The 61177-nt window shown below is 40.5% G+C and overlaps 1 protein-coding gene across 3 annotated transcripts; it reads left to right on the plus strand.

The window, feature by feature from the left end:
- LRRC3B (leucine rich repeat containing 3B) lies at positions 17015 to 60581 on the plus strand. Of its 3 annotated transcripts, XM_021389148.1 has the most exons (3): positions 17015 to 17165; positions 17475 to 17678; positions 59330 to 60581. In XM_021389148.1, exon 3 carries the CDS (start codon positions 59493 to 59495, stop codon positions 60270 to 60272), a length of 780 nt encoding a protein of 259 aa, XP_021244823.1. In that variant the 5' UTR covers positions 17015 to 17165; positions 17475 to 17678; positions 59330 to 59492; the 3' UTR covers positions 60273 to 60581. The 3 variants fall into 3 exon arrangements, with proteins under 3 accessions (XP_021244823.1, XP_021244822.1, XP_021244821.1); XM_021389147.1 differs by lacking the exon at positions 17475 to 17678 and having other exon boundaries at positions 17017 to 17165; XM_021389146.1 differs by lacking the exon at positions 17015 to 17165 and having other exon boundaries at positions 17258 to 17678.

Below are 61177 nucleotides of genomic sequence, written 5' to 3' on the forward strand. Positions count from 1 at the left end.
GTTGCTCTGGGCCTTCACGGAACAAAATAGCAGAAGACGCACTTCATGAAGCAAAAGCATGAGTGATGGATGAGACATTTGAAAGTACAGGATCTAATTTAGCTTCCACTGACTTTAGGCAGATGGACTAAACGCAAGAATGTGAAGTACTGCATGTATTTTAAAACGTTAATTGATTTACTTGAAGTTGTCTGCTGTGGCTGGGTGCAATAGAGATCAGTGGTGTTTTGGACACCAGTTGATGGGAGACTCCTAAGTATGGCAGTGGATCAAGACTCACTGCAGTGCTGTTACTGTGTAAAAACCACTTGAACTTTTTCAAAGTTAACAGAAAATTCTTGTTCCAACAAAGATAGCTACATAATCCCTATGGAGGCCAGGATCTGAGAGTAGGCGTAAACCCACTGAGCCCTGTTAGCCCCTCTCTTCCCTTCCTTGCTGCTGGCTGTAGTTCAGCCTTGGCTTGGAGCAGCTGTGCTCTGCTTCAGGGCTGAACTCGGACTATTTGCTGGCAGACTGCACTGCAGCATGTTCTTGCCAGCTTAGGCCAGCATTGGCCAGGCAGTATGACACACAGAGGCTCTTCTCTGGAGTGCTGGGGGCGGGGCTGAGCTATCTCAGAAGGAATTTATGCCATGGATGCTGCACAAGGACAGCCTTCAGCTTAGACACAGACAGCTGTGGACCAGAGCCAGGCTTTGGAGACCATGACAGACAACTACTGAACTGTAGGAAAAACAAAGTCCTGAGATAAAACATAGCTCAGATAAGCTGTCCTCCAAAAGCAGTAATGACTCAAGAGCTCAGTCCCATGCCATGGCATTTCATAGCAGTATTTACATTGCTGGACAAGCAAGAGATCAAATAGACATTTAGGCAGAAGCCACTAAGGAGGGATGTGACTATGGATGAACTGTGGATGGAGAGGTATTGGTTACAGAGCTTTAGGAAAATATTTCCAAATTTGATCTCACAAAATTTGGCTCTAAAATTTGCACATAGCAAAAATAGCCTTCTGAAAAGAATCATCCCTTAATGTAGATCAAGTCAGCTGAAGCTGACATTTGTTTAATTTGCATTAATTTCTATTCCTTCTCTCTCTCAACCTCCTCCTATTTTTTAATTTATTTTTTTTTAAATAACCAAAACACTTTGAAAGCAACAGAGATGAAAACAGTACTTCAGTGAAACTCAGATAGATAGAAGCTACCCACTAAAACTCATTTAATAGAGATCCCAAAGGCTTTTCTAAATGAAACCAATTACGAGCTCTTCCTGAGATAAGGTGATGGACCCCTGAGATGCTTATGTATAAAACATTTTCCATTAATAAGAAACCATTCCTCCTGAAGATGCTGTTTTTTAGCGTGCTGACAATTGCATCATCATCTTTATTAATGTCATTGGTGAAACACCTTGAAAATAATTCAAGAATGTAGAATATATTTGGATAGGATGCTGAACTAAAAATGGAGTGATCCTGTTTTATGCAATCTCACTGCTCCTTTGCAAAGCAATTAGATTTCCAATTGTGACAGTCTTAATGGTAAGATTCTGTCAGTTTTCAAGTTCAGGTTGTTTCCTGCTCTCCTCTGATAAGAAAATCAGAATGGAAAGTGCTTGCTTTATACAAAATATTATCTGTATTTGCCAAAAAAAACCCCTTACAGATGCTCTCATTCCTTTGAAATTTCTTTCCGAGGCCTGGCACCTCTCATGAATAGGGAAGGCAATTTTAACATACATCTCCACCTTTAATTCCTCAGTGCATCAGTTTTAGTGACAATCATTACAATCGAGTTGACAAGCCTACAAACCTGAGAGGCATTGTCAGAAACTGAAGTGAGCACCCAGCCTGAAATCAGAGCATTTGTTCCTTGACAGTTCCGGCATGGTGGCAGCCAGATAGGGCTGAAAAAAGAGAGAAGGCACTGTAGTTCCTCCTCGCTGATCTGAAGCCTGCAAACAGAGATCGTTTCAGACATAAATACTTGAAGCAGCCTGGTTTCCTGGGAGGCTGCTGTAAGAGTGAAGCACACCGATCCCTTCTCCGAAGGTTTGTGTTTCATGACCCCATTTTGATGACTGATTGTTTCTAACATTCATTCTCTGCAAAGATTCTCTCCTAGAGAACTCATTTATATTACAAATGAGAGGTTTTTGAGGGGGGTTCAGACTGTATTTTATCTCCTTATTCTTTCAGCTGACAAAAAAAAGGTTTAATGCTTGATCTGCTACTGAATTTTTACATTTTACATATATTATGTTATATACAAGCCATTTGATATACTCAACTTTTCAGGTTATTAACATATTTTACTTCATCCCTGTGGGTTTTTTTTTACAACGTCTGAAAATATGTTCAATGTTTTACAAAATGAGTACAGGCTTAGCATTAGCTCATAAAATCTGACAGTCCTGAAAGGGTCAGTGTTAGGGGCTTTTACTCATCAGTCATTATTTCTGTAATAGCTGTGTGGAAAAATAAAACACATGACAATCCTGAAAAAAACAAATCCTCACAAGTCAGTCATACACTGTTAAGATAGAATGTTTAATTTTAATTATGAGGTTTGAGTATATATTATAAAATATATCGCTCAAATAATTAATTGCCCTCAACCTGCATCTTTCAAAATGAAATGTTTCATGCAATAAGTTACTGAACATACAGAAATGAGCCGTTAGCCACCCGTGTTAGGAATGAATATACCTCCCTCTGTACAACCTGGCCTAGAATACTACCAAGCATCTCCAATGTTTACTTCACAATAATTTCACCACTGGAAAATGCTGATCTTGAAAGCTCAATACTGGAAGCTCTGCATTTCCCCCCACTATTTTGGTTGTTGTTTGAAATGCAAACTTGGTGATTTATTTTTTTTAATATGCAAGCTGTAGTGCAGGTATGTTTTTGTCTGGCACCAAATAGAAGTCAAAGCACCAATACCAACATTATTAAAAAAATAAAATCACAGGGCAAGTATAGAAGCTGCCCATCCATTCTCATTCTACAGGTCCTCCAACTGCCATGCTGAAAGTGAATGTCTCAGACAGTAACAAATCTGGTCTCATGGCTGAGAGTAAGACCTACTGCAGAGGATTTCAGCCAGCACCTCTCTTTACAGTGAAGATACTACAGCACTGACACTCTGCTGGTCTCCACAGGGGCACTGAGACATGGAGGTGAGGGGCATTTCTAAGATCCCAAACCATTTAGGGAATACTAGGTTAGAGCTGACTTGCAGAGTTGGCATAATGCATTTCCAATTGCTGTTCCATGTGCAAAAGGGGATAAGCATTCCTCCAACTGCACTGGCATCCACTAGCCCTGACAGTGATGGATGGCACTAATGATTAATAATAAATGGCTATTCTAATTGCAAGAAGATTAAAAAAAAGAATCTTTTTGAACAACATTTCTATACCCCAGTCCACTTCTCTTATGATTGGAAGATGATTATCTAGTATTCCCAGGCATTATATTTGAAGTTCATTTACTCCCAGACTGGTAACATAATCATAATAAAACCAGATTTATTGGTTTGTTTCTCCTTCTAGCCCAATTAGGTAAAGCACAGAATTTTATAGGATATTGAGGACACTGAAGCAGATGCTGAATAATAATGGCTAATCTCTGTTCATTGTGATATATCCCAGAACAGCTGCAAATGATGGCTGAGCTCAGTTATTATCCTGGATAGCATGAAAATTAAGGATCTCTTCCAAGTACTTCCTCTGCATTATAGACTTACTTTCAGCTTCTAGCTAGTTCTTTTCCCTCATGTGATTGAAACTCCATGAATCTCCACAGGTAAGGACACCTCTTCCCCATTCTATACTTGCTTACAGGGGATGACTCTATCTGGACTATCCCAACAAACATTCTAATAGGTCCAAAAAAGACAGAGGCTTCAACAGGTAACTACAAGTGATGATTCACTTGTGTTGATCATACTGAAATGTAGGTTTTGAAAATATGATATATACAAAAAAAAAAAAATAATGATGAGACTACAGGCACTTTTCGGGGTATCTGTGAAACCATGTTTTTAATCAACAAAATGTTTACAGATAGCATAACACATTATGTGTTAAACATGGGGAGTCTCAATCCTTTTAGGAGAAACAGTCAAAATGCAATAGTCCTTGTTAAATTACAGCACAGAACCACATGCCTTCAGCAGCCCCTTTGTGCTTCATGTTGTATGAGGCATTACAGCACAACATATTGCTTCCCAGGTCATACAATTGTCCCAGGTAAGAGCATCATGGAGCCACTGTTTCTGAAATATTTCATCTTCTATTCAACCATGTTTTTCTTGTTCCATTGCCTCCTGGTTTTGCATTCCAAAAAAACAGAAATGAATATAGTTTGAGGGACTAAACATCACTAGAATTGGTGCCTAGGAAAATATCTCACGAATGCCATCATTCATCTTACAAGCAGTAAAGCAGTAAGATATGGCAATTTTAGTGTTGTATTTTAAAGAGAGTTACGTATGTTAGGCCTGTGGGCTTTTTTGTGCATTAGACAACTCCAAAAATAGGTATGAGTGTAATTGCCTAGCATTGCCTAGTAAAGGAGCCTGTATACTAATACCAAAGAGATATGAAGCTCAACATTTTGAGAAAGTTGAGCTGGAGCAATTTCTTTTCCTTCATCCCATATGTAGTCTAGGGGGATGTGAGGGCAGAGCATTTGTCCACACATGCTGCAATACAGCCGTGCCAGCAATCTGCAGCAAAGATGACTGTAGGCTACACAGTCAACAAAAATGGTGCTGTTTAATGAAATGTTTGTAGCCTTTTTCAATACAGAATGTTCCTCTAAAACACAAATGTGGTGTCTGTATGCATGTGTTTCAATGATTATGAAAGTACTGTCTTCAGTATTGGGCCCCTCACTACAAGAAAGACTCTGAGGACCTGGAGCGTGTCTGGAGAAGGACAACAAAACTGTGAGGGGTCTGGAGAACAAGTCTTATGAGAAATGACTGAGGAAACAGGGATTATTTAGTCTGGAGAAGAGGAGGTTCAGGGGACACATTATAGCTCTCTACAACTACCTGAAATGAGGTTTTGCTGAGGTGGGGATGAGCCTCTTCTCCCATTCATCTAGAAATAGGACTAGAGGGAATGGCCTCAAGTTGCTCCAGGGGAGATTCAGGTTGGATATTAGGAAAAATTTATTCTCTGAAAGAGTGGTCAGGCACTAAAATGGGTGGCCTAGGGAGGTGGTGGAGTCACCGACCATGGAGCTGTTCAAGAAATGTGTAGATGTGCTACAAAGGGGCATGGTTAGTGCAGAAGTATTGGTGGTAGGTGGTCAGTTGGACTACATGATCTTAGAGGTCTTTTCCAACCTTGGTGATTGTATGATTTTTTGATTCTAAAGCTACCAGTTGCAGATACTGGCATAGACTCTCAGAGCTTCCCTGAAAGCAGTGGAACTGAGACAGCTTTTACCCTCTAAAGATTAAGTTCATTCTTTATTCCAAAGAAGAGGAAAAAAATCGCAAAGATGTGCCACCTTCTTTTGTACCAACACAGTCCTGTTCTAGACAACTCAATACCACATTCCAGCAAGAGCGAATACTTCCTCTGTCTTTGTGCCTTCTGTCCAACAGCCCTAACCTGTGCCTGCTCATTTGCAATGTGGAAGGGAGGCCACATAACCCAGAACACTTGTTCCTTAGGGCTGCTCATCAGCCCTCTGCAGGAGTTGGGTGATCACCCACACTTCAAACTGACCCTTAACAAGTGGCCCTGTCAAGGACTGTATAGTCTAGACCAGTTTCCTGAGTCATCCAATCATCTGAATCAAAGGCTCTAAATTAAAATTGTCACTTGAAGGCTTTTAACACTATGACTTCCACTATGCTTCATTCTCAGTTTTGAAAATGTGAAAATGTAGGGAATGACTGGCATAGGAAAGAAAGAAAGTTAAATATATTTCTAATAAAATGTATGCTACATATGATGTTTCTTGCATATCTATTGCAACAGCTTTCAAACTCCTCTTTTGAAATGATTTTAGCTTTAGTAAGCACTTCAGAAGACGAGTTCTTTGTTGATCCATAATGACAAAAGAATACTTAGTTTGTTACTGAACTACATCTTTCTCAATCAATGACAATTACACTAACGCTTGGGTGTGAAGTGCTCTTTCTTCGACACACCTTGAAACTTTACAAAGGACCAAAGCATGCAGTTTATCATCACACCTCACCATGTCAGATGATTCACATTGTGGTAATTCAATCAGCACTAGATATTTAAAGACAAATTCCATGGAATTTCTATTAGTTACTGAGCTATCTTTGAACATTATTTTTACCCATTAGGATGCCAGCCAATATTTTAGCAGAGTTTTTGCTTAATTTGACAAGGCAATTACCTCCAATTAAGGAACTCTCATCTTTTTTTTTTTTTCTTTCAAAGGCAAAGCTGTCTTGTGCAATTTGAATACAGTTTGCAAAATCTGAAATCATCCACATGCATTTTTGCTTGTCTTTGAGCCTGGCAACTGTTGAGATATTGAATTTTACTAAATCGTCCAAACAAACCATTACTCTTGTAGTGGTGGTGGTGCGAGCCAAATAGTAGCCTGAAGCAGAGCTGCTTGTCTCTGTTAAAGCCCTGAACTAATAGGTTCATAATGAAAGCAACAATTCAAACTAAACTAAGAAACATGGAAGTGCCTGTGTAGCTCTCACAGAAGTGAATATGTTGTTTCATTACAGTTCCATGGTAAGAGGCCACATCTTTACTCACCTTTGAAATCATGAACAAGATTTGCATGCACAGACCCTCTACGAGGAGAATTCCCAGCACATTTAGGAAGTGCAGCTCAAACCCTTCTTACTTGTGAATATCAAGGACCAGGAAAAAAGGAATAGGATGAAAATCACTCCTTGACATTAGGGTGAAGAAGACATCAAGACTTCTGTTCTGTCTTGAAGACTTAAATGAAAGACAATTGCACAGGTCTGCACCAGTCTTCTGTATTAGAGTGGATGCTATTCCAGAATGCAGTGCACTTTTGCATGCCCAAGGGGAATGGTAGTACGCTGCTTCAAAAATCTGCTTCACAGTAGATCAGATTTAGATATACGTCTTGCCTCAGTGATGACTAACAAGAGCTTAAAATTCAGTTCTTCCTTCAGTACAAAGTTCCAGATTAATTACAATATTTCTTTCTGCTGTTTTTTACTGAATCATATTATTCCTAAGACAGTGATCTGCTCAACACATGTACACCATGATCTTACCATTCTGATAACCGGATTTCAATCACTCAGCTCCCTCAAATTCATTTTTACGATTAATTTCATAATGTCTCTATGTGATCTAGAGAATGGTAGTATTTTTCCTAAGGTGGAAGTTTGAACTACAGCTGACTCTCCAAGCTCCCTTGCCTCCTCTCCTTGACTGCTGAAACTGATCTGTCCTCTGTTTTAGACAAATAATGCTATTTCAGAAATGTCTCATTAATATAAACAATAACGTCGATGATGTTTTTTTCTCCTGACGCTGTAGCAGACATACATAAGATCAGTTGTTACTGTGCTCATGCTGAGTTACTGTAAGCACAAAGAATGCATCATCACTGGGCAATAATTTTGCCAGACCAAGGCTGCGAGTTTGCCCTCTGAGGGCTGTCTGTAAGCAGATAATACTGTTGAACTAGACAGAAGGATTTACAATGAACCTCTTTTTAATTATCATGCGTAACTCTAGGGAGCTTTTCAACAAAATTCTCTTTGAGTAATTTTAATATGTTTCTAAAAGATTTAAAGTGATATAGGTCCAGAAGCAGAATAATATGTGTTGCTATTTTTAAATGCTGGTGTAAAACCCCAGCTGTACAGCTTTGTCTGTATTCGTATTTTATTAATCAGTCCATTTTAATGTCCTCACTTTTCTCTCTCTCTCTCTCTCATTCTCTTCCTCTAAGTCCCTGTTCAGCTGCTTCCCAGAGACCATTTTAAAATTAATTCAGATGACTCTAGGCATTTCTGATATGACTATCATTACAAGACTATCCTCTTGGTGAACCAGTACTTGAAGCAGTATTATTTGAGGACCTTGTCTCGTTGCTTCCTCCAAGATAACAATAGGCCAAATCCTGTTTACTTATTTATAATTTAAATGAATTTAAATGAATATATCACAGGATAATTGATTTTCGTAGTATATATTAAAATAGAGAAATTGTAAGCTCCAGCTGTTTTTCAGAGGGGGAGATGACACCGATCATTGGTACCTCTAGTAACAAACTCTTCAGTCAGGAAAATCATGCATCCGTGATGTATTTCCTTTGGCCTATTGGGCATCTGAGACAATTACTCTTCTGTGATCAGAGGCCAGTTCTAACTAACAGCTTTGGATACTCCACTGAGCCTGAAAGAGTTCTTGGCAGACCACCGATTTTAAGTGGGTCTAATGTTGGTTCAGGTTAAACACTCTTTGGATGGCAGCCATTAGTGCCATCCAGCACAACAGTTAATGGGACATCTAGCCATAATTTGTGCACTCAACCAGTTAAACAAGAGCAAAAAGTCTGATTTTGTTGACAGAAAAAAAGAGTCAATTACATTTCAAATGTTTTTGCTTACTTGATCCTCTTTCTTCTTTTGTTTTCTTTTAAAGTTGTCTTGTGGATCACTGTATATATTGAGAGCCAATAACATCAGCATTGGCAATTAGCCTGAGATCAGTGCCTGAGCTTCCTTAGGGCTAAAGTCATGCTTGTCTCCCTTCCTAAAGGCATGGTGACAGTGTTCATGCTTCTCATTTTCTCAGAACCTCTGGTGTGTTCATGGTGCTTCTCCATCCAGGTTGCACTGGCAAAGCTTAATTCAACTGAAAGTTCCCATTAGACTTTCTTAAGTGGAATTCTCCTAAATTGGAGGATGCTGAACAATATTTATGAGGATTCCAGACTATGTTAAATCTCTGACAGCTTTTCCATCTTTTCCAGCTTTTAGTTTACAAGTGGAGAAAAATGCATGTCTTCTTAGTGTTTCAGTCATCTTTCCTGATATCCAGCGCTGAAGAACAGTAGTACCAAGGAATAGCTGATAGCTGATAGCTGATATCTGACATCCATGAAGAGAAGGAAATCTTCATTTGTAGGATATATACATGGTACTACCAGGTAATCTCCTCTGTCATACCTGTTATTGCACCATAACGTATACCCCCATTCTCTTATTACTTAATTTTGAATAAATGTAAAATAATTTCATGGAAGATAAAAACGCATTTTTAACAAACTGGTTGGGAAAAGAAAAAAGTGATCTTTACTAATAGCAACTTTGCTATAGCAATTTTCATCTTGTGAGCAAGAATTACTTTGAAATTGCATATACCTTCCCATTTTATCTAGGTGATGGAGTGATTAAGCTTGAGGGATTGTTTAACTTACGTATTTTGTTCTACCAGTGTGTCCATTTATGTTGTTAAAAGTGTCAGTCAACGAAAGACACTGTTAACTTCAAGTCCTTTAAAAAGCTTACTTGAAGTCAATGGCATTACTCTTAGTGCATAATATAGAATAGATATGGAAATATCTGCAAGATCAGGATCTTATGTTGGCAATATCTCTGGGGCTCAGCATATTTCTCATTTTAGTAATGTAAAATATCTTATAAATGTCAGACAAAATATGCATGTTCTGTAAATACATACAATATCTCAATGAGTTTAGCTAACAGTTTTCTACATAAAAATAATAAACATAATTAAAAATAATAAACATAATTTAAAAAATCAACCTAAAACATCAAGTTGATTATTTTAAAAGACTCAGGATAACATATCCTGGGTACCATCACTGTTCTTCCAGAGCAATGATGTTTTTCTAAGTCCTCATGTTGTTGTACATAAAATAAGAAATATCTTCACTGTCCTCTGAACAGTGTCTCAGATGTGTAAGCTGAGAATGAAAACCTTACACGCAACTGTTAGTTATTTCTGGGTTCCTTTTTCTTTACATCTCTTTTTCTTCTGTTTCAGGAACATAATAAATCCACCAAAGTTTCCCATTTGCTGCCCAGATGTCCTCCAAATAGATTCTTGGATACTGCTGGTTGCTCCTTATATGTCCCATCATAACCAATGATTCTTAATGCTAATTTTTTTTTTCCATCTAGCTATTAAAAATGACAGGCAGAATTATGCAGCAGAGGATTTGTTTGGGAAACCTCATTTACAGTCTGTACATACACTCAAGGAGACAAGCCCATTTCTTAAATACATCTGTAGTTTAGGAGGAACCTGTGATAAATCTAAACCAAGAAGAATATTTTGATGAGCAGAGGCTAATAATGCATCCTTGCCTCTCACACTCTAGCAGAAAAAGGTATTCACAATCTTGTGACAATGAGCACTACATGAAGCTATACTTACTGTGCTGCTGCAGGTTGCCAGGTGTTAACATTTTGGAACCTTACAAACTGTCACTTATTCATTTTGTTTATGGATAATTTTGCAGTGACACACTATTAATTACACTTATTAGTGATTAATACAACGTTCTCACTTTATAAATATGCAATTCAGAGGCAGTAATTTGTGGAGACGTTTTTCTACTGGCATGATAAATGTTTATGTGCTTTCTGTCCCGTTTCACCAATATGAGCTGGGTTTCTTTCAGTCCCTTCTGTGACTATCTGGGTTAAGAGGTTGAAAACAAGTTACCACCAGCTATGTTAGTCTAACATGCAGGAACAGCTGCTTTATCTGTATTCAGTTTTCCATATGGAGCTACAGTAGAACACCACAGTGCTACAAAAATGAACCGCTTCCCAGCTTAGGGCTGGAAATCTTTAAAAAAACTGCTTTGAACAGGCCTTCTTCATGACCACGTTGTCTAGCTGTCCTGTCGGCGTAGGCAGGGAGGTACTACAGATAGTGGAAGTTGTAGGCCATCTCTCTGCTACTAAAGGCAGACGCATCTGAAGCATTCTTCCCAAGCTTGCCAAGGCAAAGACCTTCAAGCAAAAGGCCATATTTTATCTTTCTTTTTTTTTTCCCCCTTAAATTTAAATTTTGGCAGGTGTTACTTTGTTTTTGAATTCTCTGTGGGTCTGTTTGTCCCTGACCAGTGGTTCTGGAGACTGCTTGGCATTTGTGACTCATGGCATGAACACCTGCTTCCTGGCATTCCCAGGGGCATTGGGAAAATTGGAGCTGTTATGTACAAGCTCTATATTTCCCCACAATTTAAGGCCAAGAGAGATTATCATATGATATGATTATCATATCATGTCTAGTCTGATGTCTTGTGTGCCAGTGACTACTAGATGTTGTGTATATGTACCTCAAGGTTGAGACAATTACTTTCATTAGTCCATGGTGCTTTATTCCTTGAGAAGCCAAACTGCTGTGTGTCTGAAGCAGTATCTGAGACTCCTGCAGCTCCTGAGAACAGATTAGTCCTTATATGCCCAGATAATCACAGAGACAATCTCTGCAAAAATTCACCATCCTTGCCAATTTGAGCCAGAAAATTCTCTACTCCTCTTGGACTTGACTAAATTCAGATGTCTAAGATCATTTTCTGCATTGGTTTACTCTCTTCTTGGCTAGAGCAAAATGAATAATCCATGCTTCAAGGGAACGGAAAAACTTCTACTGCAGAATATATCAGGCCAAATATCCTCTGGGAGGAAGGGGAAGGGATTCTTCCTCACCTCTGTAGGCAGCCAACTGGAGCCCTTGAGTACAGAATTTGATTATACTCATTACCTTAATGCCAACCTGCAGATGTCTGAGTGAGCAGGGTGTAATTCAAGCCATCTTGTGTCAACCATAATGGAAGAAGTTACACAGATAGGACATTCTAATGGATGTAGGGCTCAAGGGATCACCAGGGAATCTTGCCTGATGTGACTCTCCTTTCTCCCTTGTTTGAGGCTCCTTTGTCCATTAGAAGGTCTCCCAGAAGCTGAAGTAAAGCCAATATTTAAGAAAGAAAGACAGTTTTTCGGACAGTATCAAGCAATGGTGAATGCACCACCTCCCTTTGTAAGCTCTTACAGATTTTAATTACCTTTACTGCTAGGAAATTGCATCTGATTTCAAGGTTGATTACATCTAACCTTAAACTTCCAGTCACTGGATTTAGTTCTGCTTTTGTCAGCAAGAGTGAAAAAGCTCACCGCTGTCTGTTGTCTTTTCCATGTATCCTCTCAACCTTTTCTTGGTTAAGTGGAATATGCCCAGCTCTTTAAGCCTCCCATCACAAGACATGTGCTTGACTTGCAAACTATTTGGATTTTCTCCAATATTTTCTCATCTTCTTTAAAGTGCAAGCACCAGAACTGTACTTGTTATTTTAGGATTGTGCTGGGTCCTTGCCATAGCTTTGCACTGAGATCTTGTGTTAGGAGCGATTATCCAGGATAATCACTTTTTTGTCATTCCCCAAGTCTCTGCTTTTTGAGACAGTACCCATTCCTACAAGGTTTTGGTCCCCGGAGGTATTAATTTGCATTTGAATGCATTAAAATGAATTTAGTGTGCAGCTTGCTGGACAGTGATCATTTAGCCAAATCAAATCACTGCAGAAGTAATATATCTTCTTTATTTACTGTGCTAAAATACACTGTGTCATATACAAGCCTTAAAAGCACAGATTTTATCTCAGCTTCTACTGCTGAAAACAATATAAAATTGTATTAGATAAAAACTGTTTCTGGCTCTGCTGGGAAAGCTCCCCACATTGAATGAAACCTCCCCATTAAAAGACTACATCTTTAAAATTTGTCAGTGAGACACTTCTTAATCCCCATAATGTGTGAGTTGTTAATTCCGTGTAATGTAAGACTGGAAATCAAAATGTCATGTGGTATTAAGCCAACTGCCTTGCAGAAATCCAAGTCTGTCCTATCCATACAGCAACTTTTCTTTTATATAAATTTTCTAAATAACCAAAAACTCCACTAGAATGTCTGACGAGATCTAACCCCTACTAACCCAATTTAATTAGCATGAAATACATTTATTTTCCGGTTCTAATATATAAGCATCCTAGAAGTGCATACTGTTTTGTGAGCAGCCCAAACACCAATTTCAGGCAGTGGATGGTGTATAGCAGAATACTGTTCTTCACCACTTATATTTTTCTCTAAATCAGAGCTAGGTGGAGTATGAGCTGTACGAGTTGAGCTTATTTACAGCTGCTGTTTCTCTTTCAGAGCTAATGAATTATTGACAATCTAAGGATTTTCTGTTATATAAACCAGAAACTCTGTTCTTTAATACAGAGCAGCTCCTCACTATGTAGAAAGGGGAGTATATGCAAAGCTGGCAAGATCATTCAATATGACAGAATTTGTCAAATACAGGAAACCAGGAACTACTGGTACATCTTGAAGACATTGTTTCAGGTCCAATCCTCCAATCCCTGTAAGTGCGGCATCAGGAAGCAAGATGGACTCCAGAACAATGCTACCAGAGGTACTAATGGAAATTACAAGATGAAAAGGATTTGTGGTGGCCCTCTGCAAAGATCACTTCTCTCCATTATTCTTCTTGGGGCAAAACCTCAGCATCTATAAATGCAGTGGTGGTGCCCATGGGCTGAGAGGAGCACAAAGTTTGTTGACATCACTGATCTACAGAGACAGCAGATGCAGATACCCAATTTAGGAACATGACTATAGTGTGAACACTGGAGTTTGTGTTGCTTTTAGAATTCCCATGATGCATCATTTCACGCTTTTTGCTGCTGTTATGGCTCAGTGCAGATTATTGCTCTGGGCCCTGTCTGTGTCTTCCTATTGAGCATAGAGTCATGTCAAGGAGAACGTGCCACTGACATGTCTTTGCACTGTCCTCTACAAAAATGTACAATGGCTCATGAACAGAAAAAATACTCCCTCTAAACTCTTACATACATACTGCTTAAGATAAGGCAATTACATGATTTAGTTCTTGGATGTATCTACTTTTACCATATGGATTTCATTTGCTGTTGGCTATGAAAAGAACGAACCCTCTAGTTAAAGGAATATTAGTTAATGGATAAGAAGAAGGTCACTCAACTTATTCCAGCACTAGAAGAAGAGTTGGTTTTGCACAAGGTTGTGAATATCGGGCAAGCTTTAAGGACTGGTAATACCAGATTGTCCTTTAATTTAGCCATTGAAATGTTTTGTTCATGTTCATAAATTTGTAAGGATCCAACCCTGTGAAGTCATATTTGCATGAATAAGCCTTATTCACAAACAGTCTCAGTGAATTACGTTGGTTCATCTGCATCAGAAAAGAATAATAAGGATGGTAGTACTGGGTCCTCATATATTTTTATGATCAAAATTATTTTATGAGGTAAACTTAAGAACCATCTGGCATCACCTATCATTTCATGCTGCTTAATTTCAATAGCTATGTGTAGAAGTCAGCAAGTATTAGCAATTTCTTTCTTATCTGAAGGCAGCCAAATGACCTTCTCCATTAGACTTATATTCCTTCCTAACAGAGGATTACGCCTTTGACTTCTATTTATCATATAAAACAGATGAGTGAGACAATATGCCTATGAGAAATCCTCTACGGGGTCTGTTCATGGAGCATGTTCTTGAGAGTGAAGTTTCTTCCACCGAGAATAATAGCACGTTCTTCCTACTGCACACATAGCCAACTGAGGGGGAGCGTGACATCAGCTGTATTTCAGTTCTTACAAATCTCTGACACTTTTAACAGGGAGTAGCTGTGCATCACTTTACAGTAATCTTCCCCAGAAAAATTACCATCTTTTCCTTTACAAAGATATACTAAACACCCATTAATTCCAACTGAAGTTACAGATGCTTAGCTGCTCTCAGGAGTGAGTCTTTGAATACAAACCTGCAAACCAGCTACTCTCATGCAGCTCGTCAGAAAACTTGTTTTATGAACTGCAGAACTGCGATTTCATCAACAAAAATAAATACTTCTGTTCTTTGTGATGTTCTTTGTTCTTAGTACAAGGAATCACGCACAAGTCAACAGGATGAATAACACCATGGGTAATGTGGCAAGTAAAGTCATGCAAGCTGGGATCCGTCTTCCCTTACACTGTTACAATAATTATATAAATGATTCAGTCCACAAAATGCTTCTAGAGATTCAATTTTAAAGGGAATTTACCACAACGAAGAGTGGGCATTTTTATCTAATCAAAGAATTACTTTTTGCTGTTTACCCAAATGAAAAGATTAGCCAATCTTTTTCATTAAAAAAAAATACTTTAGCAGCAAGTCACTCCAAGGAGATTTTCAGTGCTTCTGATATGAATGCTGCACTGTGGGTATGGAAAACCAAGTGCATCCGCCCTGGGTCCCATACTCTGTTGTCAGATGCCTATATTCTGAGCAGTAATAATATAAACACAAGTTGAATTTGAAAAAAATGGCTCCTGTACTAGAGATTTGGGGTTCTCAGCAATGATCAAAATGAATGTCTTAAAATGAAGTTAAGTCAGCTTCAGTCAAAGGAATAAAACTCTCAGAGCCTGAGAATCCCATTACGTGTCCCTTTGTAAACAATACAGGGCTGGCGGTCTGGTCATGGCTCCTCCTGGTGCTGGCTTTGGGGCACCACCCAACCCACTGTCAGCAGGAATGTGGGCTCATGTACTGAGTTTTTGGTTTTTGTGTGATTATGTCCTCAAAGCTGGGTTGAGTCAGTCAGTGAATGAGAGGAACACATAGGAAACTGACAAAAGTGATTTCTATCAACTTCTGTCATATTTGCTATTTTCTCTTACACCAGTAAGAATGTAAAATGATGGGCATATATAAAAATGTTTATGAGCCAATTTTCAAATATTCCTAAGAGCAAAGAAGGCAGAGTTTGGTACAACACAAAGGTCTGGTCCTACATTATCTTGTATATGATACAATATGATTCAGACAAATTATTCAGGGGGGTATTTACTTGGTTAGAGATTCTTAGGATTGAGTCTTAATGACGGGGAGTGGCATTTAGCAGCTTATTTGTAGTGTTTTTCCTTCTCACCCCTGAAACAGACCATCTAGCCAAGGCCATAACGATTGTCCTGACCCAGCAGTTTCTCTTTAAAATGGCCTATATGAAGATAGCACAGGTTTGTATAGTTAGAGGCAAAAAACGCTACTGAGGAAATTCAAGCCAATTCCTTTTCTGCTCTGTATAGCATTTAAGAAGACTTTCACCTTACGGCAAATAAACCAGACACAAAATGAAGATGAATCTTTCCCAAATCCTCTTTATGCGGGCACCGTCAGTGGGAGACAGACATCAGGAACTCTTCATGCACAAGGTAAATAGGAAGTTCACTTTGCACAGCCCGCAGAGTGCAAAACGAAGTGTGTTTCAGTGAGAGGAAACCACTGGCAACGTTCCTTCAAGCCTAGTCTGAAGGTCCATTTCACAGAAGAACCTCTCTGGGTTAGAGGAGAAGCTCACCCTGGTAAAATCAAAGAGGGGATTCCACATGGGACCACGGCAAAGGGTTGGTTGGGTTGGGTGCAGAGCAGGCTCTCCTACTGCAGCCAAAACGGTGCTGCAGCAAGTTGGCCAAATCGAGTATTATCAGCTGGCAGTAAGAGTTTAATTTTTTATTTTTTCATTCACATTGGCTATGCAACAAGCCTTATTCAGGATCTTATTGCAACCTCCTTATTCAGGAGGAGCCGAGACGGCACCGGGGCGAGCAGCGGGGGTATCCCCGGGAACCCCCCGCACACCTGCCCCGGAACCTGCGAGGAGAGCCCAGAGTATCCCGGCCTGGAGGGGAGCGGCATCCCGCCGGCATCGCCGCTCCGGGGGAGCATCACCCGCCGTGCCTGCGGGAGCGCGAGGGGAGTCTCCTCCTTCCCTCCCTGCCTCCCCCTCTGCTCTCTCCTCCCTCCCGCTGCCTGCAGCCGCAGCGCAGGGCAGGAGGGAGCGGCGGCGGCAGGCAGAGCCGCCCGGCCCGGCGGAGGCAGGAGGGCGGGCGGGCGGTGGCTGCTCCACGGCCCCGCCGCCCCGGCCCCGGCCCGGCCGCGCCGCCGGCAGGCTCCGCCCGGCTCTCCCATGGCGCGGCGGCCCCGCGCCAGGTGAGGCTGCGCTGCCTGTTGCGCCGAGCCGAGCCGAGCCGAGCTGAGCCGCGCCGCGAAGTTTTGCGGGAGGCGCCGCCGCTCTGCGATGTGAGTTGCGGGGTCCTGCGGGCACGGTTTGGGGGAGGCAGCACCACGAGAAAAGTCGACGGGGAGGGAGGGAGGGAGGCGAGCGGCGCTGCTGCCGCTGCCCAGGGGCTGCCGTACTGTGCCGTGGCTGGGGCTCTGCCGAGGCAGCGGGAGAAGGGGGAATTAAGGGGCGGAGGCTGCGGGGAGGGGGCCGCCACCCGCTTCCTGGGGGAGACGAGGAGGGGAGGCTCCCATCCCCGAGCCCGAAAAGCAAAGGAAAAAGCGCCCGCCGCCGTGCCCGGGTTTCCAAGGCGCTCGCTCGGTGCCGAGGTCGCGCCGATCCGCATGCGGGCGGCGGCCGGGGCGCGGAGCCGGGGGAAGACGCCGTTGGTGTCGCCGTGGGATTTTTCCACTTTGAGACCTACCCGGACCAGTTGCTACGGAGCAGGCGGCGGCGATGGGGAGGAGAGCGGCTCCCTCCGAACGCGAGCAACAAATGGCAGCGGGGGCGGCGGCGGAGCTGGCCGCGGCCAGGTGAGCTGCACCGCCCGCAGCCCCGTAGGGCACTGGCGCGGGGGGCGCTGCGGTCCCCGGGCGCAGCCGCAGCCCCCCGGGTGCTCCGGGTGCGCGGCGTGGGGCTGCGGGCGGTGGGGAACCCCCGGCGGGGCACGGCCGCGACCTTAGAGCAGCACGGAAATGCCAGGCGGCCGGCAGCGCGCCGGTGCTGGGTGCTGTGCGGGTAGCAGCAGGCTGTGCCCTCGCCTTTCTGGGAATCTTTGCGTCCAGAATTTCCCCTCCCCTAAAATTTAGGACATGTCTGGGATGTGCCAGCGGGAATTTTTCTTTTCTTCTTGGCTTTATCCCTTAGAAATTAGAAGATTTTAGAGAATTGGTCAGAGAATCGCAAAGCCCTTCAGGCTGCTGATTATCAGCCGGTCTTGCTGAGTGTCCCTAGAGATCAGAAATGGTGTGATTACAGAATGAGAACAGGCAGATAACTTGAGAAGCACGGAGAAGCCAACTCCTCACGGAGTCGGAATGAAAACCGACCAACCGATGTGTAGTGTTAGTCTCAAAGAAATGAGCCCAGAGGTATTAACATACATATGGAAATGACAAAATAAGTGACTGCTCTTGAGAGGATTGTAATTATTTAAAAATAATAACCATGATGAAATGTTACAAATTTGGCAAGGAAAGGAAAATGAGTGTTTTTAGAGCCCCGAACTCTTCCTAGGACGGCCTCTCTGAGTGCTGAATGGGAGCAGAGAATAATTTCTTCTCATGGTAATCCATCTAACAGCTTGTGCATTTAAATTGCAAGGTGTGTGTCACACAAAGCATTCAATGGAAGGCTTTGATATAGGAAACTACTGCGTTCAGTTGGCTTACGTGTTGGTATTTTTCTTAGTAATTTAATTAAAAAGGACAGACACACAATGGGCTTCTGGTTTGATTTAGAGGGAAAGAAGAAAGTGATTAAGCTGTAGAACAAACTAATTTGCAAAACCTTTGCTGTGTTCAGAGTCTAGTTCTCTAGTTGAGTTTCTGTATCTTGCTTGGAATTAAGGATAGTGGTGTGATTGCTGAGCTGTTTCTGCAGCCCTCGCTTGTGTGAGTTGCTATGGGTTTCTATGGGATCACTCCTACAGGTAGTACTCAGATGACTCAAGGCAGCAGAACTGGGCCCATTGTCAGTCCCGCACGCAGTGTGCTGTGGGGATGTGCTTGTTGCCACTGATGGGAGGTCCGTGGCTGAGGTAGGGGAACAGCTTGGGTTTGAGCCTAAACCGCTTGCACTTATTCAGCTGTTGCTGCTGGGGTTACCACCCTGAGGCCTGCTGTAAAGAAGCACTGCCTTTGGTATGAGCAGGGTGAGCTCCCGTGGCTCATTGTGGCTTTCTGTTGGCATGTGGCGAGCTGAAGCTGCTCAGCATCTCAGAGAACAGGGCCAGAGTGATCGAGGAGGAGGATCAGATCTGCAACTGTCAAGAATCAGCGTGTTTTGGCTCAAATTAATCAAATAAATTAGTCAAAAAAAGAAATATCTTTTTCATAGTTATGCACTCTGGATCCATTCCTGTGCTGGTAAAGTCCGTGGGAGCTTTGCTACAGCATGAAAAGAATAGCAAGGTGTTGTGGTTTGTCTCTACCATGTGCTTCACAGGGTTTTATTTAAAGTCTTTTGTAAGCAAGGGATCTTTTCCTGCTCATTCTGAAGCTACGTTAGAACCTGACTACCTTCAGAACAACCGCATCATAGGGCAGCTCAGGAAATCGTCTCCCAGCAGTAGAACTGGAGTTTATGAAACTGGCCTTCCTTAAAGTGCAGACTTGGGTGTCTAACCCCAGAGAAAATGCGTTGCTCTATTACAAACTCACCTTTAGATGTTCACTTTCAATAATAAGACACTTCTAAATCTCGCTTTCAAGGGATTTCGTGTTATGTCATTACGAATATTTATATACCTCACACGAGGGATTATCTCTGTCAGGAAGGATTCAAAACTTTTAATGAAATGAATAATTTAAGAAGCAGGAAAATGCGTAGGAATATTTGTCATCACCATTTCAGTTGATGAGGTGGACGGAGGAAGGAGCTTTTCATGGTGTAGAATATTGTATTTTTGGTCGCAGGATTTACATGTAGCTGCCGTCCTTGTTGTTATTTGCATGCAAGTTCTTTGCATCAGTCCTGACTTGAGAATGCAAATTAAATCAGTGTTCTGTGCCCAGCAAAATTATCTTTGTGGTTTTGCTTTATCCAGTGAATTTTTTTAGTAGATATGAGGAAAACTCTTACAAAGCTCTGAAATCCAGAAACCTATAATGCAAAGAGAACCTTATTAAAAAAAAAAAAAAAGATATTTGAGCCAAGAATAAATTATTGGAGTTCATGGATTGTATAGCATTTACTTTGGCCTGTTTGACCAACTCTTTTTAAATATTAGCTTATTTACTAAAAGTCATCTCCTGAAAGTGCAGACTGGGTTGGATACTTGAGTGCTGGTACGAATCAAAAGTTGATACATCTACAGGAACTCCAAGCAATAGGGATATGTGAATTTCTCAGTATGCTCAATTATTTTTAGATGGATTACTGTCCGTAAGAGCATGCATGAGCAGGGATGCCTTGCTCTGCTCTTAAATGCAGTGTGCTGTAGGTGAGGTAGCATCACATTCAGTGGTCTTCTCTCCTAGCAAATTTAAATCTCTGCTTCTAGTTTTTAATCCAGTGCCTTTCTTTAAAGAGGTTTCTGTGCTTCCTCTGTTCTGGTGCAGTGTGTTGGTCTGGGTGCACACTGGATGTCTGTGTGCATTTGAAGGAAAGCAGTGCAGTGTGGGATCGGTTCTAGTCTCTGCTTTGGCTGGGTTCATGCTCTGGATAAGCAGTTGCCAAACCAACTGTGGAGGAGGTTCTTATTATTTCACAAAGATTAAAGATGCATCCTCCTTATGAAGGTTTCTGTGGTAGTTTGTGACCATGTGTCCATACTTGCAGTTGATGGTTGGCATAGTTTATCCCTGTCAGTGAGGCTGCATTTGTAGCCTGTGCTGCCATGTATTACATAGGGGCCTGGGCTGAACTTGGATCAACACAATGCTCACTGCTAACGAACAAGAAATAGCTTGTATTTCTCTCCCCTAGATATTTAAATGCTCTGTCAAATGAGCTGTTTTTAAGTTAGTTTCTTTCTGTGCTGACTTCAGCACTGGACATGGGGAAAGCCTTTTGTCGTATGGATTGCCACAGCCCCCAAGTCTTCCTTCTTATCAGCAAGGAAATAAAAATGTAGCTGAATTAACATGTTTGTGGATGTTTGTTTGTTTGTTTGTTTTGTCTCTGGTGAACTTTTGAAGGATGAAAAAGAAAGAGAGAAATGAGAACAGACAAAGTAGGCCAGTTGCCTTAGAAATAGGGGAAAAGCAAAAGACAGTAAGGAAAAAAGCTGCGGGTGAATGGTTGAATTGAGCCTTTCTGAAGGATGAAGCAGTCAGTGTGGTTGTAGCATTGCCCTTTGGTTCAGCTCGCTTCTGTGCCGGGGCTTGCCCAGGGGCATTGGGAAAGACGCTGTGTTTGGGCAGATTTACCCGGTTTCACTGAGCAGGAACCTTGCTGAGGGAATGGAACGGGCGTTCTGTGTCTCAGCTCCACAGACTGAGAGGAGATAAAAGTGCCTCTTGAGTAAACGGTGCTGGAAAAGGGCCTTTTCAGAGAGATGTTCAACAGAGTAATTGGAATTTTTACTTAAACGGAGATGAAAATTAGCACTACAGATCTTGATGCGCTTGACCATGGTTTACCTTTGCTTTTCAGGATCACTTCAACTACTTTGTGTGTGTTTAAAATACGTTTTGTCCCATGTTAATAACAATTTTGTAAAGCTGCTAAATTGTCTTTTGAAAAGCAGCAGAAAGTTGAACTCTGCCTGCTGAATAGTGCTGTAAAGGTGCAGTAACGAGAGAGGTAAGAGAAGTGAGTGGTAGCCCAGAGATGGATTGCTGCTCTAGCTTGGAAGTAGGAAAGCAAATGGAGACTATTTAATTATTTAAAGAACAATAAACAAAAAGTCTGGTTATACAGTAAAAGGACAGACAAACAATAAACAGAAATTTGAGAGAGAAAATAAGGCGTAGGGAAAGTAGAAGGTGGATGGGCAGGGATCAAGGGGGCAGGGGGTGGGCTTTCATTTGGAACATTTAATCTGTATAAATCGGTGTAATGCAGGACTTCCATAGCAGCCTGACTTCTCCTCAAGTGGTGGGAGTCTGATGCAGCATGTTCTCTTGGGGGTCACTTCATGTTCCTGCTTCTTCCTTTGGATGCTCAACTGCAGCTAATAGGGCATGTGTTTTAAAGTGCACATCTTGGTGACAGACTATCCTAAGAGGTATACTATGTAGATGCTCTTTTAATGGTGTTATCATTTTCTCTGCTGTCAAAGTCGCAGTTGAAGTTACCTCTCCCTCCTTTCTCCAGCAAATAGCAGCATTGATTTTAAAGACAGGTTTTTGTTTGTTTCTCTCTTTCTTTTGCAGCTTACCAAAATTAGGTTGCATACTTTTGCAACTGTACTTGCTAAAGTTGTTTTGTATGTAAATATTGGGGCTATTCACTGTTTCATTAGTTTACTTGAAGGACTACTTCATGGGGTTGTACAGGGAGTTAATATGACACAGGGAGTTAATATGAAGCATGCATTTCTTTTTTTCTTTCATCTAGATTACAAATGTGTATTGCTTGGGTAGGATTTGCTTCCGTATATGTTTTGTGAGAAGTATTTTTCTAATAGTTAAAAAGTATATTATGTGCGTGTGAAAAATAGGCAGCAAAAGGGTGAGACCTTTGGACATTCAGATGAATTGATGCTGTTTACTATTGCAGAAGACATCGTAATTAAAAATAAACAAAAGCACCGGGTGTGCAGCATTTGGTTCCTACCGGTGCTCTTCCTCCCTAAAAGAACAGAATTTGTAACAGTATTGAGATAAAGAACTGCAACAAAATCTTCCATGAAGGTGCTCACTACATTGCATGTGGTTTAGTGAGCAGCGGTGGTTGTATACCTGGTTGATGAAACTCCAGCTTATAAATGTTAAAAAGAACACACAAAAGTTTAAGGTGCAAATGTTCAAGTTATTGAACTTATTGCCCATTTGTAGTTCATGTTGGATAATGAAAATGGATTAATTTAGACTTCTGTTTGTGTTATTTTTTAAAATTCTTCTTGTAGCAGTATTGAAGTATTGTTTATAATGCAGTGTTAACTTTACAAAACCCCAAACTTTTAATCTGCTGCTGAAAATGGATTTGGAAGTCCATTTTTTTTTAATCTGAAGTTTTTTATTTTGAAGTACATCCTATTGCCTTCTCTCCAGGCAAAAATGGTATTTGCCAAGAAGAAAAAACTTGAATCAATATGTGCAAATTTAGGAGGTCCAGAAGAGAGAAAATACTCACAGGCTGAAGGCTACCCAGAGGGCCAGGGATCAGTAAATCCAGGGCTCTGTCTTATCAACAAGAGTGGCCAGGGTTTGCTGCTGTTGTTTTTTTTTCTAGAGGTGCTGCAAATGGTCTTTAAAATTCATCGTGATTATTAGACATAATTTATCCTTATTACTGTCAGAAGAGAGAGTGACCCGTAGTTCCTTTTTCCTGTAGTGAACAGAGTGCACTTGCCTCTGCAGCCTTCACATAGTCTGACGGAGTTTCTAACCATCCGTTTTGCCCTTGTTTCCAGTGTTGTTGACACTGAGTCCTTGTGATGAAAATTGGTTGCTTTAAAACAATCTTTTTTTTAACTAAGTTGATAATAGAATATTACTGTTCTTGAATATATGTCATTGCCAAGCTGCAGAAGCACTAAAAGGGAAGGCGTGTGTCAGAAGATATCTGCTTTCAAGTACTCATTTTCGGATTTTGCTGTTCCCTGGGTATGTCTGGTGCTGTTCTGAAGATAATAGTATATAGATCTCCAGTCTGTTCTGCAAGAATATCTCCCCCTTGTTAAAGACGAGAAATTCCAATCTGTTTCAAAGAAAATGATCTACGTGACTTTATAAAGAGGGATATGAATGGAAGATTGTTCTTTTCTAGAATCTTCAAATTAAGAAAGAAACAACTCCCAAAACAGCAGATCACGGCGTACCTTAGAACTTCACTTGTCACCTCTCAAGCACTGCAGATGACTAAAGCACACCAGTTCAAACCGAGTAAGAACATCTCACCTTTGATTTAAAAGGAGTGCATGGATGAAAGCTTACACTCAACTCAGTGGGCGATCTTTCCCCTGTGGGTGCGAATTGAGGCGGCTCAGCTGAGATGCCGTGTCCGTGCAGACCAGATTCCTTATCCCATTCTTGTTTTAAGCGTTGTCGTCGAAGAGTTAATGATTTCTGTTAAGAAATTGTATCGGTCACTCACTGTTTCCAGAATCTTTCACGGTTTTTGCCCTTTGACAGACGGCAGTGTATATGTATTATGCTCACCATTTTCATCAATTACATGGTATGTTTATTGGCAGCTCTCGTGCATAAATACTTATTTTGCTAGAGTAGGAGACGACAGGATTTAAGCATGTAAGAAACCTCAGTCTTTGGCTCAGGAAAAAATTCATGATGGATACAAATGGTATTTCAATAACTTTCGATCCAAAAACTTTTCTTGCAAAGCGACATGGCTGTTCTTCTTGCCAGTCACGGCAGGTGCTCCATCTGTACAAATACTGCCTAATTTGAACCAGTCAAGCTTAACGTTTTTTTTTTTCCCACTATCTGCCACATTCTCAACAAATTTTCTCAGTTCTTTAAACAAGTGTGAGGCAGCAGTGTGGAACAAAATGGACAGAGGCCAAGCAATTCCCTTAATTATAGCAGTTGTATGGTTTTGTTTTTTTTTTTAACACGTTGAACAACAACTGTCAACTGTGCAGTGTCAGTATCATTACAGCTTCCCTTGGTGGTGAGCAAAAAAAAAATCACTTACATGAATCTGTTAAAGATTGAATCCATGCTGTTGCATCATTTACTATCATCTCAGCCCTTCTCATTGTCATGCCGCATGAAGAGCTGTGGATGTATCAGCTGCGCACTGCTCTTTTGATCTAGTTTGCGCAACAATAACTGATACCCTCCTCTGCCTTCTGCCTGTGCTGCCTGAGAATGGTTCTTTCTCATAAGTAAGTAATAGGGATATTGGCTGTTACACCTTTGCCGCTGACTTCAGTTCACAGATGTGTATTTATTTTTTTACAGAGAAAAAGCTGCTGTGCTTGGTGCCTTTCTTGTTACAGAATCAGACTGCAGATTGGATACAATCAAATATATATATATATATTTTGCATAAATTTCAGTGTGAGTTTGTGTAAAAAGACCATTCACATTTCGAATTTTTGTATAGCTGTGTCACAGCACACCAACAAATTTCTACAGACTCTGTACCTTCTCCAGAGAATATAGAGAAATTCTCTCCATGCAGTGTCATCTCCATGCATTTTCTTCTCCATATTTTCACTGTGACATGCATGACTTGCCAAGCAGTGCTTTGGTGATAAGTAAATTGCTTTGAAAAGTTTATGGCTGTTTGAGTTAGCTTGGGAAATCATTAGTAAACCATGGGGTGAATGAGGAGGCTGCAGGTTGCTCAGCTCCTTTATTTTCCTCCTGCCGTAGAGATGCTGAGCAGGTAGGCAGTGGTTTCTTTAGGTTCCCAAAAACAGTCTTGCTGACTGCAATTATTGTGTCCTGGACATTTGATGTTTTAATAGAGCAGTTTTAATCATGTTTACTAAAGTTAGTAGTTTTTAATTCTGCTTCTAAAAGCTGTGCATTGCAGCTTTGAATCCTGTGTAATCACTTGGGCTCGTGTAAACGGACACAGAAATACTCTCAGGCTTGTAGAATAGTGCTTTCCACTTGCTGCATGCAGCATCAGTCACCACTTCAGTAGTAGCAAGGTGGGAACGGGAGGATGATTCTGTGACCATTTGCCCTTCCACTCACTTGGCTACTGTACCAAGGCCCTCTCAATTTCCTGCGTATCTGGTGTTTCCTCACTTATATATATATATTAGTAGTGCCTTTCTTCTAAAAATGTTTGAAATATGTGATTAAAAATGCTGATAATTAAATAATACCCATTTTGTATCCAAAATTTGTAAATTCAGATGTGATGTGTATGCAGGAGCTAATGGAGCTCTCCAAGCATGGAGTCTGAGCACATTTGATTCTGTTGTTTCTTCATTTTGGAGCACTCAGTTAAAGGACACTGACAGCATAACTTCTCAGTGACTTAAATAACACAACTGACAGAGATTTAATTGGTAAGGATCAGCTATTAGGGAGGTGCAATTCAATATTCCTGCCTAGGAAAAAAAAAAAAGCATGTTTGTTTTTAATTGCAGATAATGAGCATGGTGTGGTTAGTTGGTATGAGTCAATGTAGACCGACTGCTGAGGTGAAGGGGGCACTTCTTGCTACCAGCGGTCATCTGCACTGTTGTCACCCACACCCCTTCCTGTTCGTGGAGTTCCTTCCGGGCACTTTTGGATAGAAGGCTTTCTCCTGGAAACAGTTCTGTTTCATTCTGAGAAATAGGCTCTAAACTTTATCCCTTCTCCAATATAACTTAGGCTAGACGCTTTTATTTGACAACTTAATAATTGTACCTAAGCTGCCTTTGAAAATATTTTTTGCTTGGATTTTATTAGACTTGAATGTATTACTTTCTCAAAGGATTTTTATAGTTCTTAGTAAATAAAGAATGAATCTGCAAAAAAAAAAAAAGGAAATTAAATGGGAAAATGTGCTAATTATATTATCTTTTAATCATCTTCACACCAGAATGGGAAGAAAAGAAAAAGCCCCTACGTGTACACCTTTTGAAATTTGTTTCCTGTGCCATAGCCTTTGCTTTTTCAGATTAGAGAGGAACGCTGTATTCCTCAGATGCGATCAGGAGAAAATTACTATTCAACAACTATGATAACCAGTGAAACATGGGACTGAAAGTCAAGTAACCTGATGCTCTGCGGCAGGAGTGATTCTGAAGCCTTGCTTTCAGTGTTGCAAAGGGAAATGAGCCCCATCGTCACAAGGGTGATGCGCCTATGAGTATGCCAGAGCACTGCTTTGAGGCACACCTCTTTGCTTCAGAGGCTCTTCTTGATGTCAGAAAGCTCACCTTGGGTCGTTAGGCTGTGCTGTGGTTCCTCTTGCTGGTGAAAGCTTTTGCTTTTAATTCAGTGTTTGACCTCTAAGGAAATATGCATTCAATTGAATAGGGAACTTGATTTCTTTGCCTGTCCAGAAGAAAAACCACAACACAATCACCAACAAACCTCCAGCCAACCAAACATAAAAGCCAGCCTCTGACAACTACAATTGACCAGATGTGAAGGGGTTGTCCTTCAGTTTGGGCTTGCATTTTTCAGGCTTGGCATGACATGAGAGGACAGTGCTGTCTATGAGGAGCTGAGAGGGATGTACCAGGTCAAATATCTGTCTAAGAAGACCTAGCTGAAGAAAAGGAGGCCAGAAATATCAAGTTATGCTCAAGCATTTTCTGTTAAGTTTGTAATTCTCTGGCAAGAAGTAAAAGATAAAACATCATGCTAATGCATTTCCTCGCAAAGGTTACAGATATGTTCTTGGTGGGCTTGTTGGAGGTGTATTCCTTGCCCAGGGAAAACTGGCATTTTGGGTGTGCATGGGATGTGAGGATTTGACAGGGCTGAGACATGGACACTGCTACAAGGAGCAGCTTGTGGAGCCCATAATCCCAGGAAAGCTTCTCGGTTGGGAGCTCTGTCTCTGCACAAAGGGCTCAGAGCCATGAACAACACTGGCCTTCCCTGAGAAGCTGGCATCTTCAAAGCCTATTCAAGTTACAGCCTGGACTTTTCTATAAACAAGGAGTTTCTTTATGGGACGTGTTGCTGGTCCTGGGAGTAAAAGGAACCATGACCAGTTTTGAGTACCTGCTGGTGCCAAGCTTAGCTATGCTTACTGCACTCTAACATACCTGCATTTGAGTTATTAACAAAAATCAGCAGTGTGAGTCAAAGGTGTTTTCAATTCTGTGGTTTACACAAGGCCTTCAAGGTTCTGATTCAGTGCTCTTCCAAAACCTCACTGAGAAGAAGTGCTCAATTCTTTTCCCTTAGTAACGTGGCTTTGTGAGGGTGGGTGGGTGAGCTTTCACAGTTTCTGGGAGCGGAGGAGTCCCATGTGACTATTGTGCAATGTGGGTCCGAAATCTCTTAACTTTCCTTTTTTTTTAGTTCTCCCCCTCCCTTCCCCACACCCCCCAACTTGTAAATCTTTGCTCTAATTTGTCTCTGTACCTAAGTCATGTTTAAAGAACAAAGTCCATTAGAGATATTGACACAACCAAGAAAAATAGTTCTAGAAGATGCAAGTCACCTTAGGAGGTCTGAGATATATGTCTTCCGTTTCTCAAGGGAAAATGGTCATTCTGAACAAGAAAGTAGGGCATTCTCAAGTGATAGTTTAGAATAGTCTTCAGAAGGCTTAAACAAGTGCAGCACCTCTGCATTTCCCAGTCAAAGCTGAATAAATGTTCTCTTATAGTGTATCAATGTACTTGGTTAATCAAAAGTAAACTTTGTGTAATTTTCCTGGCAAATATTTGGATACTAATGAGAATGTTTACAGTCCATAACCTTTTTACTATTTTCTTTCTGTCTTACTCTCTCTTTTTCCTTTTTATTGCTGCTGCTTTTTGAAAGCTATATTTTCCCCTGTCTTTAGGGTGTCTGCTTCGGGAATTTCTTATGGGGAGAGGAGCCATGGGAAAGTCTATAGGTTCAAGTACAAGAGTAAGAGTAGTTCAGAGGTGTTCTCATTTGTGATTCGGTTGCTATTTGTTTTGGAAGTCACAGTATTGCTTTTCTTGCTTGAGAGTCACTTGCATTTAGAGAGCTGAGGTATTCCTGCATAAATCTGAGCTCACTAAGGTTGCTTTGATTACAGTGGGTGTAAACCATAGCAGATTTAAGTCCCTAATGTGCATGCTGTCTCAGTTTGTATTAGTTATATGAAAAATCGCAATGAATACACCTTAAGAATGAATATTAATCATACTGATTTGGACATACTGTATGCCCTGATGGAAAGTGAAGTATTGTTCCTAATTTGCAATATAAAAATACTTGAAACAACTTATTTTTGGTACTTCAGTATTATCTACTGATTTCATATCTACCCTTGTCATCTGACAGCCTGCTAAAACAAGATTCTGTTCAGAATGATAAAAGTGACAGTTGTACAATGTGTTTTATTCCTGCCAACCCCTGTTATGTAGTTAGTTTGGGGAGATTGGGATCTTGCTTCATTCGTTCAAGGACAGTCCTTTGGAAAGGATTTGCAGAATTTGTAATTGTGCCCATAAATTCTCCCTCCCCCCCTGCAAGTATGGTACAATTTCCATTGCAGCCCTTCTGTTCTGAACTGGGGAAGAAACAATTCTCTTTTTTTGCTTACCTCTTTTTAAAACCCCCAGTGGTTTTATTCTGCTTGTGGTGAATCCCTCTGCCGCTTCCCCCTTTCTGTAACATTTTTATGTGGAATTGTTTCTGTGCTGTCAGCATTTGACCCCTTGCAGATGACAGTGAATAGAAGAAATGTATGTACAGGGAGCTGAACTCTGCCCTTAGTTATGCTTGTGAAAACCTATGGCATTATACAGTTGGCTTGGAAAGATTTGAAAAATCTCATGGAGTGTAGTTCTGTAAATGTTAGACTGGGCTGCTGTTTTTTCACTAGTACATTTTATTTTAAAGCCATACTTGAACTACAGTCAACGGAACTGTTTCACAACACTGAAATAGAGGGAGAATTTGGAGGATGAGATGTGCTATGCTGTCAGTGGATCTTGCTACTAAAACTGCCTTAGCGAGGCACAACAGCAGTGTGCGTCTGTGGTGTGAGACAGACATGTTCCATGGGCTTCTGGTTCTTGGCTGTGTTCAAACCACTGGTCACAATGTGACATCCCTCCGCTGTTGCCTTTGGGAAGGGGCCAGACCCTTCTCCTGGCTACGGATGGCGGTGGTAGTACCCAGAGTCCCCACCCCATCTTCCAGTGTGTGGTGTCCCTGTGGCATAGCAGGTCCGAGGCAGCACAGGTCCTCCCTGGGCCAAGAACATAGGGCTTAGGTCTCACTCTGGTGAGGCACTGGCACAGGCTGCCCAGAGAGGTGGTGGAGTCACCGTCGGTGGAGGTGTTCAAGAAACCTGTAGATGTGGCACAGAGGGACATGATTAGTGGACATGGTGGTGATGGGTTGATAGTTGGACTAGATGGTCTTAGTGGTCTTTCCAAGCTTAATGATTCTATGATTCTACGACCCATGCTCCTGGCACCATCCAGTACAAGGCAAGCACAGGGCTGATGAATGTAAAGGAAAGGTGCTCACAGCCCCATGGTCTCCAGGCAGCTAGCTGGGTGAAGGGCTGGGGTCCGGCCAGTGGTGGTGTGGCTGACCACTGTGTTATCTGCAAGTGCAGCGCGTGGCATACCTGGAGATGTATGGAAAGGTCCATATGACCTTTTTGTATTATGGTCAATGCAGAACAATAGGAAATTGTGTTCATCCTATATAGAGAGATGATACTGACCACTGTAGTCATGCTCCTTTGAACAGGTAGCATATTTACCTCTTACATTCATGGAGCATACGAATCTCCTTCTGTGTGGAGTCTTTCTCAGGAGATATTCAAGACCTACCTGGACGGTTTCCTGTGAAACCTAATGTAGGGAACCCAATTTAGTGGAGTTGGACTGGATGATCTCCAGAGATTCCTTCCAACCCCTACAATTATGTGATTCTGTGGTACTGTTCTTCACACAACTGGTGCACAAATAACCAAATAACTTGAAAAGCTGCCTCATTCTCCTTAAAACCGAACAAAACGACAAAAAAGGTATTATGATAATAACCTTGATCAAATTAAAGATACATTCAGAGAACCCAGCCTTGAGCCATTTACTTTTCTTCTTGTTTGTTTGTAAGTTGTGATACTACAGCCACAACAAAGCAAATTATGAAAAGTGAAGGAGTGACGCAGAAGATAATAATTAGATGTATTATCTACACCTCTAGTACCATCATCAGATGTTTTTATCTACTTCTGTTTGTGTGGAAAATTTTCAGAAAGAAGATGTTTTTTCTCCTAGACTGAATGGATTGTAGTACATGAATCTTCACCATTGCTTAATGTTGAAGCGGAGTAGGAAAAAATCAAAATTAGATGTGAATTGTTTATGTGTCCAATTAGCTGTTGTGAATGGAGGGGAAAGGGTGTTAAAAGCTGTTAGCTGCAGTGATTTTTATTGCTCTGACTACATGGTCTGTGGCTCGAACCATAGGCTCTGGAGGATAACCTCATGACACGTAGTACAAGGGTGCTTCTGGAAGGAAGGAGCAAGTATCCGCCAAAACACTCACTCTTGAGCAGTGAGGTTACGTCTTTGTTTTGTCATGTTACTGGAGAACAGTAGTGTTTTTCCTTGAAGACCTAAAGATGTTTTATTTATGTTTTCTTTTGATATATCTAGAATAGGAAAAATAAGAGAACAAAAATTTATGATCGTGTAGTACAGTGTCTTCGTGGTTTTAATTCTGTTTCCTGTATTCAAGGGATTTCCTAGCAAGAATAGAAACCTCTGCAATAAAAACTCCTATTTATGTTAATCTTTTGCAATCAGCATGCAGTCTGAAATAATTACAATGAAAACACCCTCTGCTCCAAACGCTCACAACTTGCATTTATTTCAGGCTTTTTTGCCTCAGAATTCTGAAAACATAATCCCTCATTCTGCTCTGCTTCATCTCCTTTGCATGAATTTATCCAACAGAACCTTTTGCGAGCTTCATTAACAATGGTCATGCCATAATAAATTACATAATTTGGGAAGTTTTTTTAATTAAATAAGTTTAAAAAATCAAAGCATAATATATTAAATTAGGTAACATTTTAGCATAATGAATTTCCACATGAGGTGTGTAATGAAGTATACCGAAGTATAATCTATAATCTGAAGCTTTTAGCTTTACAGCTTTACTAGTCTAAACCAAAAAATGTTTGTTTTTTTTTCTTTTTTAATCTTTTTGGAAAAAAATTCATGCGTCAAACATAATTTGCTGTTCAGTGGATTATGCAAAGTTAGCAGAAAAATGTTAGCAAAGACATAATCAAGAGTCTGTTGGACTGTATGAAGACACATCTTCCAGCCTTTCCTGTTCTTTTCAGACCTGCTTGCCCAAGCACCTGTCCTTCAGCTCTACTCTTAGTGGCACTGGGCAGAATCAAGAGTATTTTTGGTAGAACTGTTTGATACGTTTGGTATGAATCATAGAATCACCAAGGTTGGAAAAGTCCTCCAAGATCATGTAGCCCAGCTGTCCACCTACCACTAATATTTCCCCACTAAACCATGTCCCTCAGTACAACCTAAACGTTTCTTGAGCATCTTCAGGGCTGGTGACTCCACCACCTCCCTGGGCAGCCCGTTTGAAGAGTGTTCTCTATCTGAAGGGTGGAAAAAAAAAAAAAAAGTTTTCCTTTCTACACACAGTTAGCAACTTCATGACAGTGAGTGGTGCTTTGATTTTCAGATCATGATGGGATTGAACAAAAACTAATGGAAGAGGACACAGAAAGAGAATCTTTATAATTATGAATATTGATTTGTGTTTTTCCCAGTATCTCCAAATAATTACGGGAGGCAGTGCAAAGGGAGTAGGCTTGGAGATTATATTCACTATTTTGATTTGGTGATGCATAGAGACAGAATAATGTTTTGTAATCATCTTTCACAAGTGCAAATGGCTGTGTAGAAGGCTATGAAAAACAATGACTAGTATTTGTATCTCTGGGAAGCATCCTTTCCTTTTGATACTTTAATTTAGAGCTGGTTTAGAGAGGTAAGATTGATGCCAGCAACATCAGGCTGTATTTTGGATGAGTTTCTTTTTTGGGGGGGTCTTCTCACATTATTCTTTGCACCATCATACTCTGAAACTGGGGAATTTGCCTTTTGGATGTTCCACTGAAGGAAAAAAAAAAGCAACAGGTTATTTGATTTGTGTGTACATATAATTAGGGCATGCAGGGTGAGCAAAAGATGTGTGATGAGGCAGATAAGGCAAAGACAGAGCTGCTATGTCACATTGTGACAGAGCTGCCTGTGGTGCCGTTGAGAGTGCAGAGTCTGTCCCCTCCTACTCAGCTGTCACCTCATCTTGGGTCACTGCAGGGGTAGCTCAGTGTCATGGGAAGCAAAATAAAAAAGGTCTGTCGCATTTTAGTGGTGCTTCTGGCAGTAATTCTGCTTTCCGCTATATGCATGTAATACTTAACCAAGTGAGGTCTGTTGTGAGGATGAAGCGGCAGCTTGTCTGAGATGGTGTATAACTCACGAACCTGTTAGCAGGTGGATCTCTTACAGCTCACTGACTCACAGGCTATAGTTCATTTTCCCTCAGAAGACTTTATACGGCATTTCAGTTTATCTAGATAGCCCATCTCCCTCTTTCCATGTCTTTTTACATCAAAAGAGTAACTGTTGTAAATTTAGAGAAGGTAGGAGGGCATAAAGTTTATGTAGCAGAAGAGCATCTGTTTTACAGAAAGTACCCTGTTTAGGTTTTAAGCATCTACCTGAGCCGTTGCCAGACAGGACTTCTGGAATTGGAGAACATTGCACAGAATCACTGCTGTCATCCCTTGTAAAATTTTAGGTAACCTTTATGGTAGTCTGGTGGTAAAGATGAGGAGGGACACAGATCTAGAAAGCACAACCATGGTAAGAGAAGCTAAAACAGAACTGTAGGGGAAACACCAATGCACAGAAAAAGAGGTTAAAATGCAAAGTGAGAATATGATGTGTTGGCTCAAAAAGCAGCTTGCTAATAGTGGCTTGTTTGGTTGAGAGCATACTGCCTTCAGCAAGAGACTCAGACCGTTCCCCTTTGGCTGGAGGATCTCACAAGTGAAGGACCTTGGGGCAAGAGGGAAGAAATTTTCGCTCTGCAAGTAATACAAATTAGATGGCTAAGGTAGAAAATTATATTAATTGTATCTGGAAAAGAATATATTAGAAATTAGTCTTGATGACAGGAGTGTGTCAAATTAATACATTATGTATTTTTGGAATTGTACAGTGTCATAAGCCAATTGTCATAAGCCAATTTTGTTCCCGGAGAAATGTGACATCTTTTCCCATTGTGTGTGAGTTTCCAAAAGGATGAAAAGCAAGGAAACTGTAAAGCTAAAAGATAATTTGTCAAATGGAGGAGCATGCAGAGAAAGGAATTGACTGTGCCATTTAAACTGTATAAATCAACGGTGATGTGCCCTATCTCTGAGACCCTTCCAGTATCTCTCTGTGCTCAGACTGCTAGATCTGTTTTCCATTTTCGACAATAGATTTTACCTTGACCTGTGCAGACACTCATATCCTTTTACATAGCGGTGACTTCCCAGAGAACATAAGCATAAATCTGCTCTGTTGCCATGAGGTACATGCTGTGCCTCACAGCAGATCTGTTTTTTAACTCACAAGAACATGTGCAAGAGGATTTTGCTGCGCTGCGGAAAATATTTGTGCTGCATTTTTACATACCAAATTTTATTTCTTCTGCTTCCAGAATCCGAACAGTTTAGGAAGGAAATGTAGAACTAACACTGGCACTCTGAAAAGGTCTTGCTTTTCAGAAGAACATGGTTTCTGTAATCCTACTGGGGAGGAGGAGCTATCTGTTCCAAGGCAGTCAGTATAGTTATGAAAATGTGCAAAGAGTTGACAATTAAGAATTATCATTCACTGCTGCTGCTTTGTTTCTAGTGTAGTGAACATATTTTTTGGAGTAGAATTAAATCCAAGTCTCTCCAGGGGCCATTGGTATTTTGCAAATGCTAAATTAAAGCGTGCCATGTGCTGTGCACGAGGGGTGGTCAGTAGTGGCTGGACAGAATTTAATTGTGTGTGTGGCGGTGGTGCTCCAGCTCACTGCGTTTAAGCGTGATGCAGCCGCAATCTGGTGGGAAAACAACCTTTTTCAGCCCCTTTTCTTTTTGTGAACAGAAGGGAGATGTTACACAGCTGCTTTCCATCCCGCACTCTGCTTAGGTGGTCCTGGAGCGGGCCTCCTGCACAGCCACTTTTTGTTCCTTCAATTCATCACCTTCCCTTTGTTTTTCTTTCTACTTCCTGGCTGCAAATACATAGAATGAGGAACAAGATAATTAGAAGCCATGAAACAGACATGGAAGCTAAGCTACCTTCAGAAATAGTAGGTGAAGAAGCAGGTTCAGATTGGAGAGAAATAGTATTTATGTCCTCCAAAATTATCTTCCTGTTAAGTTACTGAAGCATAGGTTTGGGAGGATCAATACAGAAATCATAGAATCGTTTGAGTTGGAAGAGACCTGTAAAGATCAACTAGTTCATTGTAGTATTCTTTTTGGGGCTTGCTGGTATATGTTGGAAGTCCCTACATGGCATATTGTCCTCTACTTCTCCATTTTGATCACTGTCTGTATATTTTTTACTTAGTGAGGTACTCACCTTTCCCAGTTGCGTGCTTTGAGCTTGTTCACCCTACTCAGGCTAGTGTAGTCTGTGCACAATGTGTTACAGCATGTTTGGGCTCAAAGTGTGTTAGCAGGGAGAGAGCCACCAAAATTAAACTTAAGAATCTTTTACCTGGGCCAGCGATCATTGGATGGGGAAGTTTCCCAAAAAACAGAGCTAAGGACCCTATTCCTTCTTCCCATTCTCTTTCCATCTGTCCCTGAAGGCTAAGCTAACAGGCAGCCTTCCACTGGCTACAAATAGAGTTCATGGAGAGTGGTAAGCATGGCCTACGTAGCATGCAGTAACTAAACAGGTAATTCATGGGATGATGCAATGCTCAAAGAAGTACAGGTGCAGGTAGGGGCTTGGGGGAAAGGTACCCTGATGTGTACTGCACCCACAGGATCCTCAGGGTGGAGCATGCTGCCTTGGGGAAGGAGCAAGAGCTGTACTGCAGCTTGGTGCAGGTGCTGCGGCTGGTTCAGTGGCAGCAGGGCACAGGAGTTGGAGGGAACAGCGAAGCATCTGAATGTACAAACGTGATGTTTGGAAGTTACTGTGTGGAATGGCGGCATTTTATTAATTTACTTAGTAATTTGTGATGGCGGTAGCTGAATACTGAACAGCTTAAATCTAAACAACTGGCATTTCGTACTTTGGTGAAGAGAGGGTTATTGAGTGAAGTAGCAGGGGTAAATTGTGAATAGAAGAGAAACCAACAAGTGCAGCTTTCTGTGAACCTACCCACCTCCTTCTTTGTGTAATATTGAGCAGCTGGGGCTGTTCTATCTCAGCTTATCATTGGTAATCACAGTATAGATCTCTTGGGATGTGTTTTGCTTTCAGTTGTTAATGTGGAAATCTACAGTTATTAACTAGATTATTTCCATATAGACCAGCAATACTGCAAAGAGAATTTGAACCGTTTTTCAGTGTAGTGAGAAGTACTCTCATTTTGTGAGAGCCTGCTGTCTTTGTTTAATCAAAGAAGATACTACTTGAATATAAAATGAGACAATTTGCACTGTTGTCTTTTTTTCTTCCATGGGGAAAATTGTACTAATCCTAGTAGAAGCAAAACTAATAGAGTTCTCTATACGTTAATTAAAAGTACTTTGTTTATTAAAGAATGTCATTTTCCTAATCTTTAATATTTATGACACCTGTAAGAACATAGGACGCAATACTTGGCCAAGTTAGTTACATATTGCTGTAATTGGACATCTTCAGCTGATTTGAATGTTTTTCAGGGAGATGTTTTCTCCCTTGAATGCCATGGAGTTTTGCTCTCAATGGTCCACTGGATTCTCTCTATGTTTTTTTAATGTGAGGACAGGTAGGTATGTTTACGAGTTGCTGTCCTAGACTGCTTTCTCCAGAGGTGTAATTTAGAAGCCGGTGCTTCATTCATTATTATGCTTGCCTTGGTCTGAATCTACAATTTGGTCTGTTGTTCAGGTTGCAGAATGATGACTCATTTCCTTCCTTCGCTGGGTAGTTGCACTTGATCTTATCCCATTCTTAGATTAGTTTTTGTAGAAAGCTAATAAGAAATGCTTACAGCATTCAGGGTGGATTGTAATTCCACTGATAATTTTTTTTTACCAAAAAAGACAGAAAGGGTGGTTGTGACTAAAAAGTTGTTTATAAATCATTTAATTATGCTCTCTTTTGGTCTTCATAGTGAGTACAGTGGAGGTAAGAAGATGTTCTCTGCTTATTTCTAATATGCTTGAGAAAAGTCAGCTTGTGCAGAACCAAAGTTGTTATAGAGCAAGGTGTAGTGAAACAACAGGAGACATCCATCTCATATTTTATGGAAATCCATGTAAAGAAAGTAATCCTAGTGGAACGTTCGCTGTATTTGCAGAGTTTCTTGTAGAAGAGCAGTTTCCTGCATGGATTGTCCCCAGGTGACTTAGCAGAATCCCATAGGTGTGAACACATGTCTCCAAAGAGTAGGATAAAGAGAAGTGAGAGATGAATAAATAGATAGGTGGTGGAGGCAGTCATGGTGGCCAACTCTTTGTTCCTCGAATTGCACCCTCAGTGCAAGAGCATTAACTATGTCCCAGATAGGCTCCTCTCAGTCTATCTTTTCTGGAAATTAAGACATCTTCCCCATGAATCCTGTGAGAGAGAACTCTGCAATAAGTAATATTGTGCCTCCAGAATTAGGCATAAATCATCACTTGCGTAATGGACTATTTCTTTATTATCCAGCAGTTTTTTCTGTTCTTTGATTCGGGTTTCAGAGACTGCACATGTTGATTTTCTTCACTTGCCATGTGGTCCTAACACATGGTGGAGGAAGGACATTCAGACCTGAATTATTTTATCTCCCAGAATCTGTCAGTTCTCTAATGTCACTATTTTATTCTTGTTATCACTTCTAGTATTTTTATTTAATTTTTAAAAGCAGTATTTAGGGTTTAGATTGTTGCCATAAAACTGATTGATACCGTTCACTATTAAAAATATCATAGTGGTCTACAGCTGAAAGAATTATTAAGATATAATTCTGCCTTTTTGTAGATATTTTTTTGAGGGGATTATTTGCCTATATTAGTTTTTACTTTGCTAGGTCTGTGTAGACCACAAGCTTTAATTTGTCTAGGCAATCCTAGCTTGTTCATTTTTCAGACATTTATCTACTAGCTTTGAATGGTAAGGAGGAATTTGCAGGAGGAGCTATCATGGAATTTGAAGAGTGCCTTTATGCTCAGGATAAATAAGGAATCTTTTTTTGTATTTAGGTAGAGGACTCAGCCAGTGATCTTGCTGACAGGGTCATTGTGAGCTGACCTGGATTGTTGTATTGTGCAGAGTGCAACAAGCAAGCGATACAAGGCAATATTTTTGTTGCTATCTGCTTGTAAGTGGTGCCTTTATGGTGCCTTTAAAAGTAACATAGAGTTAACACTGAGGGCTCTCAACCTGTTTTCCAAATGGTGCGTTCATACCACTTCGCTGATAACCACATGCGAGCAGTCTTCATCTCGTAAACACTTCTTGTGGCCATTTGCAGGGCGTGCATCACCACGGTTTGCAAAATCTTTCTTCATCCTGGCTGCCGAGCTGTATTTGGAGAAGTTAGCAGTTGAGTGACAAGATTCAGAACTGGAGGTTCTCTAAGTATAGTTACTAGTTTCCTTCAGGGCATGGGAAAGACAGCCTTCCCTCCAGCTGTCTGCTGGAGTATCACTTAAAATCACTTTCCTTCTCCACTGTATTTAATAGTCTGACTGACATTGAGTTTTTCCAACACTGAAGTCAATTGGGTGATATTCTGCTGATAAATTTTTGACCAGTGGAGACTGGTGTGAAAGAAGAGCATGGACTAATTCTGTTTAACAGCTTGTGCAAAATATACGTAGGAGTGTAAGGAAGAAACTGTCACTACTGAATCGCGGAAGAAGCAACTGTTTAGAGTTTAGGAAAAATGGGAGAAAATGGTGTGCATGGATTGAACGTGAAGCATCAAGTTCAAAAAGAGAAGCCATCCACATGCTTCTTGGGAAATCAGTAGTTTTCAGAGAACAAATTCTGTTGTATCTTAGTAGTGGGTGTAATGTCTAGAAGTCTGTAAGGTTTTAGTGTGAATCATGGCTTTACCACAAGGCATCGCAGCTTGCTTACTACAATTAGTGAAATTTGTTTCTACCAAGAACGAGTATCCTAACAGGGCATGGACAAAGACATTGGCTGATTGTATTTTTTCACCCTTTTGAGAGAGAGAAAATGTCAGTTACAAACACCCTGTAAAAAGGAAACATCATTTCACTGGTAGTGTTCTGTGAACACAAACTTTTTGTGTAATTTTTTATAAAGACAAAAAAAGTGCAGGGTAGCTTGCAAGCAGCACCTAAAGTATGCCTCTGAAAAAGCGTGAATTGCACTTCTTTGAAGACAGCAAAATATTTACTTAAATGAATGTGACCCGTTTGATGTTGTAAGGGAAAATATTTTTATGCTTCATTTTCTCTATATACCATAGTATTGAATCTTGCTTACTTTTTGTAGTCATGCATGAATATGCTATATTAAGTAGTATATTTAGGAGTTATCTGAATTTCTTATGAACTGATCTATGAATTAAAGAAGACTGCTTGAAAAAATAATTTCAGATGAAATTAAATTAAAAGATCAGAGCAACTTATTATTTGCTTCTTCTCATAGATACTTCAATTATATATTTTTTTCCTTTACATAAATACATATGTTCCGTCTGTTTTTTTACCTTTCTAGAAATATCTCCTACAGAGTTATTTTCAGCATTATTTTTTCCATATGCAATTTTTTTTTCATCTATCAAATGAAATGAAGGTACTATAAAGTGGAATAAATAGAGGAACAGGTTAGCATACGGAAACATAGAACATTTGTCTGGGCTTTCAAGTGGGCTTAATCCAGCTGGTCAAAGTAATGAGGCTAAGTGGAAGAGAATGAATATTTTTATGGAGAAGGATGAAAGAAATATTAAGAAAAAAATGTGAAGCCCTAGGGGAAAATTTACAAATGGCCACTTTAAAACATTCTAGCCTTATGATTAGAAAGAGCTCTCTCAAATAAAACAGAAATAAAAACTCACTGGTGCTCCTGTACTAATCTGCATCAGCTCTGTTGAAGTGTTTTCAAAGCACTGTATGATAGGTAGGGGGCAACCTCACCTTGATACATGATGATTGCCTGGAATTGTGTATTTAATTGCTTCCTTGCCATCACCCCTTCCCTACCATGAGCTGCAGCACGCAGTGGTTGCTAGCACTCTGAGGTAATGACTGTGGGCAAAGATGCCTTTTTTAGGCTTTGTGCCTAAAGAAACTCCTACTCAGCATCCACAGAAAGTAGAAATTAAACCTGTTGCCTTGGAATGTAAACCAAAATTGTTTAAAGTATTTAAAAGGAATTTCTCTGCCGTCAGTCTTTGGTTAATTTTAAACATATTTTTGTAACTGCAAACTTGAAAATTCAGATGATGCTTTTTTTCAAGGCATTAACTGTGTGATACCATGGTATAGCTCAATTGCCTTCATGCAGAGGTTTTCTCCTTTCACGAGTCTTTCCTTGGTTTGGTCAGCAGTGGCACTTCCCTTCTCAACTGCAGATCCATCTGAATCTGCAGAAGTACAGAGCAGAGGTAATAACTCTTGCTTCTCCAGTGGCTTGGAGCACCTGAACACCTTCGGAGTCTGGTGTTCTGGGAGCCACTGGGATTGCTAGTTTAAGCAAATGTCCTGGTAGAAAATTTAACTGGTACCAGGAGATGAGATCAATTATATCAGCTTCACTGGAAGATAGCAAGAGAAAACCACGGTGAATCCCTCAGTGAACACAGTCACAAGATAACAAGTCAGACCCAGTGATTCTCAGTTTGGCAAGCTGGAGACCAGCAGGATAAAAAGTCTCTTTTCCTTTTAAGGATACAAAACCCACCAGGAGACTTCAGGGAAAACCTCGATGGCTTGTTCCTGTGGAGTTCTTCTTTTCCCTTGACACATATTGCATCTATTTCTGTAGAAGGACATGAGTTGGCCTTAAATTTTCCAAGACAGGATTATAAATGAAGGATGGAAAAAATGTATTTCCTGTTACAATCCGTTTGGCTGACTTTTAAAAGCTAATAACAATTAATTAAACTGAATGGGATTTTGTTCTGTAATTTGGGTGTAAAGAACGGAATTAAAATCTCTGTTTGTTTTCTGGTCAGCTTAAGTGTCATTTTGTTGCCAAAAAGCTTTTTAAAAAAGGCTTATACTTTCTTTTCCATTCCTGTCCTTCCTTCCTTCTTTCTATCTCAGTCTTTCTCTCCCTCTCTCTTTTCCTTTCTTTCTCTTTTTTCTCTCTTCTTTGTCTTTTTCTCTCTTCTTTCTCTCTTTCTCTCTCCTCCTTCCCTTCCCTTGGCAATATTCTTAAAACAGATTGTACAAAAGTAGGCACTGAAATTGGTGTTTTTAATGCATGGAAGTCAGTTAATTGGTTCATTAGGTTCTTAAGAATTTGTTTTCCAAAAGTTTGGCCATGTGTGACTTGCTGTCGTTTCTAAAATCTCCTTTCAAGAATTTCCAGATCAGTTTTTTCTCTTTAGTGTGTGTGCTCACTTATTAGGGACTATTACCATATTGTCAACTTACTAACTTTTACTCAATGTGTTGATACAATTTTGTGACATAAATGAATAAATATTTACAGATTTGGTCCTTAGCTTTTAGATGTTGGTGTAAGCTAAAAAGAAGACCGCTAATTTGCTCTACAGTATAATGTCACCAAGCAATAATTCTGTACTTTCAACATTTGGTTGGTAATATATCCATTTCTCAAGAAGCAGTGTTGTGGAAACCAGCACAATTTTAATTAACGTTTTCCACCATGTGCTTTACAATTAATATTTTAAAAATAGAACATTGTTAATTGGTATGTTTTACCCACACAAGTCATAGTGAAAACTGTGCTCGGTGGTTAGGTGTTTTGTAAACCCAGCTAAGTAATATAAAACATACACACCCAATTTCTGCTTTTAGGGTGTGTACTTACAATTCTCTGTTTCAAGTGAAGGCACCCTGCGAAGTGCATCTCTTCTGTAAAGACAACGCAGACTGTACAACTATGTTGAGCTGCATAACCTAGAATTATCTCTGTGTTAAGCTATACTGCTTTCAGATATTTTTCCTTGAATTTTTGTTCTTACAGATGTAAGGGAAAGTAATCGCACTGTGTCTCAGATTGGAAGGCACCTCTGGATATTGCTCTGCTCAAAGAAGGAGCATCTGCAGCAGGTTGCTCAGGACAAGCAGGGTTTTGAATAAGTCCAGAGATGGAGATTCTACATCATCTCTGTAAAACCCATTCCAAGTTTAAGTCATTCACAGTAAAAAAGATTATTTTCTTATATTCAAGTGGTATTCCCTGTATTTCAGTTTGTGCTTGTTTCCTTTTAACAGCAGCACATCCACCTGGTCTATCAACTGCTTCTTCCAGTTCTTTATCATCAGTGAACCTGCTGAGAACTCTGTCCCATTGTCTAGGTCATTCACAAAAACACTCCATGATACTGTCCCTACTACTGACCTCTGGGGTACTCTGCTTGTGGCTGGCCTCCAGCTAGATTTCGTGCTGCTGACTGCAGCCTTTGCATCTCCTCAGTTCCATCAAGTCCAGATAACATTAATTTCTCTCTTGACTCCATTAGAGGGGCCAGGCATCCCATCAGGGCCCATGGGTTTGTGCATGTGCAGTTTGTTTAAGTATTCCTTAGATTTATCCTCCTCTAATGACAGGGAGTCTTCGTTGCTTCCAACTTTCTCATTGGCCACAGGGGCCTGGGATTTCTGAGAACAGAATATTCAAGGAATAAATATGTATTAAATTCACTGCCTTTTTTCCTGGTAGTAGTCCATCCTTCTAGCTATCAGAGATACATTAAACATGCTTTAAGTGCAAACCAGTTCTTTGCAGAATGTGCGTATTAAATAGATACACAATTTATCAGAAGACATATATTTAAAGCTAAAGCACTTACGCCTTTGCATGATTTTTTTGTGTGTACTTCTCCCCTCTCCTATGCTCAGCTGGGCTGTGTTCAGGGTAGGCTGCACACAGGCATGTAACAGAGCAAGTATAGGCCGCGCAGGGATTTCAGAGCCAGTTTCAATGTGTCAGAACAGCGAGGTGGATTAGTCTGTAGTCATGTTCCTGTTGCAGTCGAAAGCTGTCATCTGTACCTGAGCAGGGTTATTTAAGCTAGCACAGCTATAAGAATCCCAATCTACACATATTTTTCTGTCAAGCAGGGAAAAAAAGAAAGGAAAAAAAAGGTGAAGATGCTGTTTCCAGCTCAGTGGGAACCTGACAGCTCCTGAGCTCAGCAGGACCCAGGGCTGTTGCCTTGCAGGGTACAGATGCAGATTTTGGGCTCCCCACTCCTGATGAGCTCCAGGCCCAACAGAAACTTGGCAATCCTGCTGCTTACGGGGGCGTATGGCACAGATCATCCGTCTCTTGCTGAGTGTGTGCTGCCAGTGCGAAGCATAGGTTAGTCAGCCCTGTCCTCCAGGAGGAACTGAACATTCCCACCGAGTGGAGTCAGAGCCGAGCGGCTGCCCATCTTTGGCAAATTTCATCTACTCTTCCAGCATGGCTCCATCAACTTGAGATTAATAATACCTTTTAAAATCCCTTCAGTTTCTGAGGGTTCCTTAAAAAGCCGACTGCACTCAGGGGGTTGAACAACAATTAGAACTCAGCCTGGCATTGCCTACCAGCTTTGCTCCTCTTCCTGCATTCAGAGGGATGGCTCTGAGTAGGAACCATGGCCTCAAAACTAGCGGGAGATCACAGATGTTGAGGTAATCAGACCCAAGAGAAGCTGTGTTGTCTTCTAGGCTGCTTTCTGCTGGCAGTGTTATGTAGAGAAGTTCGTTTACTTTCCTTGGCATATCTTCTGTTGTTGATGAGACTTGTTGAGACAGGGTTGCAGTGTGTGTTTGTTTCATGGCAGGACATTAAAACTGTAACCTGTATTGGGCATCTCATTTTACAGACACATCCTATTCCCTCCTCATCACAACCATCCAAGGTTCAGTTTCTGATCACTACTAAGATCCTGAGCACAAGTCCAGACAAGTAGCAGTCAACAGGGCCACTTTGTTCCCGTCCTACATAAGGGGTTGTGACCTCCAGTGCACTGAAGGAGCAATTTCCTTGTATTTTGAAGAGGCCTGACTGCAAGCTACAGATGGAAGGACTTCTGAAAAAGAAGTAATTTTTTAGTAAGAGGGAAAAATACGGATGAGATTGAAATTCTGCATTTTGGTTGAAATTTTGCACTTTTATGGCAATTTAGAGAAATTGGTTTCTCTCTCAGAGGTTCTGAACTTTTTTAAAGTATTTTTTTTAAGTTGTATCAATAAGAATATGACTTACACATAATCCAATTTTATGAGAAAGCATGTATTCCAATAACACTGAAAAATCCATTGTAATGTCAGTAACACCTTTGATACAAACATTATGAAAAATGCAGCAGATCTAAGAAATGACTTAAGTGAGACTGTGTCACTGTAAGGGGAAGGCTGTGAAATTCTTTTTCTCTTTTTCTCTTCATCAAATTTTGAGCCAGTTGCACATGTTAATGAGTAAATGTGGAATGTATTTAATTTTGCCTGGGGAGTATTTTAATAACCTTAAATAAAATAATTACCAGCAGGTTTTAAATAGAACACTTTTTCTCTCATCTTACTACTAACGTTGGTTCTAAGAGAAGGCTAGTATTTTTTTTTAATAAATGATTGCACTATTAAGGCAGCTATTAAAATAATTGATAGAGAACTAATCACTTATTAAGTTGTTTGTGCTACCATAACAGTAACTCGGTAGTATGAAGTAATGGTCTTGTGGGTAAATGTAGTTGAAGACGCAAAATACCTTTGAGGCTGATTGTTGACTTACCTGCTTCTCCTGGTTTCATTGTGAGGTGAAAAAGACCATTTCCGTGTTGCAGCTTTGAAGAATTTTAGAAGGGTTGTTTGCATGAGGACATTTTTTGGTGGAGAGGGAATTTGTATGTCCCAATGAGAAGGAAAGCATATGAAGTGAGCCAACATAGTTGCTTCTAAGACTTGTCAAGGCTTAAGCCCTAAGGAACCACTTGCTTGCCAGCTTGCAATTTTCTGACTTGCCGTAGCACAGTGATATCATGGCTGCTAGCATGGTCTCCACGTCCTCCACATCCTGATGGCTGTGAACATCAGGAAACCACCTCAATTTGTTTCTTCTTATTTAGTGTAGCATGTGTTAGTCACCTTAGCTTTATTTTTTTCAAGTGTTCTTTGTGATGATCATGGGAATAAGTTGTTTTAACTCCAAAGATTTCTTCACTGAGGAATATTCCCACTAGAGCTGTGTCTGTGCAGCTTTCATGCTGAAGAGACATATCCTTGTGCTTGTTCTTTTCAAGAATAACAATGGCTGTTTTATTTTTTGCAGAGGTAGTTTATTTTTCCTTTATCTAGAGACAATAACATTTGGGAGAGGATGTTTGACTATTTTGGAGGCAGCAGGGCAGCTGGTACCAAGAAGCCAAAAACTGAAGAGCACAGCACAAGAATGGGGCTGCGGTCTGTGGGAATGCTGTTCATGAGGGAGTGTGTCCAAACACTGACAACGTGTGGTGACTTATCTATACTGTGCCTACAAGTGTCTCCCTTCTGTGCTCCAGGGAGGTACTGTGGAGTGCAGAGCACCATGAGAGCCCCAGGGGTGCAGTAACATAGCTGTTGTCTTCTAGACACTGGCTGCCTTCAAATTCAGCTCATCTATCATGAATCAGCTTGAAAACTGGTTGTCAATGCTGTGTTAGCTGAGGCTTAATAGTGGACTGTTCCTCAGGCTAGCAAAGGTTGCAACATTTGAAATTAAGGTTTGCAAGGACAGGCTTCTCTGTGCAGCTGCGAGAGATGTAAGATCTAACATTTTCTGTAAGCATTCTTGTGGGATGCAGACAAACTCTTCCTGAACCACATCCTGACTAGCACTGGAAGTGTGCGTGGCACCACTGCATTGTGAAATTGTTTTATTGTGCATGAACTGGTCCATTATTCTCACTGTCAGTAAGGATGGGCAGGGTGGAATTGGAAGGTGCCTTTGACTGACTGAAAGCAAGAAGGGAAGGAGTCAGAAGTGCAGGAGATGCTCAGATAGAAACCAGACTCTGGAGAAAGGACCAACATTGGTAGAACACTGTGGTACTACATCTATGACAACTTAGAGGTAGGGGAATGAGCAGTGTACTGCTTCCTGTGATGGGAAGCATGAAGAAAAGTAGATCTAGAAGTGCCACTCTTAAGTTTGTTTTACCATTCTTCATAGTATGTAGATGTGGATTTGATAATGTGGTTGCATAGCCAATTTGGACTTGTTTGAGGGTCCTGAACTTGTGTTCAGATGTCTGGTTGAATGCGTAATAGAAGTAAAGTTGCCTTTGCAATTCATTGATTATTAAACAAAAGGAAACGAGGGGATCAGTTAGCAGTACCCCTCTCTTGCTGAAAATGAGTAAATTTTAAATAAGGCTATACAGCTCTCCTTGGCCATATCAGACCATCTCTCTGCCGTATTAGTCAGTGGGAAGCTGATGGTGCTAATGGTGAACTGATTCATGTTTTGTTTGATAGCTTCCGGAAAATTGATGCATTTTGTAGTACACATTAGTGGTTGCAAATTTCCCTGGACTTCAGGTTGTAAGACGGTCTCCTGCAGTCTCATGAGCTGTGATGGCCTCTTGGACAATGCCTGCAAAGTGTGGGACTTTCTCACTCCACAGAGCGAGCACAAGTATGACAGCAGTTTCTTCCTTTTTTGCTATTCCTGCAATTGCACAGGTGTTTCTGTCAGCCTTGAACACTCCTCTGCATATCACTGCTCTTCTGTTCCCCATTTTTTGTCCTTATACTCCTGTCAGCAAGGCAACGTCTTTCTTTGTTGCTCGGTCATCTCTATAAAGAGCCCCTAAGTCCTGATACGTTATTCTGGCAGAAAAGCTGGTGAGTGGCTTTGAATTTGTATTATTTCACCTGGGGAAAAAAGGTAAAAATAATTCTTAATTTCAGAAGAATACCCTTTATTTATCTGCTCTGCCATTACATTTCATTATTTCTCCATATTTTTTTTTTTAGAAGTTGTTCTGGGAGAGGAACTAGTGATCTTGTTTTACTGATCACCAGCCAGAATGTTTTGAGAGAGTGTGTGGATGCATGGGACGTGTACTGGCAGACAAAGCCACTCTTGTAATTATGCTAAACACACCTCACCAAGACCTGCTGCTGTTTCAGGAACGAGAGAAGAACAGAATACATGTGCCAAGCGCTGGGGACAGATTCATTTTATCCTGCGTGATTTTTATACGTCTTGTTAGAAATGAATGGATTAGCAACTGGGCAGGGATTGCAGGTGACACGGCAAGACTTGGCATAGCAAAGAAAATCTAGGGCCACCTGGACTCTTGTAGTGAGTGAAAAAATGCAGTTTTGTGACTCTCCTGGAATCAGACTGAAATGAGAATGGTAATAAACAACTTCTGTGCAAATAGCAGGGTGCCTTACCATGCAGGTGGTTTGGAACAGAAGTGAGTGCCTCTAAGCATTGTTTTATGGTGTTACACATTTCAAGCTGAAAAATGGCCATAAGCTTTATTACTTTAATATTAACGCTTTTTCATTACTCTCTCTTCCTCCCTCCTGGAAATTGCTGCATTCATCCATTATGAAGTGGCTCGCGCTTTTCTCTCCTCTCCTGACATTTCTCACAGCATGAGGAGGGAGAGGCAGGTGGGTGGCAGGAGGTACAGTCGAAGATGTAATGGCACCGCAGCCCTTCTCACGTGGAGCCAAGCCCACGCTGCCACCAGCTATCACCTGCTGGGGAACCTCGCAGAGCCTTCAGGGATGAGGCACCGAGCCACCCCATGGCTGATGCTTTCTGGTGACCTGTGAGAGGACTGCTGCTCTTACATGGGCTTCTCCCATTTGGGTTTTCCATCTTTGGTCTGTGCTGGTGGGCAAGGGCTTTGCAGTGCAGATGTTGATATCCAGTGCCCGTGCTGAGGTAGTTCTTCCTCGTCTGTGTTGTCTTATGGCTTTGAGCTTGCTGGAGAGGGGCCATGTTTGTTTGTTTTTAAGACAACCAATTCTTGAATTCTTTTTCCTATTCTGAATATGTCAGGTTAAGTTTATTTCAGTGCCAGTACCAACTGTAACTAGAGTTAAATTTGCCCTACCGTTGGCTCTGCTTGGTTCTCACTTTTTAAGAAGCCTTTGTAAAATAAATCGTGCCCTGCTTGTCTTTAAATTTCATTATCACAACCTAACTTAATTTACTATAAATTATTTCTACCTGAGTTTCTTCACCTGTGAACTTTCAGTCTCCAGTGTCTTGCTCATTGGATCGTTGCCCAGCTAATCAAGATTTTTTTCTTCACAACCCTTGCTTTTGTATCAGCTAGCTTCACCAAAGTCAACTTGGCTGTATAAACTCTCTGTGGGGATGCACAGAAAGCTGATATATTCTTGTCTTTAAAATAAGAGTTTTATTGAACTGAGTTTGACTCTCTACCTGTCGTGCTCTAGTAACTGCTAATAAAGACCTCTCCTCCCTTAGAAAATAAGTGACTTCAGTGCTTTGTTCTCATCTTGGAGGCAGCCACTGCAGTGCTTTCTTCTGTCTCTTCTTTTTTCCTTGAGAAGAATGACTGTCTGAGTGGAAAATCTCTGCTCACTCAGTATCGAGCAGCTGTGTCTTAGTTTTGTTTTTTAGCACAGTTAGATTTCAAGTCTGATAAAGGCTGGTGTTTATTTCCACTGAGAAATGCCAATCCATTTTCTCTTTAGAGCTGTTCCTATTATTTAGCAGTTGTTGATAAACAACTTTTATTTCAGCCCCCGAACACTGAAGGCTCGCCTCTCACCAAGCTACTGGGTTGCAGCCAGGCTCAATATTTTGCTGAGTAAGGGTCAGAGAACCCTTAAAAGATTTCAGCCTCCCGGGTCAGGCTGTAATATCAACTTCCTATGATCATACAGCCTCAGAAGAGAAACGTAGACTGTAAGTTTTTTATGACTTTAAAAAAATACTGCATGATTTAAAAAAATAAAAAAAAATCTACCTGACGTCCTGGGAAGCCTTGGGACAGTCATTTCAATGGAAAATATCCTGATTGTTGCTTAGGTGGAACACATGTAATCTGCCGAGTCCTTTAATGGCAGCTGAGGGCCTCAGGTAACTCACCAGCACATTAAAAAAATAGCCATTGTTGCTTGCTCTCATCTGGAGACAAGTGGTAGCATGCAAATGTTTCTGATGAGAAGCATAACAGAATCTTTCAGTATGGCCTTTTTTTTTAAATAAAAAACTTTGTTATTCTTGCTTACTGTCTAGGTCTTGGTGGAGCAGATGTATCAGCTAGATGAATTTCTTAATGGAAAAGGCTATTTAGCTATTATGGTGGATGTTGGTGGAAGTGAGTTTTCTGGGTGAAGTCTCTGTTGAAGGCATCCTGTTACCACCTGGTGTGGGATGGTACAAGTTCACCTGGTGCAAGAGGTACTGCCTTGTGCACATGGCAGTCTGACCTAAATTACAGGGCTCAATATGGAGTGTACTGGTAAAACAGCACGTCATAGGATAGGCAGGGGGTCAGATTAGATGATCTAATGGCTCCATCTGGCCTTAAACTCTTAATTAGGGAAATGCTGCCAGCACAAATGGCATTGAAGCTTTCCACTGCTAGATTTCACTTGCCTGGGAGATCCTCAGCTGAAATGCAGCTGTGGAGGATGTGCGTGAGCTGGCCTTTTGCTTGGGCTCTAATGCTGAGAGCAGCCAGCAGAGCTAAAAGCTCTAGGTCCTGATGGGAAGCTGCTAGCCTTGCTTTCACAGAAATGCAAAAGCTCCATTTCTAACTCTTCCAGACTGTTGCATGTTCAGCTTGTACAGCTGTAATGATAGCTAAATATAGGAATCTATTATTAGCCTGGTACTATTGCATACATTGAAAGAAAAAAAAATATATGCTTCTCTGGCAAGCTGATGAAGAAGAAATGATAGTTATTTCAAGCTGTTTGTGGATTAAAATACTAAAAGTGAGGATGTGGTTTTGGTGGTGGGTGGTTTGATATGGCAGAGGTTTATGATACTTTGCTTGACAACTGTAGTGCAGAAACATGAAGTGTATGTATGTGCATTGCTGCAGATGTGCTCTTTGCTCTCTCAGCTTTGCAAGTCAGTAGTGTGCCAGCTGAATAACCACTGACCCAGCAAAACCAGCATCACTGATGAAACTGTTTCTTCAGCAAGCCCAAATGGCTTGTAGTTAATTCAGAATGTCACTTGATTCCAGAAGGTCATTTTAGTGTCTTCTTAAAACTGCTTAATTGTTTATCGATTGTAATTATTCCATACTTACACTTTCTCTCACTATTTTCCAAAATTCGTTGAACTTAACAACTTTATTTTCAGTGATAAAATGTTGTAGTATTGTGGTATTTAACCTTCACTTTAAGAATTTGTAATTGGGAATTTCAAACACTATAGGATTTCCCTATATAAAAATGCTACACATTTTTATTTTTTAAATGAGATTGTCTACTTTCGAATGCCTCATAAAGGTCCTGTTATTGTACACCCAGCTTATTTCAAAGCACAAGGAGCTGAAAATATATAGTTGCTGTGGTGCTCTTCTAAAGCATTCTCCCCTACAGCTACTTTAGCTTGTGGTTTCTTACCTCTGCTTCCAGATCATTTTCTTCCAGAATAATTGCTCTGGAAGTATGTTTCTTTTATTTGTGGTCTCATCTTGGGGATGTTAATCAGATTGCTTCATTTTAGTAGTAGCTTCTACTGTCCTGGCTTCTTTCCTTACAAATTCCTAGTGCCAGAGATAAGTGCTCTGTATTTTTGACAAAGGGCAGTTGTGCATGGAAAGAAATAGCCTTGGTTTCCTGTGGTTTAACACATCAAGGAAACACAGATCTCAGTTATCAACAAAAATAAGTGAAAGTGGATGCTCAACTATCTCCGTGGCACTGTCTCTGCTCACATCTCTATTTCTTTTTGAGGTGCTTTCCCCTAGATGTGGTTTCTTCTCCAGTGACCCATAGCAGTTCCTGGGGACCTGTTCTGTGGGAAAGAGAAGCAACTTTTAGTCATGCTCTGCTTCATTCTCCTCCTCCCTTCACTGTCTTCTTTCAGAGTCTGTAACACATCTTATTTCTTCTAGGGCTCCCCAGTGCCCAGGTATCAGCAGCCAGCAGCTGTCTTGCTGGCTGCTTCATGCAACCACCATCAACTTTACAGAGCTGCTAGCATATTCCTTGCTGAATGGTCCCTTCAGGTTTGCATGCTTATTTCTGCCTTGCTGACTTTATTATCAGCACAGTTTCCCCAGTCTAATTACAGCTGTCTGGTAAGCTGCAGGAACGTTTGGATGAACCTCTAAATGAGCCTGAAGATAACAGTTTACAGAAAACAAATAAGTACCCTTAAAAGTAGAAGAAGAGTCTCTAGACGGTCTGAATCTTGCTTATCTTTGCAAGGTGGTACCTTGAAGGCCTGTAAGTTTCTGATAACGCTTCTTTGTTACATTGTGTAAAATAAGAATGAGATTTTCATTTGGACAAGGACACCATCTGCAGTCACCAGATGCAGTTATCAAGATTAAATTGCAAGACTTGTCACTGATTATGCTGGTAATCATTGAGGTGATCAGTGTAATTATCATGAGATCAAGACATTTGCTCTGATATGATACTCTGGAATTGAGCTGAAGGAGCATCCATCATGAGCTACTGGGTAGAGTCAGGACATGGCACTTTTCTTTTTCTGTTGGATCATGTTCTTTTATAAGATGGAATAAAATAGATCAGCAAATACTGTGAAACTGGCCATCTATTTTGAAAACATTTTCCATTGGATTCCGTCAGTTTTGTTGAAAGCCTACTGCATTGCCTATCCATGTAAGACACCAACTGTGCATTCAGTTCACACCCATGCTTTAGGATAGACTTTATTCTGAGTCTTTTTACCTGAAGAAGATGAAATATTTATATTTCATGTTATTTTAACCCTTCAGAATATTTTTTCCTAGTTTAAATCATCTGGAGTGTTGGCTTAGCTACTTTGGGAACAGGTTTTCTTGCTAGAACAGAATAGTTTTAATTATGTCACAGAAAATGTGACTAAGAGTGGATAGAATACGATCTTAAAAGCTAAAAAATGGTATTGAATCTAATGCACAATAGTAATTAATCTAGAAAGAAATTATATGGCTTTGGAGAACACATCAGACCATCATTTGTCCGTGGTAGAGCATTTCCGTTAATCATCTGTAATATGATTCTTCATGTACTGATGTAGTGGTAAAACAAATCCATTTTGCAGAAGTGTTTGCTGAAGAGTGAGTAGCGTATCTTGAGCCTTTGTTCATTCTCTTGTAGATTATCAAGCCGATTTCTTGCAAATGCAAAGATGAATGATGTTCAACAGTTGACATATTCAGCTTGTATCTTACGCTTTTCATTTTTCACTCACTTCATGTTGCTGCTACACATGCACTAGAAGCGTATGTAATGTTTTGGTTCCTTTTTCAAATGGCATAGATAAGCAGTCAGAATGTTGTTTATACTTCCTAGCAGTGTATTGCTCAGGGAAGAGGTGATAGTTTTTGTAGTCTAAATCGCCTGTAGAGGATGCAGGTGAAAACTGGGAAAAGTGGGCAGCATTAAGCATTAAAGCAAGGGATGGTGACAGTGGAAGAGTAAAACTGCATTCAGTCTTTGTTAGGGCTAAGAGCATCTCTGATGGCTGTTCCTTTAATTTCCATCAAACATATCACATTTGATTCCAAGGAATATGTTGCTACGGAAGACTTCCAAAAGAAAAGCATCATAGAAAAGATAGGAGATAATTGCAAATATTTTTCTTCTGCCACTGATCTGTTCTTATATCTGCTAAGCTTCACATAATTATTTATCAGCAGAGAGTTATAAAATAATTTTTGACTTGAGATGAAAAGGGAGAAAAGTCAAATACATTTATACCATGAACCCAACCCATCAATCTTCAAGTGCTGATTCATTTGCCCACACAGTATAATTAAGTAAGCTGTTAATCTATAATAAAGAGTAATACATTTGGTGATCGCACAATCAGAAAGTAATTATAGCTTAAAATGTTCTTTTGGCTTTCCTTAACCATTTTATCACTCTGTAATTGTTAAGAGAGAGTATTCAGAGCTGTAAGATCTATAAACTTGTACCTATGTTATTTGCTCCTGCCACTAGAAACATCTTGCCATGAGCAGCTGTTAACAAGATGTCTACACTGGAAGATTTTGGGGAACAAAATATTGATGTGCTGTCTTGAGGGAGAATATTATAGTTTGAGTACATTTGGTGTTTCATTAGATAATGAATCCATTATGTAATTGAAGTTCAGGCTCACACTGATTAATCATGACATTTCAATTATTCACTGAATCAGTGATCTTTTGCACCCCCTTTCCCCACCTCATTTGCTGTTGGCTTCTGTTCATTTTTCTGTTACTGCTTTCGGATTTCATGGTGGCATGCTCTGAGATCCTGAAAGTCTTCCCCTGCCAGAGATATTTGGGGAATTTAGATCACCTGGCACCTTGCAGGCAACTCTTGGCATCTCTCTGGTTTGCTGATGTCCTGTGGCTCCTGCTCAGCTCCAGCTCACAGCTATCCTAGCTTTCCAGCTCTGTATGTGGAGTAGCCAGGCAGGATGTCCCTCAGTGTACACAGGCCCTGGTGGCAAATATCTTTGGTTTCAGTAAAATTGGGTAAAATTGTTCAGTCCTCAGTTCTTCAGCAAGCTGGACTGCCTGGATGGGGGAATTACCCCTGAATCTTAACCTGCAGCCTCCAGCTTATGGATGTCTTGTTAATTCTAATTGCAAGATAATATTTTTAGATTTAAGCTAGTGTATGTCATTATGTGACTATATTAATTGTCAAAAAGAAAAAGGAATACAAAGATGTAAAATACAGCTATCTTTAGATGTGGACACTAAGGCACATTTGTGCATGCGCTCTAACAAACACACTGGTGTCACAGGAAGATGAGTTGAAGGAAAACAATTCATTAAAAATTTAAGAGTATTTGTTTTGTCAGAGGATAGTTTGATAAACTTGATTTAAAGCAAAGGTATTTGATATGGCAAAGTTAAGCCCCATTTTAATAGAGAAGTAAGAAACTAGATTTATCAATGAGTGTGCTTTTCTGTATACCAAGACAGTCAGTGTCTTAAAGAAAAATGTAATAATAGTGTCAGATCTTTCAAAACTATAAAATATCTCAGTAATTGACTGGAAGTTGGATAAAACAATGATCTTGTTACAGTGTTCCCTTTTAATGGATTTTTCACTGTAAAATTTTAATATTTATTCAAAGTTCAAGTTTAATGGATAACTAAGAAAAGAGATCTGTAGAAAAGGCTTGTCTAGTTTGTAATTCTTCCACACTGTTCTTTCTGGAGCTCAAAAGTGACAGATCAAACAGATTGGTGCAATCATTACACAGCCGATGGGTCACCCCCTGGGGTTGGTTGGCTGGCTTCTGTCTTTTTCCTCTTCCCATTCTTACTTGCTGGATTAAACATATAAACTCCAGCAACGAGAAATTCCTCTCTAATCTTGGCACTTTCAGTAGTAACAACTACAGGCTGGCCCCAGACACTGAGCATATTTGGTTAGCACTGACCGAGTGACATTGCTGGGACGAGAGATGCAATATTTTTCATCAGGGAATCCAGTTTTGAAGACAAGAAGAGAGATTAGTCTAGCACATTACTGATAGAGAAAATGCTTTCACTGACTTCACAGTCAGACGTGTTTGCCATTCAACCTTCTTGGCACATAACTAAGATGGTGCAGTTGCTCAAATGCCAAAGAAGACATAATTTAGCTTATGGAATCCGCACAAATAGTCATGCCTGAGATGGAGCTCTCTCTTGGCGTAAGAGATTAGCAGTGAAAACCTTTTGTAGCCAGACTTTCTGACCCTAGAAAGCACATAAAAATCTGTGAGTGGCTGACAGCTATGCTCTGCCTTTCATGCTGTGCTCCCAGAGTTGACTCTACAAGCTTGCATTGCTCCTTTGCCCTCCCCATCTTCCCACAGAATCCAGTACTGTGGTAGCTGACCCTAGCATCACTCACTCTTCTCACTCTGGGCACTTTGCATGCTTCTGCCTTTTGTTTTTCTTTTGTAACTCTTTTTGTGTCATACCCTTGTCCTGTCATACCTTTGTAGTTCTTGTACAACCGGGACTGTATGTTCCCCATTGGCAGGGCTACACACTCTTGTTCTTGGGTTATGACTCCAAGGGGCAGGTGCACCAAACTGCCCTAATTGGTTATCAGGCAAATAGGTGTGATGAGCCATCTTTAGCAATATATATGATGTCTTACTGTGCCTTTTGTTGTCTTAGTACTGTTATCAACAAAAACTCTCAGTCTGTTTCAGTGTCACTTTTATGCTGTTCTCTGTAATGTTTATAGGATTTCCTATATCTTGCTCTGAAGACACAATAACATAAATTATATTGGAAGTAATCTTGTCATGGTCTTTCTGTATGACTTGGCTAAGTTTGCAGGCCCTTATTTCCAGATGGATAGCTAGTGGCACTAATGCTTCTTTACCTCACTGAATTTTATGTGGGGAGAAGTTATTAATTAAATACCTGAATTAGTGGCACTGTAGACGCTAAGCGCTCAGATGCCAAGATACATTTATACACTTTGCTTGCCTGAAAGGCAAACATCTGCAAGAACCTGACACCTGGAGCTTTGGTTGAACACACACTGTGTATTAAAATCAAATCTACACATCCTGAAATCCTCAAGGAAAGCACATTTTCCCACACTGCTGGATCCTTGTGCAGAATGGCCATGGGGGAACACCAAAAAAACCCAGTTAAAATGGCAAGGCTATAAAAAGTTCTTTTGTGTCATCTGCACTCTGAAGTTTTATTGCCCTGCAGTATTTGACTTATATGTTAGGTTTTCGGTGCGTCTGCTTGTATTTTAGAAATGTACACAAAATGTCTTTCTATGCCATGCTGTTATCTGTGCTTGAGCATTGCTGTCATTTTTCCTGTGCCTTTAGTTACTTGATAATTTATTTTTCAGTGTTTTTGTTTCTTTCTTTACAGATTTCCAACTAATTCATATGTTTGTTTTAATTCTATGTCTTCCATCTCTTCTTCTGTAGTCTTAGTTTTCCTGTCTGCTGTACATCTCTTGTCTTTATTCCAACCTCCATTACCTTCTTCTTTATCTAATGTATTCCAAGCAGAGAAAATCTGATAGATACTCCAGAAGTCAAAAATCTTTCTTTTGGCATTGCTGAAGGTCAGGTCCTAGTTCTCTTTTCTTTTGTTGCAGTTGGTAGGATGCCTGTCAGTAAAGGACATGTTTGGTATGAGTTTGTTAGTGGAACTCAAACCACAGATACGGGATAAGATATTCTGGTTATGGAAGTTTAAAAAGCTCTGTTTCCCTTGACTGACACTCAGTCTCATTGGATTTTTTCCAGTTAATTTACTGAGAATTTGCTGAGCTTTATTCTTGCTCAGTGAAGTTTTTGTTGACTGGATTGTTAATTACGGGTTTAAACTTGTATTTGCTCTTTTTAACAACTTAAAACAGTGGGAGTTTTTCTCCCTCTTTACCCATTTAGTCAGTATTCTCTTATGAAGAGTCATTGCTTCATTAAACATTTTCCTGCTCAGTCTGTAATGATCCTACTCCTTCCATTCTCAACACATTAATATGTTAAAGAAAAAGAGATTCACTTGTCTTCATTGGTCTGAAGACATCCCACATTTTCTTTGGTGCATAAGGCATCTTTCACACATCACGTTTGGTGTGTAGCTATGCTGTGGAGGGCTCAGCATGATCCATGTGTAATTTTAGGTTGGTGCATGAATGTTTTCCTGCACTTTTATAATATTAATGAACATTGTTATGCAGAAAAGCTGAAGTGTGGTAGCATTAGAAGAGATGTTAGTGTCACATTTCTGATGTCTGGCTATCCAGGGACTAACAATGATCAAAGTCTGCAAAGTTCATAAAGCTAATTCTGATACATTCAAAACTACGTCTCTGATACTATCTTATACTAATAAAGGTGCTGGTATAGATGTAGAGCGATGTAGAGTGTTAAAACACTGTCATTTGGGTGATTATTTTTTTCTCATTGGGGCTCTCGTAGTCTTCATTTTTTATCCTGTAAGAAAATATGATGTTTAATCCTCACAATCTGGTGAAAACAGCAGGATTTTTATGCCTCTTCAGAATTAAGCATCTGAGATGACTGCAGCTCTTTGCTCTTTTACCTCAGTCTATGCCAGCAGTAGGACTCCAGTATCACTGGTGGAAAGCCACTGTGTACAAGCAGTAAGTGATGAGGTGATGTTGGTGAGTTGGACCACTCTTCTACTACCCCGTAAACACGAAGGGAAAAGAAAATAAGTGGTTGTTTTCCCTGGGGACAGCCCTTCTTGCTGCAGCACCCCGGGCTGTGGGAGGGAGAAGCAGATTGCCAGCACTGAGTTGCCAGAGCGAACTGCCACCGCCTCCAGCTTGGCCTCCAAATGGGCTGCACATTTTAGCAAGTACTTAGCACTTTAGGGCAGGCTGGGGAAAAACAACTTCTGTAGCTTGTCTCCTTCTGTAGCAGATTTCCATCTGATCTGAATTTGTGCTGCTGCAGTGACCAAAGAGCTGTAGGGAGAAATGGCGCCCAGTGCAGTGGTCTTCTTTCCTGTGAGCCCTGTTTCTTATGGGCTGTGCAGGGCTCTCTGTTGATGGTGGAGGTGCTGCATCACATCCCTTTCCTCTTCATGTTCAGTTTACTTCCCTTTGTAGTGCTTTTGCATTGCTGGGGTTAACTCTGCAAGATAAATTGCTAACTTCCTTTCTATTTAAGAAAAAAAAGAAACTTCAGGGTAGGAGACTTTCGTGCTCCAGAGCCCAAACATAAGCATTCTGTTTATGTTCTTGGGCAATCTCTCTCTTGATCAGTAAATAAGTTGACAAGTAGTAGCGATACAGGAAGTTGCAGTGAGAGGTGGGCTTTTTCCATTCCCAAGCTGTAGAAATGAAGTAGCTGCACATAATATACATACTCTTAAGATGTTTTTTTCCTGTAGGGTTACTGACATTCTGACAGTCATCAAGAAGGGTTAAATAAAAATTGCACTGTGGGTTTGAAGTACTCCATGACACATTTAATCCATATTACTGTGATGTGCCAGAAACTGCAGTTAGTATGTGAATTCTGCCAGCAAATATGATTGCAATACAATTTCTTCTTTTTCCTGTAGAATCACACATCCTCCCTGCAGGGATTTTGTTGTTCAGCAGACTACACTGTGTGCTGGAAAAAAAAAAAATTCATTTATATGTAAATACAACCTGAAGGCTGCAAATATCCAAGCTGCTACAAAGACAGAGGGGGCATGTGCATGAAAACAAATGGACCTGTTGTGGTTAGAAATTTGTAGTTTACCATAATAGGGGAAAAAATAAATGAGGTTGTCTTTGAAACCTTATAGGTCAGCATTTCAGACTTCTGTATTTGTGTTCCAATTAAAGAAGAGAATGGAAAAGCTTCTGGATATTTACTATTTTTAAGCCAACTTGCAAGGGGAGAAGAAACAATATTTCTCATGTGTTCTATTAGCAAATTACATGCCATGAATAACTTTTTTTGTTTGGCTTGCACATAGTTTTGTGTGAGGTTTATTTGGTGTAGAGAGGCTGAGAGTTTTTGGCAACTGCTACATTTATTTCTTTTTCTCTGTCTTAAATGTAAAGAACATTTTCAAGAAACTAGCGGTGTAAGTGATTTCTGTGGGTCTCAACAGTAGCTCACAAAATATTGAGAGGTACAGGAAATGAGTGTGCGAAAGCAAAAAAGAAATGGGCAGACAACAAGGAGATGATGAATGTTTGTGGTGTCTTCCAATATTATTTTGTTTACTGCGTTTTTGTTGTTGTTACTGATATGGTTAAAATATTTCCTTGCTGGTATACTTTGATTTGGACCAAAAATAACATAAATTATTTTGAGATAAGTTCACATTAACCACTACCGATGCCTCACTTACCTGTCACTGTTGCTGGAGATCCAGATCCTAATTCCTGCTAATGCATCTCCTATAGTAGCAAGGGAAAATGTGATTTATTTTTATGGATGTTTTGGAAAAGTTTGATTTAAAAAAACAAAAAACCAGTGCATCCTCTAATAAGTATTAAAGCCTAAACCTGTGCAATTTGTACTGAGTGTAGTCTGTGCTCTTAAAAATGTCCCAGGGATTTATGTACTAAACTCAGATTAATGCTAATAGGAGGTACCTGAATAAATACTCTGCTGCACTGATAGGATAATAGATCGTTTATTTGGTGTTGTGGTGTTGACTTTCACTTTTACTTCCTTTTATTTCCTTAAAAATAAATTGGGATTGGAGTTTATGATATAAGGAACTTTTCTTCCTCTTTGCAGGTGTGTTTTTAAGAAGAGTACTGACCATGAAGAAATCAACATGTTAATCAATTTTTACTAATCCCACTGAAGAAAATGAAGCCACACTTCAGCTTTGCCCATCCTTTTCCCACCACTGTTGGCTGAATGAGAAATGGTCATGTGATTATGCTCACACCCCAGCATGCATTTGGTAGACCTGTGGTTAACTCGTTCCCTCTCCATGTGTCTACTCTTACAAAGTTTTGTCCTCATGATACTGTGCTTTCATTCTGCCAGTATGTGCCCAAAAGGCTGCCTCTGTTCTCACTCCGGAGGTTTAAACGTCAGCTGTAGCAATGCAAACCTCAAGGAGATACCCAGAGATCTTCCACCAGAAACAGTCTTACTTTATTTGGACTCCAATCAGATAACATCTATCCCCAATGAAATTTTTAAGGATTTGCACCAACTGAGAGTCCTCAATTTATCAAAAAATGGGATTGAATTTATAGATGAACATGCCTTCAAAGGGGTGGCAGAAACTTTGCAGACTCTGGATTTGTCCGACAACCGGATTCAAAGTGTGCACAAAAATGCTTTCAACAACTTAAAGGCCAGAGCCAGGATTGCAAACAACCCATGGCACTGCGACTGCACACTGCAGCAGGTATTGAGGAGTATGGCCGTCAACCATGAGACGGCCAACAATGTCATCTGCAAGACCTCTGTGCTGGATGAACACGCTGGGAGACCATTCCTCAATGCTGCCAATGATGCTGACCTCTGTAACCTTCCCAAAAAGACTACCGATTACGCCATGCTGGTCACTATGTTTGGCTGGTTCACCATGGTGATCTCATATGTGGTTTATTACGTCCGGCAAAATCAGGAGGATGCAAGGAGGCACCTTGAATACTTGAAATCCCTGCCAAGCAGGCAAAAGAAACCAGATGAAGCTGATGACATTAGCACTGTGGTATAGTATTCCGAATATAATGACTGCCTTTGCGATGGAAACTAGATTCAGATGACACTAACACCAGAGGTTTACTTCTAATATTCATTGTAAACATTAAGACTTTTTTTTTCCCGTTTAACTGAATTACGCCACTGTTGAGCTTTCTAACAGAGAGTTTTGTCTGGGTGGTATACTCTAATTGTTTCTCTGGTATTCTAAAGCAAGTGAATTAATATGTAAACCTTAGTTTAGACCCATTCCACTATTTAATAATGAAATTTATTTTTTTAATTTGAAAAAACAAATAAAAGTGTAAATTTGAACCATGTAAAACAGAGTTATTTATTGATCAGAAACCTGTCTGGTGCCAGGGCACTCTGGGAAACAAGCAGTGCTTGTGAGGTGGAGGATGAGAGTGATGATGAAGTGGGCTATGAAAGGTATGGGAGCATAGAGTTCCCAAAAGGCACTTCTCTCCCCAGGGCACAACATGAAGAGCTGGTGAATGGCAGCTGATTTTTGGGGTTGCTCGTTGTGATAGGAGAGGGACACAATATGGGGATAGCAGAGTGCCCTGAGTTCAGGAGAAAGGGATGGAAAATTGTGTAGGATCCTGGAGGGTATTTTGGCAGTGCTGGGAAGAAACCAAGATGAAGGAGCAACATTTCAGGACACCAGTGAGAGGTAAGTGGGGAAATGGAGACAGTTTTCATCATACACCCACGAGCTTCAAGAAGGTGTCCTGAGGACTGGGGAAGACAGCAGGATGGCAAAAGCAAACTTAGTCATACTGTTCAAACTGAAGGACTGATAGTGATAGGGAAAAAAAATTAGTTTTTAACATCTGTATATGGCCTCGTAACTCCAAGTGGCTTTATCTTTTTAAAAGGCTGAGCAAAGGAAATGAAGATATAGGCTGAGCATATTCT

The sequence above is a fragment of the Numida meleagris genome, chromosome 2, assembly GCF_002078875.1.
Source record: "Numida meleagris isolate 19003 breed g44 Domestic line chromosome 2, NumMel1.0, whole genome shotgun sequence".
NCBI classification, from domain to species: domain Eukaryota; kingdom Metazoa; phylum Chordata; class Aves; order Galliformes; family Numididae; genus Numida; species Numida meleagris.

Coding starts and splice junctions, on each gene's coding strand:
- LRRC3B (XM_021389148.1), top strand. CDS start 59,493: ATGCATTTGGTAGACCTGTGGTTAACTCGTTCCCTCTCCATGTGTCTA.